General features: G+C 44.2%; 2 protein-coding genes across 2 annotated transcripts; both read left to right on the plus strand.

The window, feature by feature from the left end:
- Positions 1-18,820: 18,820 nt before the first annotated feature.
- On the plus strand, positions 18,821-22,551 carry LOC109746057 (uncharacterized). Its single transcript, XM_020305171.4, has one exon. The coding sequence runs from the start codon at positions 20,699-20,701 to the stop codon at positions 22,421-22,423; it is 1,725 nt and encodes a 574-aa protein (XP_020160760.2). The 5' UTR covers positions 18,821-20,698; the 3' UTR covers positions 22,424-22,551.
- A 20,965-nt stretch (positions 22,552-43,516) lies between these two features.
- On the plus strand, positions 43,517-44,708 carry LOC109746056 (casparian strip membrane protein 1). Its single transcript, XM_020305169.4, has 3 exons — positions 43,517-43,968; positions 44,041-44,164; positions 44,264-44,708. Exons 1-3 carry the CDS (start codon positions 43,634-43,636, stop codon positions 44,477-44,479), a joined length of 675 nt encoding a protein of 224 aa, XP_020160758.1. The 5' UTR covers positions 43,517-43,633; the 3' UTR covers positions 44,480-44,708.
- The last annotated feature ends 27,381 nt before the right edge of the window (positions 44,709-72,089 follow it).

The following is a 72,089-nucleotide window of genomic DNA, read 5'->3' on the forward strand; positions in this document are numbered from 1 at the left end:
TTCGCATTAAGATTTTGTGCATCCAACCCTGAAAGCGCATGGCAACCTCTGCTTCCCTCTGCGAAGGGCCTATCTTTTACTTTTATCTCTTATCCTTATGCAAGAGTCATGGTGATTTTCACCTTTCCTTTTTACATTTTATCCTTTGGCAAGCACCTTGTGGTGGAAAGATTCTTATATATATATATATATATATCCAATTGGATGTAAGGCATCATGAACTATTATTGTTGACATTACCCTTGAGGTAAAAGGTTGGGAGGCGAATCTATAAGCCCCTATCTTTCTCTGTTTCTGATTAAAACTTTGAACCCATAAATATCACGTGAGTGTTAGCAATTGTGAAAGATTAAATGATAGTTGAGTATGTGGAGTTTGCTGAATCAAAGCTCTGACATAGACCCTTCCTGAAAATAAGATGAATTGCAACTGTTTGATGACTGAGAATATTGTTTGTTAGTTTTCAAGAAAGTTTATGATCTATACTTTAACATGTGAAAATAGCTTGTTACTTGATCATGAAAAGTTTTATGAGATGAGCTACTGTTATGACATATAATGATGCTAGAAAAAGTGATTGGAATTATCATTGATCAAACTTAAGCACTTGCTAGCATTCACACTTCATAAACTATTTCTTTTATCATTTACCTACTCGAGGACGAGCAGGAATTAAGCATGGGGATGCTGATACGTCTCCAACGTATCTATAATTTCTGAAGTATTCATGCTATTATATTATCCATCTTAGATGTTTTATATGCATTTATATGCTATTTTATATGATTTTTGGGACTAACCTATTAACCTAGAGACCAGTGCCAGTTTCTGTTTCTCCTTGTTTTTGAGTTTTGCAGAAAAGGAATACCAAACGGAGTCCAATTGACGTGCAACTTGACGGAAGTCATTTTTGGACCAGAAGAAGCCCACAGAGTACCGGAAGTAGGGCAGAAGAGTCCCGGGCTGCCCACGAGGGTGGAGGCGCGCCCACCCCGCTAGGGCGCGCCCCCTGCCTCGTGGACAGCCCGGAAACCCGCCTGACGTGAAATCAATGCCAACACCTCTCATATATACCCAAACTTCCAGAAAGAAACCTAGATCAGGAGTTCTGCCGCCAGAAGCCTCTGTAGCCACGAGAAATCAATCTAGGCCCTCTCCGGCACCCTGCCGGAGGGGGCCATCATCACCGGTGGCCATGGAGGAGTATCCCGGAGAGGCCACCATCGTCATGGAGGCCAAGGACCAGAGGGAGAACCTTTCCCCATCTAGGGGGAGGCCATGGAGGAGGAAGCACAAGGGGGAGAACCTCTCCTCGTCTCTTCCGGTGGCGCCGGAGTGCCATCGAGAGGGGAATCATCGCCGCGGTGATCGTCTTCATCAACATCACCATCCTCATCTCTTTTACGCGGTCCACTCTCCCGCACCCCACTCTCCCGCACCCCGCTGTAATCCCTACTTGAACATGGTGCTTTATGCCACATATTATGATCCAATGATGTGTTGCCATCCTATGATGTTTTGAGTAGATATCCTTTGTCTTTGGGTTGATTGATGATCTAGATTGGTACGAGTTGTATGTTTTATTTTGGTGTTGTCCTATGGTGCCCTCCGTGTCGCACAAGCGTGAGGGATTCCCGTTGTAGGGTGTTGCAATACATTCATGATTCGCTTATAGTGGGTTGGTGAGTGATTGAAACACAAACCCGAGTAAGGGGGTTGTTGCGTATGGGAATAAAGAGGACTTGATGCTTTAATGATATGGTTGGGTTTTACCTTAATGATCTTTAGTAATTGCGGATGCTTGCTAGAGTTCCAATCATATGTGCATATGATCCAAGTAGAGAAATTATGTTAGCTTATGCCTCTCCCTCATATGAAATTGCAATGACGACTACCGGTCTTATTAACGATCTCCTAGGATAATTCCGCACACCGACCCATCATTATTCCACACTCGCTATTTATAATATTTAGTAATATATTCTAACTTTATGATAACAGCACCTACTTTTATATTTTAGCTCTCCGATATCATACAAAGTTATCCTCTTCATACCCACAACGTAGTTTTATTTCTCATTGCTAGTTGGAAGCAAACGTTCGGTGTATGTAGGGTTGTATCAGTGGCAGATAGGGCTTGAGAGAATATTGATCTTACCTTTAGCTCCTTGTGGATTCGACACTCCATACTTATCACTTCCACCTTTGGAAATTGCTACGATGATTCCCTGCACTTGGGGATTATCAGTGCCGTACGTTAGGTACTTGATCGGGACGGACTGTGAAGGTGTACGACTACATCAACCGCGTTGATAAACGCTTCCGCTTTCGGTCTACGAGGGTATGTAGACATATGCTACCTCTTGAGCACTCGTTGGTTTCCCTTGAAGAGGAAAGGGTGATGCAGCAAAGTAGCGTAAGTATTTCCCTCGGTTTTTTAGAACCAAGGTATCAATCCAGTAGGAGGCTACGCGCGAGTCCCTCGCACCTACACAAAACAAATAAATCCTCGCAACCAATGCAATAAGGGGTTGTCAATCCCTTCACGGTCACTTACGAGAGTGAGATCTGATAGATATGATAGGATAATATTTTTGGTATTTTTGTGATAAAGATGCAAAGTAAAATAAAAGCAAAGTAAAAAGCAAATGAAATAAATAAGTATTGGAAGATTAATATGATGAAGATAGACCCGGGGGCCATAGGTTTCACTAGTGGCTTCTCTCAAGAGCATAAGTATTTTACGGTGGGTGAACGAATTACTGTTGAGCAATTGACAGAATTGAGCATAGTTATGAGAATATCTAGGTATGATCATGTATATAGGCATCACGTCCGAGACAAGTAGACCGACTCCTGCCTGCATCTACTACTATTACTCCACTCATCGACCGCTATGCAGCATGCATCTAGAGTATTAAGTTCATGAAAACAGAGTAACGCCTTAAGCAAGATGACATGATGTAGAGGGATAAATTCATGCAATATGATAAAAAAACCCCATCTTGTTATCCTCGATGGCAACAATACAATATGTGCCTTGCTGCCCCTACTGTCACTGGGAAAGGACACCGCAAGATTGAACCCAAAGCTAAGCACTTCTCCCATTGCAAGAAAGATCAATCTAGTAGGCCAAACCAAACTGATAATTCGAAGAGACTTGCAAAGATAACCAATCATACATAAAAGAATTCAGAGAAGATTCAAATATTGTTCATAGATAATCTTGATCATAAACCCACAATTCATCGATCTCAACAAACACACCATAAAAAGAAGATTACATCGAATAGATCTCCACGAGAGAGGGGGAGAACATTGTATTGAGATCCAAAAAGAGAGAAGAAGCCATCTAGCTACTAACTATGGACCCGAAGGTCTGAAGTAAACTACTCACACTTCATCATAGAGGCTATGGTGTTGATGTAGAAGCCCTCCGTGATGGATGCCCTCTCCGGCGGAGCTCCAGAACAGGCCCCAAGATGGGATCTCGTGGGTACAGAAGGTTGCAGCGGTGGAATTAGGTTTTTGGCTCCGTATCTGATCGTTTGGGGGTACGTAGGTATATATAGGAGGAAGGAGTACGTCGGTGGAGCAACAGGGGGCCCACGAGGGTGGAGGGCGCGCCCACTACCTCGTGGCCTCCTCCTTTGTTTCTTGACGTAGGGTCCAAGTCTCCTGGATCATAATCTTCCTAAAAATCACGTTCCCGAAGGTTTCATTCCGTTTGGACTCCGTTTGATATTCCTTTTCTGCGAAACTCTGAAATAGGCAAAAAACAACAATTCTGGGTTGGGCCTCCGGTTAATAGGTTAGTCCCAAAAATAATATAAAAGTGAATAATAAAGCCCAATAATGTCCAAAACAGTAGATAATATAGCATGGAGCAACCAAAAATTATAGATATGTTGGAGACGTATCAAGCATCCCCAAGCTTAATTCCTGCTCGTCCTCGAGTAGGTAAATGATAAAAACAGAATTTTTGATGCGGAGTGCTACTTGGCATAATTTCAATGTAATTCTTCTTAATTGTGGTATGAATATTCAGATCCGAAAGATTCAATACAAAAGCTTAGTATTGACATAAAAATAATAATACTTCAAGCATACTAACAAAGCAATCATGTCTTCTCAAAATAACATGGCCAAAGAAAGTTATCCCTACAAAATCATATAGTCTGGCTATGCTCTATCTTCACCACACAGGGTATTTAAATCATGCACAACCCCGATGACAAGCCAAGCAATTGTTTCATACTTTTGACATTTTCAAAACTTTTTCAATCTTCACGCAATACATGTGCGTGAGCCATGGACATAGCACTATATGTGGAATAGAATGGTGGTTGTGGAGAAGACAAAAAAGGGAGAAGATAGTCTCACATCAACTAGGCGTATTAACGGGCTATGGAGATGCCCATCAATAGATATCAATGTGAGTGAGTAGGGATTGCCATGCAACTGATGCACTAGAGCTATAAGTATATGAAAGCTCAACAAAAGAAACTAAGTGGGTGTGCATCCAACTCGCTTGCTCACGAAGACCTAGGGCAATTTGTGGAAGCCCATCATTGGAATATACAAGCCAAGTTCTATAATGAAAAATTCTCACTAGTATATGAAAGTGACAAAATGAGAGACTCTCTATCATGAAGATCATGGTGCTACTTTGAAGCACAAGTGTGGTAAAAGGATAGTAACATTGTCCCTTCTCTCTTTTTCTCTCATTTTTTGGGCCTTTTCTCTTTTTTTTATGGCCTCTTTTTTTTCGTCCGGAGTCTCATCCCAACTTGTGGGGGAATCATAGTCTCCATCATCCTTTTCCTCACTTGGGACAATGCTCTAAAAATGATGATCATCACACTTCTATTTTCTTACAATTCAACAATTACAACTCGATACTTAGAACAAAATATGACTCTATATGAATGCCTCCGGCGGTGTACCGGGATATGCAATGAAACAAGAGTGACATGTATGAAAGAATTATGAACGGTGGCTTTGCCACAAATACGATGTCAACTACATGATCATGCAAAGCAATATGACAATGATGGAGCGTGTCATAATAAACGGAACGGTGGAGAGTTGCACAGCAATATATCTCGGAATGGCTATGGAAATGCCATGATAGGCAGGTATGGTGGCTGTTTTGAGGAAGGTTTATGGTGGGTGTATGATACCGGTGAAAAGTGTGCGGTATTAGAGAGGCTAGCAATGGTGGAAGGAAGAAGAGTGCGTATAATCCATGGACTCAACATTAGTCATAAAGAACTCATATACTTATTGCAAAAATCTACAAGTTATCAAAGCAAAGTATTACGCGCATGCTCCTAGGGGGATAGATTGGTAGGAAAAGACCACCGCTCGTCCCCGACCACCACTCATAAGGAAGACAATCAATAAATAAATCGTGCTCCGACTTCATCACATAACGGTTCATCATACGTGCATGCTACGGGAATCACAAACTCTAACACAAGTATTTCTCAAATTCACAACTACTCAACTAGCATGACTCTAATATCACCATCTTTATATCTCAAAACAATTATCAAGCATCAAACTTTTCATAGTATTCAACACACTCATAAGAAAGTTTTACAAATCTTGAATACCAAGCATACTGGGATTATTTAAGCAAATTACCATGTTATTTAAGACTCTCAAAATAATCTAAGTGAAGCATAATAGATCAATAGTTTCTATAAAACAAATCCACCACCGTGCTCTAAAAGATATAAGTGAAGCACTAGAGCAAAACTATATAGCTCAAAAGATATAAGCGAAGCACATAGAGTATTCTAACAAATTCCAAATCATGTATGGCTCTCTCAAAAGGTGTGTACAGCAAGGATGATTGTGGTAAACTAAAAAGAAAAGAGTCAAATCATACAAGACGCTCCAAGCAAAACACATATCATGTGGTGAATAAAAATATAGCTCCAAGTAAAGTTACCGATGGAAGTAGACGAAAGAGGGGATGCCTTCCGGGGCATCCCCAAGCTTTGGCTTTATGATGTCCTTAGATTATCTTGGGGGTGCCATGGGCATCCCCAAGCTTAGGTTCTTGCCACTCCTTGTTCCATAATCCATCAAAATCTTTCACCCAAAACTTGAAAACTTCACAGCACAAAACTCAACAGAAATCTCGTGAGCTCCATTAGCGAAAGAAAACAAAAGACCACTTCAAGGTATTGTAACGAACTAATTCTTTATTTATATTGGTGTTAAACCTACTGTATTACAACTTCTCTATGGTTTATAAACTATTTTACTAGCCATAGATTCATCAAAATAAGCAAACAACACACGAAAAACAGAATCTGTCAAAAACAGAACAGTCTGTAGTAATCTGTAACTAACGCAAACTTCTGGAACTCCAAAAAATCAGCCAAAATAGGAAGACCTATAGAATTTGTTTATTGATCAGAAGCAATTGGAATCACTATTTTATCACGTTCTGGTGATTTTTAACAATTTTTTTCGTGAATAGAAAGTTTCTGGAAATTACAGCAAGATCAAATTACTATCATCCAAGAAGATCCTATAGGTTTAACTTGGCACAAACACTAATTAAAACATAAAAACACATCTAACCAGAGGCTAGAACAAATATTTATTCCTAAACAGAAGCAAAAAGCAAAAAAAAATATTGGGTTGCCTCCCAACAAGCTCTATCGTTTAACGCCCCTAGCTAGGCATAAAAGCAAGGATAGATCTAGGTATTGCCATCTTTGGTAGGCAATCCATAAGTGGCTCTCATGATAGATTCATATGGTAATTTTATTTTCTTCCTAGGGAAGTGTTCCATGCCTTTCTTTAATGGAAATTGAAATCTAATATTCCCTTCCTTCATATCAATAATTGCACCAATCGTTCTAAGGAAAGGTCTACCAAGAATAATAGGACATGAAGGATTGCAATCTATATCAAGAACGATAAAATCTACGGGCACATAATTCCTATTTGAAACAATAAGAACATCATTAATTCTTCCCATAGGTTTCTTAATAGTGGAATCCGCAAGGTGCAAGTTTAGAGAGCAATCATCAAAATCACGGAAATCTAGCAAATCGCACAAAGTTTTGGGAATAGTGGAAACACTGGCACCCAAATCACATAAAGCATAGAACTCATGAATCTTAATTTTAATAGTTGGTTCCCACTCATCATAAAGTTTTCTAGGGATAGAAACTTCCAACTCAAGCTTTTCTTCATAAGATTGCATCAAGGCATCAACGATATGTTGGGTAAAAGCTTTATTTTGACTATAAGCATGAGGAGAATTTAGCACGGATTGCAACAAGGAAATACAATCTATCAAAGAGCAATTTTCATAATTAAATTCCTTGAAATCCAAAATAGTGGGTTTATTAGCATCTAGGGTTTTGATTTATTCAATCCCACTTTTATCAATCTTAGCATCAAGATCTAAAAACTCCGAATTTTTGGAACGGCTTCTAGGTAAAGGTGGATCATATTTAGTCCCATCATTATCAAGATTCATATTGCAAAACAAAGATTTAATAGGGGACACATCAATAACTATTAGATCTTCATCTTTATTTTCATAGAAATTTGAAGAACACGCTTTCATAAAGCAATCTTTCTTAGCACGCATCCTAGCGGTTCTTTCTTTGCACTCATCAATGGAAATTCTCATGGCTTTGAGAGACTCATTGATATCATGCTTAGGAGGAATAGATCTTAGCTTTAAAGAATCAACATCAAGAGAAATTCTATCAACGTTCCTAGCCAATTCATCAACTTTAAGCAATTTCTCTTCAAGCAAAGCATTAAAATTCTTTTGCGAATTCATAAACTCTTTAACACTAGTCTCAAATTCAGAGGGCATCTTATTAAAATTTCCATAAGAGTTGTTGTAGGAATTTCCATAATTATTAGAGGAATTACTAGGATGAAGCCTAGGATTAAAGTTTCCTCTATACGCGTTGTTACCAAAATTATTCCTACCAACAAAATTCACATCCATAGATTCATTATTATTCTCAATCAAAGTAGACAAAGGCATATCATTAGGATCGGAAGAAACACTCTTACTAGCAAATAATTTCATAAGTTCATCCATCTTTCCACTCAAAACATTAATTTCTTCTATCGCATGCACTTTTTTATTAGTAGATCTTTCAGTGTGACATTGAGAATAATTAACCATAATATTATCTAGGAGTTTAGTAGCTTCTCCTAAAGTGATTTCCATAAAAGTGCCTCCCGCGGCCGAATCTAAAAGATATCTAGAAGCAAAATTCAATCCGGCATAAAAAATTTTGTATAATCATCCACAAATTCAAACCATGAGTAGGGCAATTACGTATAATTAATTTCATCCTCTCCCAAGCTTGTGCAACATGTTCATGATCAAGTTGCTTAAAATTCATAATATCGTTTCTAAGAGAGATATCTTAGCGGGAGGAAAATACTTAGAGATAAAAGCATCTTTGCACTTGTTCCAAGAATCAATACTATTTTTAGGCAAAGACGAAAACCAAGCTTTAGCACGATCTCTAAGAGAAAAAGGAAATAGCTTCAATTTAACAATATCATTATCAACATCTTTCTTCTTTTGCATATCACACAAATCAACGAAGCTATTTAGATGAGTAGCGGCATCTTCGCTAGGAAGGCCGGCGAATTGATCTTTCATAACAAGATTCAACAAAGCAGCATTGATTTCACAAGATTCAATATTGATAAGAGGAGAAATCGGAGTGCTAAGGAAATCATTATTGTTGGTATTGGTAAAGTCACACAATTTGGTATTATCTTGAGCCATCGTGACAAACAAGAAATCCAACACAAGAGTAAACAAAAAGCAAGCGAAAAAGAGGCAGACGGAAAAGAGAGGCGAATAACGGCAAGGGTGAAGTGGGGGAGAGGAAAACGAGAGGCAAATGGCAAATAATGTAATGCGGGAGATAAGGGATTTGTGATGGGTACTTGTTATGTTGTGTTTTGCGTAGCCTCCCCGGCAACTGCGTCATAAATCCTTCTTGCTACCTCTTGAGCACTGCGTTGGTTTTCCCTTGAAGAGGAAAGGGTGATGCAGCAAAGTAGCGTAAGTATTTCCCTCAGTTTTTGAGAACCAAGGTATCATTCCAGTAGGAGGCTACGCGCGAGTCCCTCGCACCTACACAAAACAAATAAATCCTCGCAACCAACGCGATAAGGGGTTGTCAATCCCTTCACGGTCACTTACGAGAGTGAGATCTGATAGATATGATAGGATAATATTTTTGTTATTTTTGTGATAAAGATGCAAAGTAAAATAAAAGCAAAGGAAATAAATAAGTATTGGAAGATTAATATGATGAAGATAGACCCGGGGGCCATAGGTTTCACTAGTGGCTTCTCTCAAGAGCATAAGTATTTTACGGTGGTGAACGAATTACTGTTGAGCAATTGACAGAATTGAGCATAGTTATGAGAATATCTAGGTATGATCATGTATATAGGCATCACGTCCGACACAAGTAGACCGACTCCTGCCTGCATCTACTACTATTACTCCACTCATCGACCGCTATCCAGCATGCATCTAGAGTATTTAGTTCATGAAAACAGAGTAACGCCTTAAGCAAGATGACATGATGTAGAGGGATAAATTCATGCAATATGATAAAAAAACCATCTTGTTATCCTCGATGGCAACAATACAATATGTGCCTTGCTGCCCCTACTGTCACTGGGAAAGGACACCGCAAGATTGAACCCAAAGCTAAGCACTTCTCCCATTGCAAGAAAGATCAATCTAGTAGGCCAAACCAAACTGATAATTCGAAGAGACTTGCAAAGATAACCAATCATACATAAAAGAATTCAGAGAAGATTCAAATATTGTTCATAGATAATCTTGATCATAAACCCACAATTCATTGGTCTCAACAAACACACCGCAAAAATAAGATTACATCGAATAGATCTCCACGAGAGAGGGGGAGAACATTGTATTGAGATCCAAAAAGAGAGAAGAAGCCATCTAGCTACTAACTATGGACCCGAAGGTCTGAAGTAAACTACTCACACTTCATTGGAGAGGCTATGGTGTTAATGTAGAAGCCCTCTCCGGCGGAGCTCTGGAACAGGCCCCAAGATGGGATCTCGTGGGTACAGAAGGTTGCGGCGGTGGAATTAGGTTTTTGGCTCCGTATCTGATCGTTTGGGGGTACGTAGGTATATATAGGAGGAAGGAGTACGTCGGTGGAGCAACAGGGAGCCCACGAGGGTGGAGGGCGCGCCCTGGGGGGGTGGGCGCGCCCCCCTAACTCGTGGCCTCCTCCTTTGTTTCTTGACGTAGGGTCCAAGTCTCCTGGATCATAATCTTCCTAAAAATCACGTTCCCGAAGGTTTCATTCCGTTTGGACTCCGTTTGATATTCCTTTTCTACGAAACTCTGAAATAGGCAAAAAACAACAATTCTAGGTTGGGCCTCCGGTTAATAGGTTAGTCCCAAAAATAATATAAAAGTGAATAATAAAGCCCAATAATGTCCAAAACAGTAGATAATGTAGCATGGAGCAATCAAAAATTATAGATACGTTGGAGACGTATCAACATATTCTCCCCTCTCGTTGCTATGCATCACCATGATCTTGTGTGTGCGTAGGAAATTTTTGAAATTACTAAGTTCCCCAACACAAACATCATGGCACTCTGGTCAAGCACAAATCATTCACCCTTTCTGCAATACAGAAGGCCATTACATACCTTGCTTATCCTCCAGTTGTTTTTCACTCGGCCGAGCTCTTCCTCGGCCCGCTCCAAACTCTGCCTCAGTCCGGAGACTTCGGCAGCATGAGAGGTCGCAGCCAGCAATGACGCCTGCTCATTCACATAGACATGTATGGTTAGTCTCCTCCGAAAATTGTTTGATCCTCTGTCCGTCTTTTCTTTCCGAACACCGGACAGAGTCTCAGGGGCTACTGTCTATACCGTTGCTTTCTTTTTACATAATTGCATCACTTACCTCAAAGCCTGTTAGAAGGTTGGTGCAGGCTTCGGTCAGTCCGCTCTTAGCGGACCGGACCCTCTCAATCACCGTACCCATGAGGATGCGGTGTTCTTCCACGATAGAAGCACCTCACAGTGCTTCCATTAAAGTATCCGGTGCCTCTGGATGGACAGAGGTCACCGGGTGGGATAGGTGCACTTCCTTCTTTCGGAGTAGGCTGCCTGCCTGATTCCGGAGCCGTATGGGTCTCTGGAACAGTATTCGGCTGGAGGCCGAATTGGATATGGCCCCCATCGCCAATCTCCGGGGGGATTTCCTCCCTCGTATGCCCGGCGGTCGAGGTGTTACCCTCTGGCGCCACCCTGACGGCCTCCCGCGTCTCCCCCAAGCCTGTGAAGGTCCTTCGGAACACCGCCCCCGCATCGTCCGTGGCCTTGGGAGAGGTGGCCGTCGGCAGTGACCCGCTGTCCATAGCATTTGAATCCAGAGAACCCCCCGATCAGGTCGCTGTGAGCTGTCATGGGCCGGACTGCAGTGCATGATTCAACACATTAGGATCATGAGGTAAAGGAGTCGGACATATAAGTGCGCCAGTGCCTTCGAATACTTACGATTCGGCCGGGGGCTTATCCCTGGGGTGCCACTCCGAGCTGCTGCCGGTATCCGGTGCGGTGTCGTCCACAATGGAGGCTCTCCCCCTCTTGGACGCTTCGGCCTCCAGACGCGTGGAGGCCGCCCTTTTCTTCCTTCCCCCCTCAGGGGGGAGTTGCTTTCTTCCTCCTTCTCCTCGTCGCGATGGCGGGTGGGGAATGGGTCTCGGCGTCTTCGGACGTCACGTCCGAAGTGCCCTTGTGGCGGAGGCCACCTCTGGTCCCCTTAACCTTCTTCTCCGGCGCCTGGTAGGGTGCCGGAACCAGCATCTTCGTCAGAAGTGGAATTGCTGGGTCTTCGGGCTGTGGAGCCGGACCCTTAACCAGCTCCACCTTCTTTGTCCACCCCCGCAAAAGTAAGATGGGGAAGCTCAGACATTCTCCTTGAGTATATAAGTGAAGGATACACCTGGAAAACATGAAAAACTTACCGGACTGGCAGGGTGGGTCAGGTTGTACCCACGGTCTTCGGTCTCCTTCGGCCACGTCTCGTTGGCCTTGAAGAGCACCTTCCAAATACCTTCGTGTGTAACGCCGAAGAAGTGTTGCAGGGTCTGGTGCTTGGCCGGATCGAACTCCCACAAATTGCAGGTCCGGCTTTGGCATGGTAGGTGATACGTCTCCAATGTATCTATAATTTTTGATTGCTCCATGCTATTATATTATCTGTTTTGGATGTTTAATGGGCTTTACTAAGCACTTTTATATTATTTTTGGGACTAACCTATTAACCGAAGGCCCAGTGCAAATTGCTGTTTTTTTGCCTATTTCAGTGTTTCGCAGAAAAGGAATATCAAACGGAGTCCAAACGGAATGAAACCTTCTAGAGAGTTATTTTTGGAACAAACATGATCCAGGGGACTTGGAGTGGACGTCAAGAAAGAAGCAAGGAGGCCACGAGGCAGGGAGGCGCGCCTGCCCCCTGGGCGCGCCCCCACCCTCGTGGGCCCCTCGCAGCTCCGCCGACCTACTTATTCCTCCTATATATATCCGTATACCCCGAAAACATCCAGGATCACCACAAAACCCTATTTCCACCGCCGCAACCTTCTGTACCCATGAGATCCCATCTTGGGGCCTTTTCCGGCGCCCCGCCGGAGGGGGAATCAATCACGGAGGGCTTCTACATCAACACCATGGCCTCTCCGATGATGTGTGAGTAGTTTACCACAGACCTTCGGGTCCATAGTTATTAGCTAGATGGCTTCTTCTCTCTCTTTGGATCTCAATACAAAGTTCTCCTCGATCTTCTTGGAGATCTATTCGATGTAATTCTTTTTGCGGTGTGTTTATCGAGATCCGATGAATTGTGGGTTTATGGTCAAGATTCTCTATGAACAATATTTGAATCTCCTCTGAATTCTTTTATGTATGATTTAATATCTTTGCAAGTCTCTTCGAATTATCAGTTTGGTTTGGCCTACTAGATTGATCTTTCTTGCAATGGGAGAAGTGCTTAGCTTTGGGTTCAATCTTGCGTTGCTCGATCCCAGTGACAGAAAGGGAAACGACACGTATTGTATTGTTGCCATTGAGGATAAAAAGATGGGGTTTATATCATATTGATTGAGTTTATCCCTCTACATCATGTCATCTTGCATAATGCGTTACTCTGTTCTTATGAACTTAATACTCTAGATGCATGCTAGATAGCGGTCGGTGTGTGGAATAATAGTAGTAGATGCAGAATCGTTTCGGTCTACTTGTTGCGGACGTGATGCCTATATACATGATTATGCCTAGATATTCTCATAACTATGCACTTTTCTATCAATTGCTCGATAGTAATTTCTTCACCCACCGTAATACTTATGCTATCTTGAGAGACGCCACTAGTGAAACCTATGGCCCCCGGGTCTATTTTCCATCATATTAATCTCCCGTCAACTAGCTATTTCTAGCGCCGTTTATTTTGCAATCTTTACTTTTCAATGTATACAACAAAAATACCAAAAATATTTATCTTATTATCTCTATCAGATCTCACTTTTGCACGTGGTCGTGAAGGGATTGACAACCCCTTTATCCCGTTAGTTGCAAGGTTCTTATTTGTTTGTGCAGGTACGAGGGATTTGCGTGTAGTCTCCTACTGGATTGATACCTTGGTTCTCAAAAACTGAGGGAAATACTTACGCTACTTTGCAGCATCACCCTTTCCTCTTCAAGGAAAAACCAACGCATGCTCAAGAGGTAGCAGTAGGATCCGGCAAAAGAGCATCACTTGGATCACATTGACAAGCTTGATGTTCTTGTCGACCATGCTCTTGATGCGCATCTGCAGCGCTGTCAGCTCGTCCGACGAGGCCCAGTCCAGGCCCTTCTCTAACCAGGAGGTGAGCCGCATTGGGGCCCCTGACCTGAACTCGGGAGCCGCGGCCCAAGTGGTGTCGTGGGGCTCTGTGATGTAGAACCACTGTTGTTGCCACCCTTCAACGGTCTCCATGAAAGTACCTTTGGGCCATTTGACGTTGGGCATCTTGCTCACCATGGCGCCTCCGCACTCCGCATGTTGGCCGTCCACCACCTTCGGCTTCACATTGAAGATCTTCAGCCACAATCCGAAGTGGGGTGTGATGCGGAGGAAGGCCTCGCACACGACAATAAATGCCGAGATGTTGAGGAAGGAGTTGGGGGCCAGATCGTAGAAATCCAGCCCGTAGTAGAACATGAGTCCGTGGACGAATGGGTGGAATGGAAATCCCAGCCCGCGGACGAAGTGGGGGATGAACACTACCCACTCATGGGGCTCCGGGGTAGGGACGGTCTGCCCCTTGGTCGGAAGCCGGTGGGCGACTTCCTTGGCCAAATATCCGGCCTCCCGGAGCTTGGTAATGTCCTTCTCTTTGACGGAAGAGACCATCCACTTGCCCTGCGCTCCGGATCTGGATATGATCGGAGTGCTTTCTTGAGGCGGAAGAGATGAGGGCTTGGGCGCTGGAGCTCGAGAATGGGTGGGCAGAGAGAGAGAAGGCGTTGGTGAAAGGGGGTGAATCCTTATCTCCTTATAAAGGCAGCGAATATCAAGCGCCTCCCCACTCGCCTTACAACTTGCTTGATTCCCAAGGGCCGCGCAGATGGCACGGTTGGAATACCCACGCCCGTATTGATGAGAATCCCGCAATAAGGGGACACGATCTCTGCTTTGACAAGACGTGCCAGTAAAACCGCATCTCGAAATATGAAGCGGCAGGCCGAAAAACAGTTCAAAATAATGACCGGGTGGTGATGTGGTGTCATGCTACAAAAAGTTGTCAGTAGATTGGACTCGTGAAATATTATACTCTCTGTGGTTGTGTGTGGTACTTGTTTTGTAGAGTCGGACACGTTCTTTGTGTTCGAAGGCTGTTTTGGAGTATTCGGAAGAGGAACCCGCCTTGTAATGCCGAAGACAATCTGCGCGCCGGACACCTCGTCATTGAAGCCTGGTTCTGGGGCTACTGAGGGAGTCCTGGACTAAGGGGTCCTCGGGCGTCCGTCCTATTTGATATGTGCCGGACTGATGGGCTGTGAAGATACAAGACCGAAGACTCTCACCTGTGTCCGGATGGGACTCTCCTTGGCGTGGAAGGCAAGCTTGGCGTTCGGATATGAAGATTCATTTTTCTATGACCGACTTTGTGCAACCCTAGTCTCCTCCGGTGTCTATATAAACCGGAGGGTTTAGTCCAAACGGAGGATCATAATCATACAGGCTAGACTTCTAGGGTTTAGCCATTACGATCTCATGGTAGACCAACTCTTGTAATACTCATATTCATCAAGATCAATCAAGCAGGAAGTAGGGTATTACCTCCATAGAGAGGGCCCGAACCTGGGTAAACATCGTGTCCCCTGTCTCCTGTTACCATCGACCTTAGACGCACAGTTCGGGACCCCCTACCCGAGATCCACCGGTTTTGACACCGATAGCCGCCCCCCTTTCCTTCCCTCTCTCTCCCCCTTCCTTCTCTCCTACTCCAACAAGGGAAAGGGGGAATCCTACTCCCACCGGGAGTAGGACTCCCCCCTTGGGCGCGCCTAGGAGGCCGGCCCTCTCCCCCTCCTCCACTCCTTTATATACAGGGGAAGGGGGCACCCCATGGATACACAAGTTGATCATTGATCTCTTAGCCGTGTGCGGTGCCCCCTCCACCATAATCCACCTCGGTCATATCGTTGCAGTGCTTAGGCGAAGCCCTGCGCTGGTAGCTTCATCATCACCGGCATCATGCCATCGTGCTGACGAAGCTCTCCCTCGACACTCTGCTGGATCATGAGTTCATGGGACGTCACCGAGCCGAACGTGTGCAGATCACGGAGGTGCCATACTTTCGGTACTAGGATCGGTCGATCGTGAAGACGTACGACTACATCAACCGCGTTGTCATAACGCTTCCGCTTTCGGTCTACGAGGGTACGTGGACAAGACTCTCCCCTCTCGTTGCTATGCATCACCATGATCTTGTGTGTGCGTAGGACTTTTTTTGAAATTACTATGTTCCCCAACAGTGGCTGCACAAGTGGAGAGAATGTTGCCATCAGGCTTGTCAACCATGGAGATATTAAGTTTTTCATTTTATTGTTCTACATGTTTGTCAATTCATTGATTCACTCAATGTTGCAACTTGATAATCATCATGTTATATAGTCCGGACGCGTTGTGTGTTGTACTAGAGGACCATGGTTAGGTCATTTACGCTCATAAATTGTTGGATGAATCCCAAGGACAGCAGTGCATGGTAGGACTTGTGCCGATTCTGATTGGAGTGTCGTTGATTTGGAATCAATGAATTCAAAAAACTTGTTGAACATCTGGTTATCTCGGATGTAATATTTACATTTGAAATATGCTTGTACTAGAAATCTTATTGCATTGTATTGCAGAAGTGAGAAAGGCGAGGAGCTCAATACCTTCACATTATTATGTCTCGCAGAAAAGACAAAGGGGAGGAAATCTGCTCATTGAAGGGGGGAGTAGATAAACCTAGGAGCCATGTCTAGGGTGGGTGGATACAGAAAGAAGTTCAAGGTGGTGCGCATGCTCGAGTCTAATCCGGCCTCACAGGAGATCGATGTTGAAGTTCTGGCGTTGGCGGGAGAAGGCTCTAAGAATGGCCAATTATGGATTGGCGGTGGTACCATCCCTAAGGAGAACATTCCAAAACTCTCCCAGCTACGTGCTAGCAGGACGAGATCACAACCTGATATAGTGTTGCCCACAGCCCGCGTTGCAAATGATTCAACAATTTCATGTTTGTTCTACTTCATTGATATTCCACGTGATGGCTTCTTTGCATTGTAACAATGATGATCTTCTTCCCATGGCGTACTATAGGTTCGCTTGGATAAAGAAACCAGAATCTGGCAGAAGGCGGATGCCAGTATGACATAAATGTAGGAAGTTATTCTTCATCAGCGGGATTTCATGGCTAGACAGTAGGAAGCCCTCCAGGCGTGGTTCGTGGCCTTCGATTCTTGTATGGAAGTATTTTCTAGCCACACTTTCTATATCATTTAATACCCAATCAAAATATTTGGTTCCACTCATCTATGTTATATCATGTAACCTCACTTGCTAAAAGATAATCTGCATATCATGCATGGTACGAGCGACACGGCTTCGTAGAATCTTCCTCCTCTTCCCGTTCTTCATACTTTCGGCTTCATAAGTCTTTCAACTATTCAACCATTCATCTTACCATCACATATGCTTACCTTATCATATTTACAGACCCCCCCCATCGGCTGGATCCAACGTGTCAGTAGGTGGATCTACACCTGGGCAAGCAAGCCAAGTGATGCCTACTACGGCTCGTGGTGCTTCGACCTTCATGCAACAATGACTACTCTAGGTATTTGTCGATGGTTATGCTAATAAATTTGCAAACTCATGATTTGACTTCTCTTTTATTTGCATTCGAACTTGGAAACTCATGCTTGTGCTAATGAACCTGTGAACTCATGTTGTGATTTCTCGCTGGTTTCAATTTAAATTTGAAAATCCATTCTTGTGCTAATGAACTTGTAAAACTAATGATTGTGCTTCTTTTTTATTTTCATTTGAACTTGAAAATTCATGATTGTGCATTAGAACTTGGAAACTCGTGATTGTTCTAATAAACTTGCAAACTCATGATTGTGCTTCTCGTTCATTTGCATTTGAACTTGGAAACTCATGATTCTGCTAATGAACTTCTAGGTTTGCACCGAGGACGCTGACGACGGAGTACATACATGCTATCGTGTTAGCGGTGGAGCTCATTGCTTTGCTGGACCCTCATTTGTTGTGAACTTCTCTTATGTCACTCATATGATGTTTGCTTGTATACACGTGTTATGTGCCTTTTTGACATGGACATGTACATTGTATATAATCATTTGCATATGAGGTTGCTTATATGGACCTATATGAGATTGGAGCTTGTTATATGTGTTGAGATGTATGATGATAAAACTGGTATATATTGAGATTGGAGTTTGCTATATATTGCTATCACTTTAGCTACATGTCAGTTGACTGAGTTTTAGCTTTTGGGTCAATCGATTTTTTGACCGTTGATTGCTGCTCCAAGATGCGTGCTAGTTGTTTTTTTCCCTGTTGTGTGTGTTGTCCTGAATTGGGCTGGATGTTTTTTGACTGACCCCAACTTTGGGTCAATCGATTTCTTGTTGGGTTGAAGGCTGTTATGTGTATTCTTATTAGGCTGTTTGTGTGCGCTTTTGCTTCAGTTTTTTTGTTGGTTTTTATGGGTATATTTTGAATATTGGGTGAATACAAAATATATACACATAGTAATTTATAATATGTGTATAAATTGTAATTATCTGAAAAATGCACTAATATATGCTTATTTCTTACATACTACTAAAATAGTGAAGTTTCATTATAATTGTATTTTCTGTGAAAATTCCACTACCATATGCATATTCTTGCATATTATTGAAAGCACAATTTTTTATATATTGTGTGTAAATTTTGTTATTGTTTGATTATTTTATAATTTATTTCTTCTTAAAGGGTAATATCAATGCAACTAATTCATTCTTACTTAGAAATCTTCATTATTTTGATTTTGCTTTAGTAGTTATTCCATATTTTTTCTGAAGAGTAATACCAAACCACTAATTCATTTTTTTCTTACAAAACTTCAGTATTTTGTTTTTGATTTAGTATTTGTTTCATTTTGTTTTTTTAATGGTAATACCAAAGTCACTAATTCATTCCTTCTTAGAAAACTTTCTTTTTTGTGAGAATTCTACTATTATATACCTATTCTTGCATATTATTAAAAAAGTGCAATTTCTGTGTAAATTGTGTGCAAATTTCTCATTTTTTATTTTGTATTTCCTTTCTTCTTAATGTGTAATACCAATGTAACTAATTCATTCTTTCTTTAGAAACTTCATTATTTTGATTTTGATTTAGTTTTTATTTTAGTTTCTTTCTTCCTAAAGGGTATTACTAAGGCTTCAAACTCATTCTTTCTTGGAAAAACTTCATTGTTTTATTTTTCATTTAGTTTGAGTTTTATTCTACTTCTCATTTAATTGTAACACAAGTGCCACTAATTCATTCTTTCTTATGAATTTTCTTTTATTGCCAATATTTCACTATTATATACTTATTCTTGCCTATTAAAAAAATTGTAATTTATGTGTAAATTGTGTGCAATTTTATCATTATTTGTTTTTTTATTTTCTTTCTTCCTAAAGTGTAATATCAATGTGATTAATTATGATTTTTAGAAAACTTCATTATTTCTATTTTCTTTTGCTTTTTGTTAAATTTACTTTCTTCTTTAAGGGTAATGTGTATGTAATTAATTCATTCCATCTTAGTAAAATTCATTATTTCTTAGAGAACCTCACTATTTTTATTGTGCTTCATTTTTTATTTCATTTTCTTTCATCTAAAAGGGTAATACCAATGCCACTAATTTATTTTTTCTTATAATTTTTTATTTTGATTTTATTTTAGTTGTTATTTTCTTTTATTTCTTCTTTAATGTAATATCTATGGTACTGATTCATCACTTCTTGCGAAATTCTTTTTTGTAAAAATTCCGCTCTTGTATGCTTATTCTTGCACATTACAGAAAAGTGCATATTTTGTGTATACTGTGTGTAAATTTTGTCATTGTTTGATTTGTTGTTTTAGAAAAATACTGAAAGGGTAATTCCAACACCACTAGTTCATTCTTACTTAGTGAACTTCACTATTTTGATTTTGTTTTATTTTCTTTCTTGTTAAAGGGTAATAGCAATGACACTAATTCATTCTTTCTTAGAAAACTTCGTTATGCTGATTATTTTGATTTTATTTTTTGTTCCTACTTTAAGGGTAATACCAATGCCACTAATTTATTCCTTTTTAGAAAACTTTTTTCCCAATAAAATCCACCATTATATGCTTATCCTTGCATATTATAAAATAGCACAAATTTTGTGTATATTTTGTGCATTTTTTCACTGTTTTTAGTTTCTTATTTTCTTTTTTTCTTAAAGGGTAATACCAATGTCACTAATTCATTCTTCTCTAGAAAACTTCTTTCTTTTTTAAAGAGGGGGGGGGGGGTAGTGTTAGTATAGGGGAAAGAAGGCTAGAGAAAGAAGAAGAAGAAGGATGGGCCTTTGGATCTTGATCGGGTGGTGGAGACGATTTGTCTAAATGCCCAAAAAAACTAGGCGCCTATCAAATAATAGCCCCCATACCAATTTTTGTGCAATGTGTGTACAATTCGTACCACTGTCTATATGGTTATTTTTGCATATTATGAAAAGCTGCAATTTTCATGCGTATTGTGTGCAATTTTCTATCATTGTTTGTTTTATGTGTTTTTCCATTTTTCGGATGTAAATATGATCGGTAACAAGCTCTCTGTGGATGTAGCATTTTTAAAGAAGCACCCCCAACTGTGGTGATGTGTGATAATTTAACCAACGAGACAGGAGCCGCTCGCCCGAGCGACATAGCTACGTGTGGTCGCGTACGGATTTAGATCGAGGCAAATCGCAATCGAAGAGGAGTCACACGGTTAGCCAATTACGTTTTCCTTGTGGAAGAAGAATTCAGCGGTTCGTCCAGTAAGATTATATCATGTCGTTTCCCGAATCCCGATACATCGGAGAGTTGGATACCAACTCACAGAACCCTCCGTCCCATATAATCCACGCAAAACCCCTTCCTTTTTTCACCGTAACACCCGTACGCAACGACGATCGATCGCCATCTTGCCGACTTGCCGTGATCGATCGCATCGCATCGCGCCGCACCATGACGGTCCCGGTGTCGCTCCTCGTCTCGTCGGGTCTCTGCGTCGGCGTGTCGGCGTGCGTGCCCACGGGCCTCGCGTTCCACGCCTCCTTCGCGCTCTCCCTCGTCTACCTCGTGCGCGTCCTGTCGCCGGAGCTCGTCGACGGCTTCTTCGGCCTGGTGGACGCCGTCGTGCAGGAAGACCTGCGCAACGCCCGCGCCTTCTTCAGAGATGACCCCTTGATCGCGCCCATCTACGCCTGCGCCGAGGAGCAAGCGCGCCGCGCCCACGCGTTTGCCGCGGAGGCGATCGATGGCCTGGAGAGGAAGGCGAGGGCGCAGCTGAGCAGCCTGATGGAGGCGGCGGTCGCGGCGTTCCTTTGGCTCCGTCTGGCCGCCGGAGTAACCAATCTTCTGGCGACCGTCCTGATCACCGCTGCGCTCAACGAAGCGAAAAGCCGAGCGCCGTCGGTCCTGAGGTGGAGGGGCGTGAAGGGGTTCAGACCGCCGCCGAGAGAGGAGGCGGAGGCGGTGGCGGCGGCGGCGAACTCCCGCACCAGTCGTGGCACCACGGTGCTCGTCGCATGGATCTCGGCGATCGTCGCGTACTGCACGCTAGTGTTCACCATCAACGGCATCTGCAACGGCATCACGTCGTTCGCGATGTGCTTCCCATGCTTCGCCGCGCTCTGCGGCTTTGCGCTCATGGAGGCCGAGAGGGTTTACCTGTGGGACTCGTACGTCATCGATACCAGGGGCGGCGGCAGCAACACGGCCAATCCAAGACGGCGAGCCGGCAATGCCGCGGGTGGAGCAATCACGGAGAAGGACATGCGGGACGCGTGGGAGTGCCTCTGGTTCGTCATCATCATGATGCACTGCATCGACGCCTGCTTCCTCGGCCTCATGCTGGGGAAGCGGCCGTTTGTGCTCGCGTCCCTGGCCATCTACAACGTCGCCGCCCTTGCGTCTGCCCGGAAGGCTTACCTGACGACGGACGAAGGCGAGGACGCCGACGGAGCGCACGTGAACGTGAACAAGTGGCACAACGCCGCCATGACGGTGTTGGCAATAGACGTCGCCAAGGTCGTTGCCACCTACGTCGTGCTCGACTTTTACCTGGGTGCGCTGTTGTTCGTGTCTCTCGGTGCCAAGGCGGTGTTCTTGCTGGACAGGGCGATTTACTTGTCGGATGAGGGTGCCTCGGGGGACGACGACAGCAATCTTGAGGGTGCTGGCCTAGCCGGGGAAGTCGCCGGAGAAACGGAAGGTTCTGACGACGATACTCAGGAGGTTGCTGATCTGGCTGGGGATGTTGCCGGAGATGCCGAAGGTTCTGACGACATTGGTGCAGAGAATTCGAGTGACATCGCTGTTTCCGAACATGAAGAGGAAGAAGACTCGGCCACCGAGAAGCACTCCGATGTATCGGATTCAGAGGAGCAGCGTCGTGCAGAATCAGACTACAGCAGCAGCAGCGTGGACGACTGGACTTTCGTAGGCGCCGACCCTATGATGCCTACCAATGTTAACGGTGGCGCCAACCGGAGGTTCGGGTTTTTGCCGTAGGACGTGCCTAGGGTGTGATTCAGTGATTCACTAAGCATCTGCGAAGAGTTCTGAGTTTAGTTTATTCCTTTGACTAATATATTGAGAATTTTGTATTATAGAAATTTTAGCAATTTCTATTACAGATGATTTTTAATATAAGAAAACATCGAAATCTTCTCGTGGACCACACTTAACTTAATTTTGAAGGAAAGTTTATTTTGTTAAAAGAACTGTAAGAGACGCTTTACATTAAAAACAGTGTCTCGGGAACCGGTTAACTGTTCATAAATCAAGCTTTCTGTCATAGCATGGCTTTCAGTCATATATGATTGGGTTTTTGCTTAGTTTTCTTCATATAAGCCGGGGCATTCTGTGTCTTTTCTTTTCTATACATTGCTCACTTCCTACTGCATGGTTCCGTAACAAAAATCATGTGTAGGATTGAAAAAGACACACCATTGCAAGCACGCAATGAGCACAAATTTCAGAAATTAGTTTGTACCAGGGACACAGATCTGACTTAGCAAAAGAAATACCGTAAAGCCGTGTCATGTTCATCCGTTAACACAGGGCGTTCCAGATCCCCTCCAACCTCTAACTCGACAAACTCCACAGACAATTTTGATCCGAACACTTAGGCTCCACGAAGCTGGAATGTAAAAATCAGGAGCTCAGTCAGCCCAGCTCAATCGATTGGAAAATCCGGAGTTCGTCCAATTTACAGCAACTTGCCACCGCCAAACATAACGAATCGATGCACTGGTTGGCCTGAATTGGGCCGCCTCCAGCTGGCCCAATTTGCTTTGAATAGGCCACAACCCTCCCAGCTGGGCTGCCCCAGCACGGTAGACGTTGCCGATGCAGCCGAATGGATCTGAGATCGCTATCTGGAACTAGAAGCCACAAAGATCTGGAACTAGAAGCCACAAAGAGAAGCTGGATTTGTGGAGTTCTGTTGAGCTAGTGTGCATTTTTCTGCAATATGCTTACAGTTATAACTTATACTTGTCACTTATAGTTACACAATCAAGTTTAATACCTATTTAATCCTACAATACCCTAATAATCAAATAAAATAAGTCACCTGGATTTTCATTTTGGTTCTCATGTTATTAACCTAAATTTTCATCAACCAATTCATGCAGCAACGTGTGAGGTATCCTCTAGTTCTATAAGTACACCATCCTTGCAACATATCCCAAGGAGAGTTTCGATCAGGCGCCCAATGGTGTCCAATGAGGGATGACCATACAAATGGGAGATGACCAATGTCATGGTTGAAACAGATGCCCAACTACTTGAAGGAAATATGCCCTAGAGGCAATAATAAAATTATTATTTATTTCCTTATTTCATGATAAATGTTTATTATTCATGCTAGAATTGTATTAACCGGAAACATAATACATGTGTGAATACATAGACAAATATAATGTCACTAGTATGCCTCTACTTGACTAGCTCGTTAATCGAAGATGGTTGAGTTTCCTAGCCATGGACATGAGTTGTCATTTGATTAACGAGATTACATCATTAGGAGAATGATGTGATTGACTTGACCCATTCCGTTAGCTTAGCACTTGATCGTTTAGTATGTTGCTATTGCTTTCTTCATGACTTATACATGTTCCTATGACTATGAGATTATGCAACTCCCGTTTACCGGAGGAACACTTTGTGTGCTACCAAACGTCACAACGTAACTGGGTGATTATAAAGGTGCTTTACAGGTGTCTCCGAAGGTACTTGTTGAGTTGGCGTATTTCGAGATTAGGATTTGTCACTCCGACTGTCAGAGAGGTATCTCTGGGCCCTCTCGGTAATGCACATCACTATAAGCCTTGCAAGCATTGTAACTAATGAGTTAGTTGCGGGATGATGTATTACGGCACGAGTAAAGAGACTTGCCGGTAACGAGATTGAACTCGGTATTGAGATACCGACGATCGAATCTCGGGCAAGTAACATACCGATGACATAGGGACACTAGTAGAAAAAGGGGATTTCGTTCGGGCCTGGCCAGCCCATTAGTCCCGGTTATGCCACGAACCGGGACCAATGGAGGCATTTGTCCCGGTTCGTGAGCCCAGGGGGGCGACCGGGGCCTCGTGGCCATTGGTCCCGGTTCGTCTTGGCCCATTTGTCCCGGTTCTTGGCACGAACCGCGACCAATGGGCCTCGCTTCTGGCCCACAACCATTGGTCCCGGTTCGTGGCAGGAACCGGGACAGAAGGAGGGCCTTTAGTCCCGGTTCCACCCACGAACCGGGACAAATGAGTTGCCTATATATACCCCATCGCCCGCGAGCAGAGCACTCCATAGTGCTCTGTTTTTTGCTGGCCGGCGAGGAAGGGCATTTGGGTGCTCTAGCTCACCTCTTATGCATGTGAGGTGTTCGATGAAATGCCTGAGCCACACTAGTTAATCTTTCTCCTCTCGAAACTCGATCTCCGAGCTCCATTTTTTCCGAGATTTGTATAGGTTTAGCGGTCCGTCACGCCCCGTCCTCGTCTTCACAGCGGTCGATCGCCCACGCCGATCTCGTCGTCGGCACCACCGTGGTGAGCCTTTTGTTCTTATCTTCTTTTTGAAAGAAAAAAAATTCTTACTTCAGATAGATACTTGTCTAATTTTCTTACTTTTATTATTCCTTGTTATTATATAGTGCGATGGTTCTGGTATCCGCCCCCGTCGGCCCTCGTCATGTCTATGATTCGGATGTGGTATATATTATCTTTTTATAAGTATTTGGTTCATTTATTGTTTATGACAATTATGCCGACCAACGTGACATAGATTTTATTTATGTAGGAGGTGGTTGAACCAGAAATTCCAACCGACCCTATTGTTGAAGAAGAAAACAATTACTTGAAGGAAAAAATAAAAAAAATTGAGGAGGAGAAGATGATATTGGAGTTGCATGTTGCGGATGTCGTCGATGATCATAAGATCAAGATGGATGCAATGCGGTTGAAGATTAGAAAGATTAGAAAATATGCTATTCATACCGAGGCTTGGTACCATTATGCCGTTGGATCAATTGTTACCTTAGTTGTGATTATGATCGCATTTGTTTTTTCATTGAAAGGTTTTACATAGTTTCAATGTATGGTTTAACTAGATGCTCTGGAGAGCTATATGTTGTTCAATTTAAACTATGTATGTACTTTGGTTTTAATGTGATGATGAACTACTATTAATTTGGTCACTTATCTATCCATGTTCATTTGTAGTGCTTTTCAATTTCAGGGTCTTATAGCTGGAAAAAATCAGTAAATGCATGATAAATAACAGACGAGTTTCCGTATGAAACTCTGATACTTCGAAAGAGATTGTCCGTTTTGTACACGAAGTGCATCCAGTTTTGCTGTAAGCCTCTCTACTTTCTTGCACATGCTATGTGGGTGAAATGATGATACCATGCCAACTTTCAACCTTTTCAGAGTTTATTTGTAGTGCTTTTCAATTTCAGGGTCTTATAGCTGGAAAAAATCAGTAAATGCATGAAAAATAACAAATGAAGTCAGAAAGGGTTGAAAATTGATGATGTGTCTTTGAATGGTGCATTTTGAACACAGAAAAACTATGGAGTTCAAATAAGTTCAAAAAAACGAAATCCTTTTGTAACAGACGAGTTTCCGTATGAAACCCTGATACTTCGAAAGAAATTGTCCGTTTTGTACACGAAGTGCATCCAGTTTTTGCCGTAAGCCTCTCTACCTTCTTGCACATGCTATGTGGGTGAAATGATGATACCATGCCAACTTTTAACCTTTTCAGAGTTCATGTGTAGTGCTTTTCAATTTCAGGGTCTTATAGCTGAAAAAAATCAGTAAATGCATGATAAATAACAAATGAAGTCAGAAAGGGTTGAAAATTGATGATGTGGCTTTGAATGGTGCATTTTGAACACAGAAAAACTATGGAGTTCAAATAAGTTCAAAAAAATGAAATCCCTTTGTAACACACGAGTTTCCGTATGAAACCTTGATATTTCGAAAGAAATTGTCCGTTTTGTACACGAAGTGCATCCAGTTTTTGCCGTAAGCCTCTCTACTTTCTTGCACATGCTATGTGGGTGAAATGATGAATTATCAAAGTATTTTCTATTCAAAATCATTAAAAGCAAAATGAATTTTCATAAACAACTTCTTTGTTACAAACTTTAATATCAAAAAGAATAATCATAAAATAAAATAAATAAGTAATTAGAAACAAAATAATATAAACTGTAATAAAATATATAAGTAGAAACAAAATAAAATAAACTTTAATAACATAAAAAAATTTTATGAAACTAAAATTGTCAAAGTATTTTCTGTTCAAAACATTATAAGCAACCTCTACTAAAATTATATAAAATTCATGCAACTAAAATTATCAAAGTATTTTCTGTTCAAAATCATTTAAAGCAAATAGAAATTTCATAAAGAACTTTTTTTGTTAGAAACTTTAATAGCAAAAAGAATTATCATAAAATAAAATAAATAAGTAGTTAGAAACAAAATAAAATAAAATAAATAAGTATTTTGTTGTAAGTAGAAACAAAACAAAAAAAGCAAAAAAGAAAACATAAAAATTGGGAAAACATAAAAAAATTGCCACCTACTGGGCCACCACGGCATGCATACGACTAGAAACCCATCAAAGGGCCAGGATTCAGGCCCGCAGAAGGCCCAGTAGGCCCAATTGGCATAGCAGAGTGAATTAGGCCTGTAAGCCTGCAAAGGAGAGGAGCTCGAGAGGGGTGCGGCAGTGGGGCTTATAAACCACTGCGCGCCCCTCTCAACTAGCGAGGTGGGACTAAACATTCGACGCGGGCGCAGCAGCACAAGGCCTTTGGTCCCGGTTGGTAGCACCAACTGAGACTAAAGGTGTGCATTGTTACCGGTTCGTGGCACCAACCGGTACCAATGCCCCCCCCCTTTAGTCCCGGTTGGTGCCACCAACCGGGACCAAAGGCCGCCGCTTCCAGCCCTTTGGGCTGCTGAAAAGAGACCTTTGGTCCCGGTTGGTGGCACCAACCGGGACTAATGCTTGGACTATATAACAAACACTTGTGAAAAATTTCAGTTTTCATCGCCAGTCCCCCCTCCCCCGCCGACGACGCCGTCAGGCTGCTCCACCTCGCCGTCTACGCCGCCGCCGCCAACGCCGTCGCCTCCCCGAGCCCACGCCGTCCTCGTCGCCGGCATCCCCGAGCCCGCCGTCCTCGTCGTCCCCGTCGCTGCGTGCCTCCCCAAGCCCACCCCTCCTCGTCCCTGTCGCCGCGTGCCGTCCCGAGACCGCCGTCCCTGTCACCGCGTGCCACCCCGAGACCGCCGTCCCCGTCACCATCGCCGCCCCCTCGAAGTGAGCCCCCCCCTTTCCCATGGTCCCGATCGAGCGCTACTCTTGCGCCCGAGCGCCCCTTGCTCTCTGCCCCTGCTCCATGGTCGCCGCCGGCCCCGACGCATTGAAGAGCAGAAGGAGACGAGAAGGAGAGGAGAGGAGAAGGAGTGGAGCAGTAGCAACACGCCGTCCAATTTTCGGAAATTTCTGATTTTTTTTACAGATATGAACAGTGCATATAGAGGGTGTTTAATCAAATGTTAGATGGCTTTGGACATTTTTAGAATTTATGATATTTTTTGTGGTGAGGTACTGATGCAAGACAAAGGTGATGGCAAAATTTTAGAATTTTTGGATTGGTTTAGAATAGGTTTTCAGCAAGGAATTTGAATCTGGTTCAAATTTCATTTGAATGAAATTTGAAAATTTTGAACTATGGATCAGAAGGTTTTTGGTGAAATGGAGTGTGGGTACTGTCATGAAGTTGGAGTAATTTTTGTGGTTGTAAAAGAGTTAGAAAAATTTAGAATGTGCTAAATATGTCAAAAAAGTTTTTTGTTCATATACATAAAGTTTTTATATATGACTATGGATATATGAGCAATGATGATCAATGGATGTATGCATTGATATATATGAGAAACGATGTTCATAGAATATTTACCAAGTATATATGTATTTTTGTTCATAGCATCTTTTTCCATTTATATATGTATGTGGCTATAGATGGATATATATGAGAAATGATGATCCATGGAAAAGTTTTATATATGCAAAAGTTACATTTTTAGAAAAGTTTTATATATCTAGCTAGGAAAGGAAGAAGAAGAAAAAGAAGGAGAGGAAAAACGAAAATAAGAAGAGGAAGAAAGGAGAAGAAGAGGAGAGGAAGAAGAGGAGAAATAAATAAGAAGAGGAAAAAAGAAGAAAAAGAAGAGGAGAAGAAGAAAGGAATTTTCTATTTTTTCTTCTTCTCCTCTATTCCTTTCTTCTTCTCGTCTTTTTTTTCTTCTTTTTTTCTTCGATCTTCTTCTCCTCTTTCTTCTTCTTTTTTTCTTCGATCTTCTCCCCAGATAACTTCGACATGATGGACGGTCGATATTTATACCCTCTCTCGACCATGATAACTTATACCACGGGAGCACCCCCCGGCCCTCTCGCTCGACCAAAACTCTCGAGGACACCCAAACCCTAGAAAAAAATGATGTCGGTCTCCTACCCAAACCCTTGAAGCGTTGCCGAGGCCACCCCAAACCCTAGAGAAGCATCGAGGCCATGCCACTAATATGATTCCTTATTGTGCTTAGCTAGCTAGTTCAACATTTGCCACTAATATATCCATCTGTCATGTTTGAATAATAATTGCCATGTTGTAAATATTTGCAGAAACTATGGATCCGCACCCCCAAGACGAAGCAAAAGAAGCGGTGTTGGGGGGAGATAATCGCACACAGAAGTGTTGCCGTCTTGTCGTTATTTCTCAACGACACATGCACCGATGGTCTGGAAAGACAGGATGAAGAAGCAGGCTACGACGATGATCAAACAATGGAGGACGAAGGACACCGTGATGACGGCTCCGGTGACCGAATGGAGGGGGAAGGACAGGATGAAGAAACAGGCTCCGGTGACCGAACGGAGTCCGGCCAGGTATATATATTAATTAATTAAGCATGTGCTGACTATAGCTAATTGATGCATTAATTGTTTTTGGTATGTACACATATTAACTCTCTTCTTTTTCTTCTTTTCTAGCCCTCCGGATCGAGCAACACTTCGGTAACGAGATGAGGCCCGAAGAGAAAGTTGCGCGCGGATGAAAGGTACACGATCATCGAAATTGATCGCGCTGGCCAACCGATTGAACCCCTCCGGACCAAGCAAAAATGTAATGCTCAGTGCGGGGTTCTAGTGAGGGACATGATCCCGATCAGCATCGAGCAATGGTTGAAGCCTAAGGACAAAGACTCTCAGGTGTCTTATGTCAGCGATAGGCAGAAAGTTGATCTTTGGATCGCGCAGCAGGAAAATTTCACCTTCCCGCCAGAGGAGGATCCGGATAATCTAGTTAAAAAGCCAATGATCAAGGCTTATGCTCTTAAGAAGATGGCTGAGCTATTCAGGAGGTGGAACAATGAGCTGAAATCATCGTTTGTCGACCAAGACAAGACTCCAGAATTCATCGGCCGAGTTGAGAAGATCAAAGATCGGTGGCCCGAATTTGTCACCAAAAAGAAATCTGAGAGAGCAGCGAAGATGTCAGCGACAAACAAGAAAAATGCTGCAAAGAAGAAGCATCACCATCGCACGGGGTCAGGTGGCTGCCTGAAAGCCCGGCCGTTGTGCGACAAGGCTGAGAATGACCTCATTGATAAAGGGATCGAACCAGAGACGCGACGCTGGCCAGACTGTTGCAGGACTTGGTTCTTCGGGGTTGGGGGAAATTGGGACCCTGTAACAGTGAAGTGCGTTTGGACCAACGAGCAGCTGAACACACCCATCGAGAAGCTTTAAGAGTATATCGAAAAGGCGCAGCAAGGGACGTTCGTTTCGGACAGAGAGAACGACGAGCTCATAGAGGCCCTCGGGAATCCTGAGCGCCCCGGACGGACACGAGGCACGCCAGGCTCCCTTTCGTGGAAGGCCGGATTTCCCGACGCAGGCGGTTACAAACGCCGGGAGAGAAAGAAGAAAAAGGATTTGACCCAACTACAGGCGCTGCACGCAAGGGTACAAGCGCTAGAGGAACGAGAGGCAGTTCGTAGCACGCGACCTACCGAAGCTACACCCGAAGCTACCCCGCCATCTCAGCGGAGAAGCAGCGTGGCTTCCACGGAGCTGCTTCAGGAGCCTGTCTTCACGGCTCCTGCTAGCTACCCCGTAGATGCTATCACGGAGTCTCAGCATTGCCACCTTATGACGCAGTGGATGGAATTGAAAGTCAAGGCGGCTGTTGGCTCTGTTGCACCTCCTGAACCTGGCGCAACTTTTCACTGTCGGCCGATTCCAGAAGGATATGCTAGGGTGATGGTGGATGATATCACAGAAGGATTTGAGGACCTCCAGCTTGACCACCCTACGGGTGACGGGGAGACTCGGCTGGGTTCTTGTCTGAAGACTTCATGCCTATGGCGGAAGGAGCTCATCAACCTTCCGAACTGGATGCCTCCGCCTCCTCCTCCTCCTCCGGCGAGTCAGGGCACTCCGCCTCCTCCTCCGGCGAGTCAGGGCACTCCGCCTCCTCCTCCGGCGAGTGACAATCAAGGCACTCAGCCTCCTTCTCTGGCGCGTGGCGGCACTCCGCCTCCTCCTCCGGCGAGTGACGATCAGGGCACTCAACCTCCTTCTCCGGCGCATGGCGGCACTCCGCCTCCTTCTCCGCCTGCGCCGGCGCGCCCGAGTAGCCACCAGCCTCCTCCTTCTCCGCCTCGCCAGCAAGGGCTGAAGAGACCCGCCGCCGCCCCGGCTGGTCCCACGCGTCGTAGTCCTTCTCCTCCGCCTCGTAAGCAAGCACGAAAGAAGATAGCCGCAGTCGCTTCGTCTGCTCCGGCGTCTAGCAGTACAGCCAGAGGCGGGAGGCAATACAGATACGGTCCACCTCTCAAGCCTCTAGAGAAGTTACCGTATGAGAGGACCGAGGAGGAAAACGCGAAGATCATGCGGACCGAAGTGAAAGACTTCTTTGAAGGGGTGAAAGCAAAGCTACATCCACCTCCGGAGGAGAAGGTAGATCCGGTGAAAGCAAAGCGCACTATCGATGCCCTGAGGAAACCACCAAAGTCTCCGCCGAAAACCAACTATGAGTGCGTTACTGAAAAGGCATATCTCGAAGCGGAGCGGTCGGGAAGTACTGTCAGTGATCAATGGTTAAAAGAACGACGAGCGGCTGGGAAAAAAATTGCCCAGCTCGGCGAACAAGCAAACCAATCGTGCCCCCCGCTCAATGTGTCTAGCGACATCGTGGCTAATGCTCCGGGGATGGTGCCCGGTTATAGCAATCTTGGAGATTACCTGCCCGACGATGTACATTATGATTTCTTGGAGGTGGACAAACACAGATACGAGTACGGGAAGCCTCTCGTCAAAGATGAAAAATCTCTATCAACGATGATGCGAAGATTCCATAATTGGTACATGAAAACCTGCAGAGAGTCTGGGGGGACGAATACTTTGTATCTGAGAGTTAAAGAGGAGCACGACCTCGTTGGAATTGATCTGTTGCATGTTCCATTTGAGGAGTTCTTCCAGTTCTTCAATCAAAAGGCCCTCGATAAATTAACGGTCACTTGCTACTGTCTGTAAGTACTACTTCTGTCATTAAGTCTCTATATATAGCTCAGCTCTTTTATTGCATGTATTTATAATTATCCTCACTATATTATGCAGATTGAAGATCGTCGAGTGCAGAAAAGCAGAAACGTATGATATTGGGTTGATTAACACAAATCTCATAGATGAATTTCAGGTTAAAAAGAGAGCCGAAGAGGCCGAGGCCAACTTGCTCAAATCATTGTTAATAAATCAAAACAAAGATTTAATACTCTTTCCTTACAACTTCAAGTGAGTGTTACTGTCGTGTGCATATTCGGTTTTCCTTATTTCTCGAGCGAGGTTATAGTAATGTAATTGATGAGTTATGCATGCGTGCGCAGCTTCCACTATATTCTCATGGAGATTAAGCTTGAGCGGGGACTAGTAACCGTCTTAGACTCGAGACGAAAAGATCCCGATACCTATGCGGACATGACTAAAATTCTCAACAAGTAAGTTCAATCGATCATTATCGCACCATATCGGCAACTTTTTGTTCATTTCCTGATATCTCAAGTAATAATCATTTTCTTTGTCTTGCAGGGTTTGGAAACAGTTCACCGCAGAAGCTCCGGGACTGCCGAAGGAGCTGCGATATACATACCCGAAAGTAAGTACTACTAGCTAGCTAGTTGCGCGCATCTCCCGTTGATTCTAGCTACTTTTATCAATGCTATTTATAATGCTTCATTATCAGTTTGATTGACCTCTATTTCTCGTAAAGTGCTTGTGGCAGGAATAAGGGAATGATTACTGTGGATACTACGTGTGCGAGTTCATCTACAACGCGACTTGCAAAGATAAGCGGGGCTACTCTAAAAGACAATATGAAGTGCGTAAGCAATAATATTCACAATTTCATTTTATTACACCATCATTTCTGTTGAGTTTCATTCATATATATGTATTAACCCCCTTCTTCAAATTAGACGTGGCAGATGCGGAATGAACTCCTACCACAAGATCGCATGAAAGCAATTCAAGAGGAATTGGTGGGATTCTTTCTTGACCACATCATCAATAAAGCTGGAGAATACCATGTGGAAGTTGAGTTCCAATGATAGGGGATTATAAGAGATCTTACATATTTTATATGTATATGTATGTAGCCAGTAGCGTCTGATAGATAATACGAAAACTTGTTGTTCGAACAATCTCTCGGAGAAGGAGAGGTCGATCACTTCTCTCGGTATGCATGACGAACTTCTGTACTTAATGGTTTCCTTCATTTTTCTTACTAGCTAGCGTGTCGAGGGCCTCTCTATACGTATAGTACATAGCGTCGACCAAGCACGGAGATAGGAGAGGACACTTCTCTCTATTAATTAATTAGCTACCTAACACAATATATGAAACACCTTAATTAACCATACAAAACCCCCAAATCCACCCCCCTTTCAGAAAAAAACAAAAACCCTAGCCCCTGAACAGCTGACGCGTGGATGCCTATTGGTCCCGGTTGGTGCCACCAACCGGGACTAAAGGGCCTCCTGCCTGGGCTCGCAGCGCCGGCCACGTGGAGGCCCATCTGTCCCGGTTAGTATAAGAATCGGGACTAAAGGCCTAGGCATTAGTAATGACCCTTTAGTCCCGGATCCCCAACCGGGACAGATGGGCCTTATGAACCGGGACAAATCGTACGTTGTTATGCGGTTTGACCGATAAAGATCTTCGTAGAATATGTGGGAGCCAATATGAGCATCCAGGTTCCGCTATTGGTTATTGACCGGAAACGAGTCTCGGTCATGTCTACATAGTTCTCGAACCCGTAGGGTCCGCACGCTTAACGTTCAGTGACGATTTGTATTATGAGTTTATGTGTTTTGATGCACCGAAGGTAGTTCGGAGTCCCGGATGAGATCGGGGACATGACGAGGAGTCTCGAAATGGTCGAGACGTAAAGATCGATATATTGGATGACTATATTCGAACATCGGAAAGGTTCCGAGTGATTCGGGTATTTTTCGGAGTACCGGGGAGTTACGGGAATTCGTCGGGGAGTATATGGGCCTTATTGGGCTTCAGGGGAAAGAGAGAGGGGAGGCTGCGCCCGCCCCCCCCCCCCCCCAAGGCTTTGTCCGAATTCGACTAGGGGGAGGGGCGACGCCCCCTCCTTCCTTCTCTTTTCTTTTCCCTTTCCTTCTCTCCTACTCCTACTACTTGGAAGGGATCCTACTTGTACTAGGAAAGAGGGGAATCCTACTCCCGGTGGGAGTAGGACTCCACTAGGGCGCGCCATAGAGAGGGCCGGCCCTCCCCTCCTCCACTCCTTTATATACGGGGGCATGGGCACCACATGGACACACAAGTTGATCTGTTGATCTATTCCAGCCGTGTGCGGTGCCCCCCTCCACCATATTCCACCTCGGTCATATTGTAGCGGTGCTTAGGCAAAGCCCTTCGTCGGTAACAACATCATCACCGTCATCACGCCGTCGTGCTGATGGAACTCTCCCGTGAAGCTCTGCTGGATCGGAGTTTGCGGGACGTCATCGAGCTGAACGTGTGCTGAACTCGGAGATGCCGTACATTCGGTACTTGGATCGGTCGGATCGTGAAGACGTACGACTACATCAACCGCGTTGTGCTAACGCTTCCGCTTTCGGTCTACGAGGGTACATGGACAACACTCTCCCCTCTCGTTGCTATACATCACCATGATCTTGCGTGTGCGTAGGAAATTTTTGAAATTACTATGTTACCCAACAGTGGCATCCGAGCCTGGTTTTATGCGTAGATGTTATATGCACGAGTAGAACACAAGTGAGTTGTGGGCAATACAAGTCATACTGCTTACCAGCATGTCATACTTCTGTTCGGCGGTATTGTTGGATGAAGCGGCCCGGACCGACATTACGCGTACGCTTACGCGAGACTGGTTCTACCGACATGCTTTGCACATAGGTGGCTGGCGGTTGTCAGTTTCTCCAACTTTAGTTGAACCGAGTGTGGCTACTCCCGGTCCTTATGAAGGTTAAAACAACACTAACTTGACGAAATATCGTTGTGGTTTTGATGCGTAGGTAAGAACGGTTCTTGCTCATCCTGTAGCAGCCACGTAAAACTTGCAACAACAAAGTAGAGGACGTCTAACTTGTTTTTGCAGGGCATGTTGTGATGTGATATGGTCAAGACGTGATGAGATATAAATTGTTGTATGAGATGATCATGTTTTGTTAACGTTATCGGCAACTGGCAGGAGCCTTATTGTTGTCTCTTTATTGCATAAGATGCAAGTGCCATGTAATTGCTTTACTTTATCGCTATGCGATAGCAATAGTTGCAAAAGCAATAGCTGGTGAGACGACCATGTGACGACACGTTGATAAAAGATCAAGATGATGGAGATCATGGTGTCATGCCGGTAACATTGGATATCATGACAATACTTTGGAGATGGAGATCAAAAGCACAAGATGATGATGGCCATATCATGTCACATATTTTGATTACATGTGATGTTTATCTTTCATACATCTTATTTTGCTTAGTTCGGCGGTAGCTTTATAAGATGATCTCTCACTAAATTTCAAGGTATAAGTGTTCTCCCTGAGTATGCACCGTTGCGAAAGTTCTTCGTGCTGAGACACCACGTGATGATCGGGTGTGATAAGCTCCACGTTCAAATACAACGGGTGCAAGACAGTTTTGCACACGCGGAATACTCAGGTTAAACTTGACGAGCCTAGCATATGCAGATATGGCCTCGAAACACTGAGACCGAAAGGTCGAGCGTGAATCATATAGTAGATATGATCAACATAGTGATGTTCACCATTGAAAACTACTCCATCTCACGTGATGATCGGACATGTTTTAGTTGATATGGATCACATGATCACTTAGATGATTAGAGGGATGTCTATTTAAGTGGGAGTTCTGAAGTAATATGATTAATTGAACTTTAATTTATCATGAACTTAGTCCTGGTAGTATTAGCATATCTATGTTGTAGATCAATAGCTCGCGTTGTTGCTCCTCGTTTTTGTTTTGATATGTTCCTATAGAAAACTAAGTTGAAAGATATTAGTAGCAATGATGCGGACTTGGTCCGTGATCTGAGGATTAACCTCATTGCTGCACAGAAGTATTATGTCCTTAATGCACCGCTAGGTGACAGAACTATTACAGGAGCAGATGCAGACGTTATGAACGTTTGACAAAAGCTCAGTATGATGACTACTTGATAGTTTAGTGCACCATGCTTTACGGCTTAGAATCGGGGCTTCAAAGATGTTTTTTTGAAACGCCACGGAGCATATGAGATGTTCCAAGAGTTGAAATTAGTATTTCAGACTCATGCCCATGTCAAAAGGTATGAGACCTTTGACAAGTACTTTGCCTACAAGATGGAGGAGAATAGCTCAGCTAGTGAGCATGTGCTCAGAATGTCTGGGTACTACAATTGCTTGAATCAAGTGGGAGTTAATCTTCCAGATAAGATAGTAATTGACAAAGTTCTCTAGTCACTATCACCAAGTTACTAGAACTTCGTGATGAACTATAATATGCAAGGGATAACGGAAACAATTCCCAAGCTCTTCGTGATGCTGAAATCGACGAAGGTAGAAATCAAGAAAAGCATCAAGTGTTGATGGTTGACAAGACCACTAGTTTTAAGAAAAAAGGCAAAGGGAAGAAGGGGGGCTTCAAGAAGAACAGCAAACAAGTTGCTGCTCAAGTGAAGAAGCCCAAGTCTGGACCTAAGCCTGAGACTAAGTGATTCTACTGCAAAGGGACTGGTCACTGGAAATGGAACTGCCCCAAGTATTTCGCGGAAAAGAAGGGCAAAGTGAAAAAAGGTATATTTGATATACATGTTATTGATGCATACATTACTAGTGTTCGTAGCAACCCCTGGGTATTTGATACCGGTTCAGTTGCTAAAATTAGTAACTCGAAACGGGAGTTGCAGAATGAACAGAGACTAGTTAAGGGTGAAGTGACGATGTGTGTTGGAAGTGGTTCCAAGATTGATATGATCATCATCGCACACTCCCTATACTTTCGGGATTAGTGTTGAACCTAAATAAGTGTTATTTGGTGTTTGCGTTGAGCATGAATATGATTTGATCATGTTTATTGCAATACGGTTATTCATGTAAGTTAGAGAATAATTGTTGTTCTGTTTACATGAATAAAACCTTCTATGGTCATACACCCAATGAAAATGGTTTGTTGGATCTCGATCATAGTGATACACATATTCATAATATTGAAGCCAAAAGATGCAAAGTTAATAATGATAGTGCAACTTATTTGTGGCACTGCCGTTTAGGTCATATTGGTGTAAAGTGCATGAAGAAAATCCATGCTGATGGGCTTTTGGAATCACTCGATTATGAATCAGTTGATGCTTGCGAACCATTCCTCATAGGCAAGATGACTAAGACTCCGTTCTCCGGAACAATGGAGTGAGCTACTGACTTATTGGAAATAATACATACCGATGTATGCAGTCTGATGAGTGTTGAGGCTCGCGGCGGGTATCGTTATTTCCTGACCTTCACAGATGATTTGAGCAGATATGGGTATATCTACTTAATGAAAACTGAAACAGTTGAAAAGTTCAAAGAATTTCAGAGTGAAGTGGAGAATTATTGTAACAAGAAAATAAAGTTTTTCTGCGATTTGATCGCAGAGACGGATATTTGAGTTACGAGTTTGGCCCTCAATTAAAACAATGTGGAATAGTTTCACAAACTCATGCCACCTGGAACACCATAGCATAATGGTGTGTCCGAACGTCATAACCGTACTTTATTGGATATAGTGCAATCTATGATGTCTCTTACCGATTTACCACTATCGTTTTGGGGTTATGCATTAGAGACAGCTGCATTCACGTTAAATAGGGCACCGTCTAATCCGTTGAGACGACACCGTATGAACTATGGTTTAGCAAGAAACCTAAGCTGTCGTTTCTTAAAGTTTGGGGTTGCGATGCTTATGTGAAAAAGTTTCATCCTGATAAGCTCAAACCCAAATCGGAGAAATGTGTCTTCATAGTATACCCAAAAGAAACTGTTGGGTACACCTTCTATCACAGATCCGAAGGCAAGATATTCGTTGCTGAGAATGGATCCTTTCTAAAGAAGGAGTTTCTCTCGAAAGAAGTGAGTGGGAGGAAAGTAGAACTTGATGAGGTAATTGTACCTTCTCTCGAATTGGAAAGTAGCCCATCACTGAAATCAGTTCCAGTGATGCCTACACGAATTAGTAAGGAAGTTAATGATGATGATCATGAAACTTCAGATCAAGTTACTACCGAACCTCGTATGTCAACCAGAGTAAGATCCGCACCAGAGTGGTACGGTAATCCTGTTCTGGAAGTCATGTTACTAGACCATGACGAACCTGCGAACTATGAGGAAGCGATGGTGAGCCCAGATTCCGCAAAATGGCTTGGGGCCATGAAATCTGAGATAGGATCCATGTATGAAAACAAAGTATGGACTTTGGCGGAATTTCCCGATGATCGGCAAGCCATTGAGAATAAATGGATCTTCAACCAGAAGACATACGCTGATAGTAGTGTTACTATCTACAAAGCTCGAATTGTCGCAAAAATGTTTTCGACAAGTTCAAGATGTTGAATACAATGAGATTTTCTCACTTGTATCGATGCTTAAAAAGTCTGTTCGAATCATGTTAGCAATTGCCGCATTTTATGAAATTTGGCAAATGGATGTCAAACCTGCATTCTTTAATGGATTTCTTAAAAGAAGAGTTGTATATGATGCAACCAGAAGGATTTGTCGATCCTAAAGGTGCTAAGAAAGTGTGCAAAGCTCCAGCGATCTATCTATGGACTGGTGCAAGCATCTCGGAGTTGGAATATACGCTTTGATAAGTTGATCAAAGCATATAGTTTTATACAGACTTATGGTGAAGCCTATATTTACAAAAGTGAGTGGGAGCACTACAGCCTTTCTGATAAGTACATGTGGATGACATTTTGTTGATCGGAAATAATGTAGAATTTTCTGGAAAGCATAAAGGAGTATTTGAAAGGATTTTTTCAAAGAAAGACCTCGGTGAAGCTGCTTACATATTGAGCATCAAGATCTATAGAGATAGATCAAGACGCTTGATAAGTTTTTCCAATGAGTACATACCTTGACAAGATTTTGAAGTAGTTCAAAATGGAACAGTCAAAGAAAGAGTTCTTGCCTGTGTTACAAGGTGTGAAATTGAGTAAGACTCAAAGCCCGACCACGGCAGAAGATAGAAAGAGAATGAAAGTCATTCACTATGCCTCAGCCATAGGTTCTTTAAAGTATTCCATGCTGTGTACCAGATCTATTGTGTACCTCACCAAGAGTTTGGCAAGAGGGTACAATAGTGATCTAGGAGTAGATCACTGGACAGCGGTCAAAATTATCCTTAGTGGAATAAGGAAATATTTCTCGGTTATGGAGGTGATAAAGAGTTTGTCGTAAAGAGTTACGTCGATGCAAGCTTTGATACCGATCTAGATGACTCTAAGTCTCGATCTAGATACATATTGAAAGTGGGAGCTATTAGCTAGAGTAGCTCCGTGCAGAGCATTGTAGACATAGAAATTTGCGAAATACTTACGGATCTGAATGTGACAGACCCGTTGACTAAAATTATCTCACAAGCAAAACATGATCACACCTTAGTACTCTTTGGGTGTTAATCACATAGCGATGTGAACTAGATTACTGACTCTAGTAAACCCTTTGGGTGTTGGTCACATGTCGATGTGAACTGTGGGTGTTAACCACATAAAGATGTGAACTATTGATGTTAAATCACATGGCGATGTGAACTAGATTATTGACTCTAGTGCAAGTGGGATACTGAAGGAAATATGCCCTAGAGGCAATAATAAAGTTATTATTTATTTCCTTATTTCATGATAAATGTTTATTATTCATGCTAGAATTGTATTAACCGGAAACATAATACATGTGTGAATACATAGACAAATATAGTGTCACTAGTATGCCTCTACTTGACTAGCTCGTTAATCGAAGATGGTTGAGTTTCCTAGCCATGGACATGAGTTGTCATTTGATTAATGAGATTATATCATTAGGAGAATGATGTGATTGACTTGACCCATTCCGTTAGCTTAGCACTTGATCGTTTTGTATGTTGCTATTGCTTTCTTCATGACTTATACATGTTCCTATGACTATGAGATTATGCAACTCCCGTTTACCGGAGGAACACTTTGTGTGCTACCAAACGTCACAACGTAACTGGGTGATTATAAAGGTGCTCTACAGGTGTCTCCGAATGTACTTGCTGAGTTGGCGTATTTCGAGATTAGGATTTGTCACTCCGATTGTCCGAGAGGTATCTCTGGGCCCTCTCGGTAATGCACATCACTATAAGCCTTGCAAGCATTGTAACTAATGAGTTAGTTGCGGGATGATGTATTACGGAATGAGCAAAGAGACTTGCCGGTAAAGAGATTGAACTAGGTATTGAGATACCGACGATCGAATCTCAGGAAAGTAACATACCGATGACAAAGGGAACAACGTATGTTGTTATGCGGTTTGACCGATAAAGATCTTCGTAGAATATGTGGGTGCCAATATGAGCATCCAGGTTCTGCTATTGGTTATTGACCGGAAACGAGTCTCGGTCATGTCTACATAGTTCTCGAACCCGTAGGGTCCGCACGTTTAACGTTCGGTGACGTTGAGTTTATGTGTTATGATGTACCGATGGTAGTTCGGAGTCCCGGATCAGATCGAGAACATGACGAGGAGTCTCTAAATGGTCGAGACGTAAAGATCGATATATTGGACGACTATATTCGGACATCGGAAAGGTTCCGAGTGATTCGGGTATTTTTCGGAGTACCGGGGAGTTACGGGAATTCGCCGGGGAGTATATGGGCCTTATTGGGCTTTAGAGGAAAGAGAGAGGGGAGGCTGCGTGCTCCCCCAAGGCTTTGTCCGAATTGGACTAGGGGGAGGGGTGGCGCCCCCTCCTTCCTTCTCTTTTCTTTTCCCTTTCCTTCTCTCCTACTCCTACTACTTGGAAGGGCTCCTACTTGTACTAGGAAAGAGGGGAATCCTACTCTCGGTGGGAGTAGGACTCCCCTAGGGCGCGCCATAGAGAGGGCCGGCCCTCTCCTCCTCCACCCCTTTATATATGGGGGCAGGGGGCACCCCATGGACACACAAGTTGATATGTTGATCTATTCCAGCCGTGTGCGGTGCCCTCCTCCACCATATTGCACCTCGGTCATATCGTAGCAGTGCTTAGGCAAAGCCCTGCGTCGGTAACAACATCATCACCGTCATCACGCCGTCGTGCTGACGGAACTCTCCCGTGAAGCTCTGCTGGATCGGAGTTCGCGGGACGTCATCGAGCTGAACGTGTGCTGAACTCGGAGGTGCCGTACGTTCGGTACTTGGATCGGTCGGATCGTGAAGACGTACGACTACATCAACCGCGTTGTGCTAACGCTTCCGCTTTCGGTCTACGAGGGTATGTGGACAACACTCTCCCCTCTCGTTGCTATACATCACCATGATCTTGCGTGTGCGTAGGAATTGTTTTGAAATTACTACGTTACCCAACACTACTAGTCCAAGCCGTCAACAATTCGAAGAGTTTCGATCTTGCGCCCAATGGTGTCCTGTTTAGGGAGATTAAAGCCCTGGCTATGCTGCACTTTTAATACATTTTATGTTGGTTATTGCGCTCATGCATGTAATAATGTTGCGGACGCATTAGCGTCGTTTGTTTCGAAGATGGTCCATGAGCCCAAGCCGTTTGGCCAGGTGATTCACCTACCTTCATCCATGATTTGGTTGTCGGGCAATGCATTTACCATATGTAAAGGATTCTAATCGAGTCATCGACCATGACACGTGCTCGCCATGTGGCCCGATGGGCCCCATGCCTTATCCTTTTCCACGACATGTTGCTCTTGTCCATCCATTCACTCTCGCACCACTATCTCGTCCTCTTCTCTTTTTTCGTCTCCCTCTCTTGCTCATGTTGCTCACTCCCCGACCAAAGTTGTGTGGCGTGCACTATAGGCCACCGGATCACCGCGCGATGGCAATCGACACCCACCATTGCACGCGATGGGCCCAATTGTTGCTAGGACAGCCGTTGTGCTACTGTAAGATGCCCTTCATTGCTGCAAGGATCGTCTATGGCGGGCTGACACAATTGACATCTATTTTGTGATTGGCGACAGGTGATGCTACCAACCGTGTGTTGCTTGCACAATGCTGCAAGGCGGCAACGAGGACGCTATGATGGTGGACAACAATGTTGCGGCTAGCTATGCGCAATGCTACGAGCCCAAGAGCGCGCTGTTGCGACTAGGTTGCAAGGCGAACACCGCTACTGCTAGTTAGGTGGAGACGATGACGCTACGATGGTGGACAACAAAGTTGTGCCTTGCTATGCACGATGCTATGAGCCCAAGCGTGTGTTTCTATGACTATGCTGCGAGGGAACACCACTACTGCTAGCTAGGTGGTGATGCTATGAGCGACACCACCGATGTTGCAATGCATTCGGCGGCACTACAAGCGAATGGAGCGGTGCTGCAAGGCGGAGCGGCGCCAGTGTCGAGCGCCCTCTCACGTGAGTCGTCGGTGGATGCTGCCCTTACAAGAGTTCGGTGCCGCGTAGTGATGGGGGCCAAGCTAAGCGTCGCGTGGTGACAGTGGGCGGTGTCGTGTGCTTCATGTGACGGCGAGGGGTGAGAGGGGATTTTTCGTGCGTTCGTCATGAAGCGAAGAGACCAGGATGAGGGACTCATGAATCTAACGGTGCTAGCCTGCTTGATCCAACACCACGCGGGACAACCAATCCAATCCAGTGACTTGATCGGCCCACCAACGCCTAGCGTTGTCACATGACACAAAACTAAAACTATTCACATGGAGGATGTAATTGGGACGATTCTCCTTTCAATATGGTAGGAGGGTACTGGACCACTTCAGAGCATGATGGACATGAACAGGTGGTTGCCAAGAATGTGTTTTTTTCAGATTAAGAATTTGTGAAGAATGATTTATTATTATCATTATTTTGAGGCTATTTCCTTTATTTTAGGTCATGTTTATTGATGGAAACAATGATTTATTTGTATATAAATATGTATGAGGCTATAGCAAGTGATCATTTAAGATTTTGGTTCAAAATACTAATATGCAGCCTGGAAAAGCCAAAAAAGTTAGCACGACTTCATAAGTAACAGAGCAGATGTCGAGGCAGTTCATCCATGATTCATACATTGTGAGAGCTGGCCAGTGCAGATACTGCTTGGCGCTTGCATTTCAGAGCAGTTGGCAACCACTCCAACTCGGCCACTCCCACAATGCCCAAACCCGAACCACAACCCTCCCAACCTCTGCACAAACTTCTCCACTCCATGATCGCCTCACTCATTCACACCATACCCAACTCATCCCAGCAGGCGGCAGGACGTCTGTGCCTCTATAAAATCCGCCGCTGCCACCGCAAACCAATCAAATCAAACACAAGCACCCCTCATCTCATAAACCCCATCAAAAGCCCCCGCCGCTTTCTCCTCTCCTCCCGCGTCCGACGATCCTCACGCAAGCACCGAACATGAGCACCAGCGAGGCCGCCACTGTCATCCCCGTTTACGACGTCGCCCCCGGCCAGGGCGCGCCCTCCAACTCCAAGGCCCCCGCGGCGGCGCCTCCGGCTGCCGCTCCAGCCGCGGCCACGACGACGACGCCGCGCAAGTTCCCCATGCGGTTCTTCCGGCGTAGCGACCGCGGCAGCCGGTGCATGGCGTTCCTCGACCTCCTGCTGAGGATCGCGGCGTTCGGGCCCGCGCTCGCGGCGGCCATCGCCACCGGCACGTCCGACGAGACGCTCTCCGTCTTCACCGAGTTCTTCCAGTTCCGCGCCCGTTTCGACGACTTCCCGGCCTTCCTGTCAGTACCCATCATCGATCGTTCGAATTAAGTTAATGGCGAATGCCGCGCCTCATGTATGCGTTCTTGCAGGTTCCTCATGGTGGCGAGTGCGATCGCCGCGGGGTACCTGCTCTTATCGCTCCCGTTCTCCGCCGTCGTCGTGCTGCGGCCTCAAACCACCGTCCTGAGGCTTCTCTTGCTCGTCTGCGACACGGTAACAACTGACAAGCCCTTTTCTTTCTTCCCGACTCGCTCCAACGGCGCCACGCACATCATGCACGTGACAGGGCGGTTAACCATTGCGATCATGCAGATCATGCTCGGGCTGCTGACGGCGGGGGCAGCGGCGGCGGCGGCCATCGTGGACCTGGCGCACAGCGGGAACGAGCGCGCCAACTGGGTGCCCATCTGCATGCAGTTCCACGGCTTCTGCCGGCGCACGAGCGGCGCAGTCGTGGCCTCCTTCCTCTCGGTCTTCATCTTCGTGCTCCTCGTCGTCCTCGCCGCCTTCTCCATCAGGAAGCGCTGAAACCAGCCTTGCTCCGGCCGGCAGTCCAGCTGCTGCAAACCCCGCGCTTTGTTTAATTAACCGTGCCTGTGTTTTTTAATGTTGCATGCATCCTCAGTTTCCTTTCTGCATTTGTGTAATTGTGCGCATTGGCGAGTAAGTGGCAGTGCACCTGTTAATCTGTACTTGTACTTGTGTTGCTTGGTAATACAAGGTGGTGAGCGATCAACGTGTTCCAAAATGCTCAACTTTTTACTCAATTTTTTTTACTAAACTTTTTACTCAACTGACGGCGGAACAATGTTTATGGATTCTTTTCTTTTATGGATAAGTGTGGTTAGGTCTCAGTCGACTGAGACTCAGTTAAGCAATATCATATACAGGGATAATTGGCTGTATGCCCCTAGTTGGGTCACACTCGGCAGGTTTACCCCTAGTTTTTGAAAACAATCGTTCCTGTCCAAACCACTTTGCTTGTCTTATGTTTTTGCCCTTCGACCGTTTGACCGTCAATTTAGAAAACTTCATAACAAATTCATACTAACTCAGAAAAACACGAATAAGATATCAAAATGTTCAAAAAAACATCACCTATGTGCATGCCGTTTGCATTCATGACAGAAGTGTTGGAAAGTCTACATCTCAGTTTGAACTCATATGATCTCAGCATGAACAGTAAAATCCTAAAAAAATCTAAAAAAGCTGGTAGCAAACATTGACCAATGTTCTGAGTGTTTGCTAAGTTTCATAAGGGAATGACATTCATGGAAGTTGTGGCAAAAAAATAGATGCTCCACAACAAAAGCATTTTGGAGTGATCATTTTATTTTTGCCACGACTTCCATGAATGTCAGTCCCTGGATGTCAATTAGCTCAAAAGAGAATGCCAGTTAGCTCTTAAACTTTTATTGAGAGACAAGAGAAAAAGTTTAAGCCACTCAAAAAAAGGTTAGGGGTGGAGGAAATGGTAGCTCCTATTGGTGCTCACTGCGTCCAATAGCATGTGCAACCCACAAGGGACCGCCACTGGTCGGCCCATTGGAAGTTACTGTAGCGAGCTGTGTTTGTAGCGCAATATCGTAAAAATCCCCAAAAAATGGCGTGCTCGCGAGGAACTTGAACTCACAACTTCCCACTCCTAAAAGGAAGCTGCTAGCAAATGGTGCTGATGGCTACTAGTGATTGATAGACAGCGCGGATGTTTAAGAGCTAATGGCAGCGGTAGATTTGAAACAAAAAATTTGAACAAAATTTGAAATTGCAAAATAGTTTTTGGAAAGCACAAACAAACTTTGGAATTTTGAACATAGTTTTAGAAACACGAACAAAATTTGCAAATGTTTTTTTCAAACATTTTTTATTTTTTTTGGAACAAAATATGAGATTTTGAAATTTTTTTCAAAAAGTGAAAAACCAAATCCAGATTGTTTTTCAAAAACGTGGATAAAAAATGAAATTACGATTTTTTTTAAATTTTCAAATAAATTACAACGAATTGAACATTTCTCAAAAAAAAAGACCAATTTTTGAATTTCCAAACATTTATCTAAAACGCGAACAAATAATTGGAATTCTCAATCAATTTTTTGACATAAAGGGAACAATTTTTGAATTTCTTAAAAAATTGAAGATTTGATTTTGTTTAATTTTTTTGAATTTATGAAAAAGAATAAAAATAAAAAGATAAGAAAAAACAAAAACCTATAAAATAAAATAAAAGGTTCGCAAACCTTCTAGAAGGTTCCAAAACTAGTAAAGGCCAACTGGAGCCTTCTAAAAGTTCCCAAAACTTGAACAAGAAAGTTTTGTGTACAGTATCGGCAACACTTTGACGCAACATGCGGCAAATAGGAAATTTCGGAGAGAATTGGCACAAGAGTTTGGGCTTACTTAGGAACTGATATGATGCAAATTGCTAGGCAAGCTAGGTTGGATTTCCATAAACCCTTCTCTCTGGGGGTGGTGTTCAGTGCGTGTTGGAATATATGTGAGGAATGCAAGGGCTTTTAGGCATGAAATGCCTACTTTCTACAAGTGGAGGTAGGGTTTTGTACATCATATCTTTTTGTTATCTCATAGGATCAACTCTAAATTCAAACATGATATGGTGAGATAGGTTTCTTTCTTACCTTTTTGATAGGTTTCTTTTTCTTCTTTTATTTTCTTTCTTCCTACCTCTTTTTGTATATGATGTAAATATTTCTTGTGTATGGGTGAGGCTATGGGGGTTTTGCCCCACAGTAAACAGTAAAGAAAACAATCAGGGGTAACGTCAGTTTTTTTTTTGAAACGCGGTCCCTTAGGGCCCGATTCATTAAAAAGGTCAAAGAGAGTTGCCCAGTTAATTAACGGAAAGCCGAGCAAAAACCATCACAACACGCCCGCAAAAACGAGGCCCACATGGCGACCTGGCAACCCACACAAGAACGCACACACGCGTCGAGATTGCAATCAGGTGTCATCGTCATCACACCTCAGCGAGGGCGACTCTGACTCCACCATCAACAACCACCGATGTAGCCCTCACCGCAAACAAGCACCGAGGCCTGCGCCGGTCGATGACAAATAGTCCACCACAGGCGCCGACGACCAGGCAGCTCCGACTCTGTCGACGAGCATTGTAGGGGAAAAGCGTTGGGCCTGCGTCGAGCCGGTACCGGAACCGACCACCCGTCTTGGGTCATCGTCACCACGGAGGCACCTCCTCTGCAGCTCCGACTTCAGGAAGACAAGTGAGGCTCGGCAACACCTCGAACACACCGAATGACCGACTACCAAAGCTCGGCAGCAACCCAACTCCACCCGAAGCCACCATCGTTACCACACAAGAAGTCGCGCCACATCACCATTGCCAGACGGACACCTGCCGACCGGAATGCCACGAGCGTCTAGCCCATGGCGCACACAAACGGGATCCAATGCTCTTCAAGAAGACGCCCCAAAGAAGGAAGCGACGATGTCGACGCCGTCGCCCGGCCCAACTAAGCCTAGGCTTTGACCTGAAGAGCTAGAACAGAGGGTGTGCAGGGGTGGACTCCACGGCGGTGCCTCCAAGGAGGTGGCAAGACCCGGCAAGCTTTCGCCCAGAGCGCCTTCCAACACCACACCCACACGCATAGCACCGCAACGCTGACCCGCACAGCTCGCACAAAGTCATCCCGCCATGACCAAGTAGGAGCCACCACAGAGCTGGCCGATGGCCAGAAGACGCCGTCGAGCCTGATCCGGCCGAAAATGGCCATATCTGGCACCCCACCGCCGCCGCAAACACCATGGAGGCCACGAAAGGCCGGCACACCGCCGGCTAGTGTGAAGACGAGACCCATAGAGCAGGAAGGGGAGGGTCACGCCCGCCCCAACTCGCCGGAGGTGAGCGTCCAGGACGAAGAACCGGACCCCGCCGACGAAGCAATCGGGGCTGCCACCCCGCGAGAGACGCTCCTAGAGGCCGCCAAGCCGGATAAGAGCCGTGGGGACGAGTCCCAGAAGCCTACAGATGCCGTTGTCGAGGCCACCATCCCGCCTGGACCAGCCGAGCCGCACAGCCGAAAGGGGATCGAGCCTCCCCCACCTCAAGCGTCCTGCCGCCAAATGAGGAGAAGGACCCTGTTGCACGTCGCGCCCTTCGCGACCACGCCGCACCCCCCCCCGGCGACCGTGGCTACCGTCGCTAGAGCAACCGGCGCAAGCGTCGCGTCGAGCTCCCGCCGGAGCGGACGGCCCGTGCCACCCCTTCGCGAGCTGGAGGTGGGGACTGGGGAAGGCCCCGCCGCAGCCAAGCGGCGCGGTTTTCGCCCGGCGACGTCCACTGGCGGCAGTGAGGGGAGGAGGGGATGGATGAGACTGCGCTGGCGGCGACTAGGGTTCACTCCCTGGCCACCCGCGGGAGCGACCTGGGGACCGCTGATAACCCACAAGTATAGGGGATCGCAACAGTTTTCGAGGGTAGAGTATTCAACCCAAATTTATTGATTCGATACAAGGGGAGCCAAAGAATATTTGCAAGTATAGCAACAACAATAGTAATAGTAGCAGTAGTAACTTAGCAGAAACAATATAAGAGAAATTCATAGGCATTGGATCGGTGAATTCGATGGATGATATTCATCATATAACAGTCATAACCTAGAGCTCTTTGTCTCCTCCATAAACGAGAAACATATCCCTAGTCCTTTTCAGGTATTTTAGGATGTTCTTGACCGCTGTCTAGTGATCCACTCCTGGATTACTTTGGTACCTCCCTACTGTACTTATAGCAAGGCACACATCAGGTCTGGTACACAGCATTGCATACATGATAGAACCTATGGCTGAGGCATAGGGAATGACTTTCATTTTCTCTCTATCTTCTGAAGTGGTCGGGCATTGAGTCTCACTCAACTTCACACCTTGTAACACAGGCAAGAACCCTTTCTTTGACTGATCCATTTTGAACTTCTTCAAAATTTTATCAAGGTATGTGCTTTGTGAAAGTCCAATTAAGTGTCTTGATCTATCTCTATAGATCTTGATGCCCAATATATAAGCAGCTTCACCGAGGTCTTTCATTGAAAAATTCTTATTCAAGTATCCTTTTATGCTATCAAGAAATTCTGTGTCATTTCCAATCAACAATATGTCATCCACATATAATATTAGAAATGCTACAGAGCTCCCACTCACTTTCTTGTAAATACAAGCTTCTCCAAAATTTGTATAAAACCATACGCTTTGATCACACTATCAAAGCGTATATTCCAACTCCGAGAGGCTCGCACCAGTCCATAAATGGATCGCTGGAGCTTGCACACTTTGCTAGCACCTTTAGGATCGACAAAACCTTCTAGTTGCATCATATACAACTCTTCTTTAAAATATCCATTAAGGAATGCAGTTTTGACATCCATTTGCCAGATTTCATAATCATAAAATGCGGCAATTGCTAACATGATTCGGACAGACTTAAGCATCGCTACGTAGTCAACTCCTTGAACTTGTCGAAAACCTTTCGCAACAAGTCGAGCTTTGTGACAGTAACATTACCGTCAGCGCCAGTCTTCTTCTTGAACATCCATTTATTCTCTATGGCTTGCCGATCATCGGGAGAAGGTACAACTACCTCATCAAGTTCTACTTTCCTCCCACTCATTTCTTTCGAGAGAAACTCCTTCTCTAGAAAGGATCCATTCTTAGCAACAAATATCTTGCCTTCGGATCTGTGATAGAAGGTGTACCCAACAGTCTCCTTTGGGTATCCTATGAAGACACATTTCTTCGATTTAGGTTCGAGCTTATCAGGTTGAAGCTTTTTCACATAAGCATCGCAACCCCAAACTTTAAGAAACGACAGCTTAGGTTTCTTGCTAAACCACAGTTCATATGGTGTCGTCTCAACGGATTTAGATGGTGCCCTATTTAACGTGAATGCAGCCGTCTCTAAAGCATAACCCCAAAACGATAGCGGTAAATCAGTAAGAGACATCATAGATCGCACCATATCTAATAAAGTACGGTTACGACGTTCGGAGACACCATTACGCTGTGGTGTTCCAGGTGGCGTGAGTTGCGAAACTATTCCACATTGTTTCAAATGAAGACCAAACTCATAAGTCAAATATTCTCCTCCACGATCAGATCATAGAAACTTTATTTTCTTGTTACGATGATTTTCCACTTCACTCTGAAATTCTTTGAACTTTTCAAATGTTTCAGACTTACGTTTCATCAAGTAGACATACCCATATCTACTCAAATCATCAGTGAAGGTCAGAAAATAATGATACCCACCGCGAGCCTCAACACTCATCGGACCGCATACATCAGTATGTATTATTTCCAATAAGACAGTTGCTCGCTCCATTGTTCTGGAGAACGGAGTCTTAGTCATCTTGCCCATAAGGCATGGTTCGCAAGTATCAAGTGATTCATAATCAAGTGATTCCAAAAGCCCATCAGCATGGAGTTTCTTCATGCGCTTTATACCAATATGACCTAAACGGCAGTGCCACAAATAAGTTGCACTATCATTATTAACTTTGCATCTTTTGGCTTCAATATTATGAATATGTGTATCACTACAATCATGATTCAACAGAAATAGACCACTCAACAAGGGTGCATGACCATAAAAGATATTACTCCTATAAACAGAACAACCATTATTCTCTGATTTAAATGAATAATTGTCTCGCATCAAACAAGATCCAGATATAATGTTCATGCTCAAAGCTGGCACCAAATAACAATTATTCAGGTCTAAAACTAATCCCGACAGTAGATGTAGAGGTGGCATGTCGACGGCCATCACATCGACTTTGGAACCATTTCCCACGCGCATCGTCACCTCGTCCTTAGCCAATCTTCGTTTAATCCGTTGCCCCTGTTTCGAGTTGCAAATATGAGCAACAGAACCGGTATCAAATACCCAGGCGCTACTGTGGGTGTCAAAACCGGCAGATCTCGGGTAGGGGGTCCTGAACTGTGTGTCTAAGGATCGAAGGTAACAGGAGGCAGGGGACATGATGTTTACCCAGGTTCGGGCCCTCTTAATGGAGGTGATACCCTACTTCCTGCTTGATTGACTTTGATGAGTATATGTGTTACAAGAGTGGATTTACCTCGAGATCGTAATGGCTAAACCCTAGATGTCTAGCCTGTATGATTATGATTGCCCCTACCACTAAAACCCTCCAGTTTATATAGACACCGGAGGGGCCTAGGGTTGTACAGAGTCGGTTTACAAAGGAAGGAATCTTCATATCCGAACGCCAAGCTTGCCATCCACGCAAAGGAGAGTCCCATCCGGACACGGGGGAGAGCCTTCTATCTTGTATCTTCACGGCCCACCAGTCCGGCCCATGTAACATAAGCCGGATCCCTGAGGACCCCATAATCCAGGACTCCCTCAGCTACTACGAGCATTAGTAAGGTACACATCAATAACATGTATATCAAATATACCTTTCACTTTGCCATCCTTCTTATCCGCCAAATACTTGGGGCAGTTCCGCTTCCAGTGACCAGTTCCTTTGCAGTAGAAGCACTCAGTTTCAGGCTTAGGTCCAAACTTGGGATTCTTCCCGGGAGTAACAACTTGCTTGCTATTCTTCTTGAAGTTCCCCTTCTTCCCTTCGCACTTTTTCTTGAAACTAGTGGTCTTGTTAATCATCAACACTTGATGCTCCTTCTTGATTTCTACCTCCGCAGCCTTTAGCATCGCGAAGAGCTCGAGAATAGTCTTTTCCATCCCTTGCATATTATAGTTCATCACGAAGCCTTTATAGCTTGGTGGCAGTGATTGAAGAACTATGTCAATGACACTGTCATTAGGAAGATTAACTCCTAGTTGAGTAAAGTGGTTATGGTACACAGACATTCTGAGTATGTGTTCACTGACAGAACTATTCTCCTCCATCTTGCAGCTATAGAACTTGTTGGAGACTTCATATCTCTCAACTCGGGCATTTGGTTGAAATATTAACCTCGACTCCTGGAACATCTCATATGCTCCATGACGTTCAAAACGTTTTTGAAGTCCCGATTCTAAGCCGTAAAGCATGGCACACTGAACTATCGAGTAGTCATCAACACGTGACTGCCAGGCATTCATAATGTCTGCAGTTGCTGGCGCAGGTGGTACACCTAGCGGTGCTTCCAGGACATAATTCTTTTGTGCAGCAATGAGGATAATCCTCAAGTTACGGACCCAATCCGTGTAATTGCTACCATCATCTTTCAACTTAGCTTTCTCTAGGAACGCATTAAAATTCAAGGGAACGGTAGCACGGGCCATTGATCTACAATAACATAGACATGCAAAAACTGTCAAGTACTAAGTTCATGATAAATTTAAGTTCAGTTAATCATATTACTTAAGAACTCCCACTTAGATAGACATCCCTCTAGTCATCTAAATGATCACGTGATCCATATCAACTAAACCATGTCCCATCATCACGTGAGATGGAGTAGTTTTCAATGGTGAACATCTCTATGTTGATCATATCTACTATATGATTCACGTTCGACCTTTCGGTCTCAGTGTTCCGAGGCCATATCTGCATATGCTAGGCTCGTCAAGTTTTACCCGAGTATTCCGCGTGTGCAAAACTGGCTTGCACCCATTGTGTAGGGGAACGCAGTAAATTTAAAAAATCCTACGATCACGCAAGATCTATCTAGGAGAAGCATAGCAACGAGTGGGGAGAGTGTGTCCACGTACCCTCGTAGACTGAAAGCGAAAGCGTTTTATCAACACGGTTGATGTAGTCATACATCTTCACGATCCGACCGATCCTAGCACCGAACGTACGGCACCTCCGTGTTCAGCACACGTTCAGCTCGATGACGTCCCTCGTACTCTTGATCCAGTTGAGCCCGAGGGAGAGTTCCGTCAGCACGACGGCGTGGCGACGGTGATGATGAAGTTACCGGCGCAGGGCTTCGCCTAAGCACTACGACGATACGACCGAGGTGTGTAACCGTGGAGGGGGGCACCGCACACGGCTAAGAAATTGTCTGTTGTGCCTTTGGGTGCCCCCCTCCCCATGTATATAAAGGAGGAAGGGAGGAGGAGGCCGACCAGGAGGAGGCGCGCCCAAGGGGGGAGTCCTACTCCAAGTAGGATTCGCCCCCTCTTTCCTACTTCCGCAAGGAGAAGGGGGGAAGGAGAGGGAGAAGAGAAGGAAAGGCGGGGCCGGTCCCCCTAGCCCTAGTCCAATTCAGTTTGGGCTAGGGGGGCGCACGCCACACCTTTGCCTGCCTCCTCTCTTCCACCACTAGGCCCATCAGGCCCAATAATTCCCGTGGGGGGGGGTTCCTGTAACCCCCAGTACTCCGAAACTTATCCGAAACGACCCGAACCATTCCGGTGTCTGAATGTAACCTTCCAATATATCAATCTTTATGTATCGACCATTTAGAGACTCCTTGTCATGTCCGTGATCTCATCCGGGACTCTAAACAACCTTCGGTACATCAAATCACATAACTCATAATACAAATGTCATCGAACGTTAAGCGTGCGGACCCTACGGGTTCGAGAACTATGTAGACATGACCGAGACACATCTCTGGTCAATAACCAATAGTGGAACCTGGATGCTCATATTGGCTCCTACATATTGTACGAAGATCTTTATCTGTCAAACCACATAACAACATACGTTATTCCTTTTGTCATCGGTATGTTACTTGCCCGAGATTCGATCGTCGGTATCATCATACCTAGTTCAATCTCGTTACCGGAAAGTCTCTTTACTTGTTCCGTAATGCATCATCCCGCAAATAACTCATTAGTCACATTGCTTGCAAGCTTATAGTGATGTGCATTACCGAGAGGGCCCAGAGATACCTCTCCGATACTCGGAGTGACAAATCCTAATCTCGATCTATACCAACCCAACAAACACCTTCGGAGACACCTGTAGAGCATATTTATAATCACCCAGTTACATTGTGACGTTTGATAGCACACAAGGTGTTCCTCCGGTATTCGGGAGTTGCATAATCTCATAGTCAAAGGAATATGTATAAGTCATGAAGAAAGCAATAGCAATAAAACTGAACGATCAACATGGTAATCTAACGGATGGGTCTTGTCCATCACATCATTCTCCTAATGATGTGATCCCATTCATCAAATGACAACACATGTCTATGGTCAGGAAACTTAACCATCTTTGATTAACGAGCTAGTCAAGTAGAGGCATACTAGGGACACTTTGTTTTGTCTATGTATTCACACATGTATCAAGTTTCGGTTAATACAATTCTATCATGAATAATAAACATTTATCATGATATAAGGAAATATAAATAACATCTTTATTATTGCCTCTAGGGCATATTTCCTTCGGTCTCCCACTTGCACTAGAGTCAATAATCTAGTTCACATCGCCATGTGATTTAACACCAATAGTTCACATCGTCATGTGATTTAACACTCCATTGTTCACATCGCCATGTGACCAATACCCAAAGGGTTTACTAGAGTAAATAATCTAGTTCACATCGCCATGTGATTAACATTCAAAGAGTAATAATGTGTGATCATGTTTTGCTTGTGAGAGAAGTTTAGTCAACGGGTCTGCCACATTCAGATCCCTATGTATTTTGGAAATTTCTATGTCTGCAATGCTCTGCACGGAGCTACTTTAGCTAATTTCTCCCACTTTCAATATGTATCTAGATTGAGACTTAGATTCATCTGGATCAGTGTCAAAGCTTGCATCGACGTAACCCTTTACGACGAACTTTTTGCCACCTCCATAACTGAGAAACATATCCTTATTCCACTAAGGATAATTTTGACCGCTGTCCAGTGATCCACTCCTGGATCACTATTGTACCCTGTTGCCAAACTCATGGTGAGGTACACAATAGGTCTGGTACACAGCATAGCATACTTTATAGAACCTATGACTGAGGCATAGGGAATGACTTTCATTCTCTTTCTATTTTCTGCCGTGGTCGGGTTTTGAGTCTTACTCAACTTCACACCTTGCAACACAGGCAAGAACTCCTTCTTTGACTATTCCATTTTGAACTACTTCAAAATCTTGTCAAGGTATGTTCTCATTGAAAAATCTTATCAAGCGTCTTGATCTATCTCTATAGATCTTGATGCTCAATATGTAAGCAGCTTCACCGAGGTCTTTCTTTAAAAAACTCCTTTCAAACACTCCTTTATGCTTTCCAGAAAATTCTACATCATTTCCGATCAACAATATGTCACTCACATATATTTATCAGAAAGGTTGTAGTGCTCCCGCTCACTTTCTTGTAAATACAGCCTTCATTGCAAGTCTGTATAAAACTATATGCTTTGATCAACTCATCAAAGCGTATATTCCAACTCCGAGATGCTTGCACCAGTCCATAGATGGATCGCTGGAGCTTGCACATTTTGTTAGCACCTTTAGGATCAACAAAACCTTCTGGTTGCATCATATACAACTCTTCTTTAAGAAATCCCTTAAGGAATGCAGTTTTGACATCCATTTGCCAGATTTCATAAAATGTGGCAATTGCTAACATGATTCAGACAGACTTAAGCATCGCTACGAGTGAGAAAATCTCATCATAGTCAACACCTTGAACTTGTCAAAACCTTTTTCGACAAGTCTAGCGTTGTAGATAGTACCACTACTATCAGCGTCCGTCTTCCTCTTGAAGATCCATTTATTCTCTATGACTTGCCGATCATCAGGCAAGTCAACCAAACTCCATACTTTGTTCTCATACATGGATCCTACCTCAGATTTCATGGCCTCAAGCCATTTCGCAGAATTTGGGCTCATCATCGCTTCCTCATAGTTCGTAGGTTCGTCATGGTCTAGTAACATGACATCCAGAACAGGATTACCGTACCACTCTGGTGCGGAATGTACTCTGGTTGACCTATGAGGTTCAGTAGTAACCTTATCCGAAGTTTCATGATCATCATCATTAACTTCCTCACTAATTGGTGTAGGCATCACTGGAACTGATTTCTATGATGAACTACTTTCCAATTCGGAAGAAGGTACAATTACCTCATCAAGTTCTACTTTCCTCCCACTCACTTCTTTCGAGAGAAACTCCTTCTCTAGAAAGGATCCATTCTTAGCAACGAATATCTTGCCTTTGGATCTGTAATAGAAGGTGTACCCAACAGTCTCCTTTGGGTATCCTATGAAGACACATTTCTCCGATTTGGGTTCGAGCTTATCAGGTCAAAGCTTTTTCACATAAGCATCGTAGCCCCAAAGTTTAAGAAACGACAGCTTAGGTTTCTTGCCAAACCACAGTTCATATGGTGTCGTCTCAACGGATTTAGATGGTGCCCAATTTAACGTGAATGCAGTTGTCTCTAATGCATAACCCCAAAACGATAGTGGTAAATCGGTAAGAGACATCATAGATTGCGCCATATCTAATAAAGTATTGTTATGACGTTCGGACACACCATTACGCTATGGTGATCCAGGTGGCGTAAGTTGTGAAACTATTCCACATTGTTTTAAATGAAGGCCAAACTCGTAACTCAAATATTCGCATCTGCGATCAGATCGTAGAAACTTTATTTTCTTGTCGCGATGATTTTCCACTTCACTCTGAAATTCTTTGAACTTTTCAAATGTTTCAGACTTATGTTTCATCAAGTAGATATACCCATATCTGCTCAAATCATCTGTGAAGGTCAGAAAATAATGATACCCACCGCGAGCGTCAACACTCATCGGACCGCATACATCGGTATGTATTATTTCCAATAAGTTAGTTGCTCGCTCCATTGTTCCAGAGAACGGAGTCTTAGTCATCTTGCCCATGAGGCATGGTTCGCAAGCATCAAGTGATTCATAATCAAGTGATGCCAAAAGTCCATCAGCATGGAGTTTCTTCATGCGCTTTACACCAATATGACCTAAATGGCAGTGCCACAAATAAGTTGCACTATCATTATGAACTTTGCATCTTTTGGTTTGAATATTATGAATATGTGTATCACTACGATCGAGATTCGATAAACCATTTATATTGAGTGTATGACCGTAGAAGGTTTTATTCATGTAAATAGAACAACAATTATTCTTTAAATGAATAACCGTATTGCAATAAACATGATCCAATCATATTCATGCTCAACGCAAACACCAAATAACTTTTATTTTAGGTTCAACACTAATCTCAAAGGTAAAGGGAGTGTGCGATGGTGATCTTATCAACCTTGGAATCACTTACAACACATATCGTCACTTCACCCTCAACTAGTTTCTATTCACTTTTCAACTCCCGTTTCGAGTTACTACTCTTAGCAACTGAACCAATATCAAATACCGAGGGAAAGGGGGAAGGGAGAGAGAGGGAGAAGCAAAGAGGGGGGCCGGCCCCCTCCACTAGTCCAATTCGGTTTGGGCAAGGGGGCGCGCCCCTCTCACATGGACTCTCTCCTCTCCTCCAATAAGGCCCAACAGACCCAATATACTTCTCCGGGAAGGAGCGGTTCCGGTAACCTCCCGGTACTCCGGAAAAATGCACGAATCACTCGGAACCATTCCGATGTCTGAATGCAACCTCCCAATATATGAATCTTTACCTCTCGACCATTTTGAGACTCCTCGTCATGTTCGTGATCTCATATGGGACTCCGAACAAACTTCGGTCATCAAATCACATAACTCATAATACAAATCGTCATCGAACGTTAAGCGTGCGGACCCTACGGGTTCGAGAACTATGTAGACATGACCGAGACACATCTACGGTCAATAACCAATAGCGGAACCTGGATGCTCATATTGGTTCCTACATATTCTACGAAGATCTTTATCGGTCGAACCGCATAACAACATACGTTGTTCCCTTTGTCATCGGTATGTTACTTGCCCGAGATTCGATCGTCGGTATCATCATACCTAGTTCAATCTTGTTACTGGAAAGTCTCTTTACTCGTTCCGTAATGCATCATCCCATAACTAACTCATTAGTCACATTGCTTGCAAGGCTTATAGTGATGAGCATTACCGAGAGGGCCCAGAGATACCTCTCCGATACACGGAGTGACAAATCCTAATCTTGATCTATGCCAACCCAACAAACACCTTCGGAGACACCTGTAGAGCATCTTTATAATCACCCAGTTATGTTGTCACATTTGATAGCACACAAGGTGTTCCTCTGGTATTCGGGAGTTGCATAATCTCATAGTCAGAGGAACATGTATAAGTCATGAAGAAAGCAATAGCAATAAAACTAAACGATCATTATGCTAAGCTAACGGATGGGTCTCGTCCATCACATCATTCTCTAATGATGTGATCCCGTTCATCAAATGACAACACATCTATGGCTAGGAAACTTAACCATCTTTGATTAACGAGCTAGTCAAGTAGAGGCATACTAGGGACACTCTTGTTTGTCTATGTATTCACACATGTACTAAGTTTCCGGTTTATACAATTCTAGCATGACAACTTTATTATTGCCTCTAGGGCATATTTCCTTCAGTCTCCCACTTGCACTAGAGTCAATAATCTAGATTACATAGTAATGATTCTAACACCCATGGAGTCTTGGTGCTGATCATGTTTTGCTCGTGGAAGAGGTTTAGTCAACGAGTCTGCAACATTCGGATTCATATGTATTTTGCAAACTTCTATGTCTCCTTCCTTGACTAGATCGCGGATGGAATTGAAGCGTCTCTTCATGTGCTTGGTTCTCTTGTGACATCTGGATTCCTTCGCCAAGGCAATTCCTCCAGTAATGTCGCAAAAAAATTTCATTGGAGCCGATGCACTAGTTATTACACCTAGATCGGATATGAACTCCTTCATCCAGAGTCCTTCATTTTCTGCTTCTGAAGCAGCTATGTACTCCACTTCACACATAGATCCCGCCATGACGCTCTGCTTGGAACTGCACCAACTGACAGCTCCACCAGTCAGTATAAATATGTATCCGGTTTGCGACTTAGAGTCATTCGGATCAGAGTCAAAGCTTGCATCAACGTAACCATTTACGACGAGCTCTTTGTCTCCTCCATAAACGAGAAACATATCCTTAGTCCTTTTCTGGTATTTCAGGATGTTCTTGACCGCTGTCTAGTGATCCACTCCTGGATTACTTTGGTACCTCCCTACTATACTTATAGCAAGGCACACATCAGGTCTGGTACATAGCATTGAATACATGATATAACCTATGGCTGAGGCATAGGGAATGACTTTCATTTTCTCTCTATCTTCTGCAGTGGTCGGGCATTGAGTCTCACTCAACTTCACACCTTGTAACACAGGCAAGAACTCTTTCTTTGACTGATCCATTTTGAACTTCTTCAAAGTCTTATCAAGGTATGTGCTTTGTGAAAGTCCAATTAAGCATCTTGATCTATCTCTATAGATCTTGATGCCCAATATGTAAACAGCTTCACCGAGGTCTTTCATTGAAAAATTCTTATTCAAGTATCCTTTTATGCTATTCAGAAATTCTGTATCATTTACAATCAACAATATGTCATCCACATATAATATTAGAAATGCTACAGAGCTCCCACTCACTTTCTTGTAAATACAGGCTTCTCCAAAAGTCTGTATAAAACCATATGTTTTGATCACACTATCAAAGCGTATATTCCAACTACGAGAGGCTTGCACCAGTCCATAAATGGATCGCTGGAGCTTGCACACTTTGTTAGCACCTTTAGGATCGAAAAAACCTTCTGGTTGCATCATATACAATTCTTCTTTAAGAAATCCATCAAGGAATGCAGTTTTGACATTCATTCGCCAAATTTCATAATCATAAAATGCGGCAATTGCTAACATGATTCGGACAGACCTAAGCATCACTACGGGTGAGAAGGTCTCATCGTAGTCAACTCCTTGAACTTGTCGAAAACCTTTCGCAACAAGTCGAGCTTTGTAGACAGTAACATTACCGTCAGCGTCAGTCTTCTTCTTGAAGATTCATTTATCCTCCATGGCTCACCGATCATCAGGCCAGTCAACCAAAGTACACACTTTGTTCTCATACATGGATCCCATCTCAGATTTCATGGCCTCAAGCCATTTCGCGGAATCTGGGCTCATCATCGCTTCCTCATAGTTCGTAGGTTTGTCATGGTCTAGTAACATGACGTCCAGAATAGGATTACCGTACCACTCTGGTGCGGAACGTACTCTGGTTGACCTACGAGGTTCGTTAGTAACTTGATCTATAGTTTCATGATCATCATCATTAACTTCCTCACTAATTGGTGTAGGAATCACTGGAACTGATTTCTATGATGAACTACTTTCCAATTTGGGAGAAGGTACAATTACCTCATCAAGTTCTACTTTCCTCCCACTCACTTTTCGAGAGAAACTCCTTCTCTAGAAAGGATCCATTCTTAGCAACGAATATCTTGCCTTCGGATCTGTGATAGAAGGTGTACCCAACAGTCTCCTTTGGGTATCCTATGAAGACACATTTCTCCGATTTGGGTTCGAGCTTATCAGGTTGAAGCTTTTTCACATAAGCATCGCAACCCCAAACTTTAAGAAACGACAGCTTGGGTTTCTTGCCAAACCACAGTTCATATGGTGTTGTCTCAACGGATTTAGATGGTGCCCTATTTAACATGAATGCAGCTGTATCTAAAGCATAACCCCAAAACGATAGCGGTAAATCAGTAAGAGACATCATAGATCGCACCATATCTAATAAAGTACGGTTACGACGTACGGACACACCATTACGCTGTGGTGTTCCAGGTGGCGTGAGTTGCGAAACTATTCCGCATTGTTTCAAATGAAGACCAAATTCATAACTCAAATATTCTCCTCCATGATCAGATCATAGAAACATTATTTTCTTGTTACGATTATTTTCCACTTCACTCTGAAATTCTTTGAACTTTTCAAATGTTTCAGACTTATGTTTCATCAAGTAGTTATACCCATGTCTGCTTAAATCATCTGTGAAGGTCAGAAAATAACAATACCCGTCGCGAGCCTCAACACTCATCGGACCGCATACATCACACTAGTAGAAAACAGGGCCTTGGTTCGGGTGTGGCCAGCCCATTAGTCCCGGTTCAGTCACAAACCGGGACCCATGGGGGGCATACGTCCCGGTTCGTGAGCCCGGGGGGCGGCCGGGCCTCGTGGGGCATTGGTCCCGGTTCGTATGGACCCATTTGGCCCGGTTCCAGGCACGAACCGGGACCAATGGGCCTCTCTCCTGGCCCACAGCCATTGGTCCTGGTTCGTGGCTGGAACTGGGACCAAAGGGTGGCCTTTAGTCCCGGTTCCAGCCACGAAACGGGACCAATGAGGTGCCTATATATATATATACCCCCTCGCCCGCGAGCAGAGCACTCCACTGCTCTGTTTTTCTGGCCGGTGAGGGGAGGGCATTTTGGTGCTCTAGCTCACCTCCTATGCACATGAGATGTTCGATGAAATGCCCAAGCCACACTAGTTAAGCTTTCTCCTCTCCAAACTCGACCTCCAAGCTCCACTTTCCTCAAGATTTGTCTAGGTTTAGCGGTCCGTCACGTCCCGTCCCCATCTTCACCGCCGTCGATCGCCCGCGCCGATCTCGTTGCCGGCACCACCGTGGTGAGCCTCTTGTTCTTATCTTCTTTCTGAAAGGAAAAAATTCCTACTTGTATGATTAGATAGATACTTGTCTAATTTTCTTACTTTTATTATTGCTTGTTATTATATAGTGCGATGGTTTTGGTATCCGCCCCCGTCGGCCCTCGTCCTGTCTATGATTCAGATGTGGTATATATTATCTTCTATAACTATTTGGTTCATTTATTGTTTATGACAATTATGCCGACCAACGTGACATAGATTTTATTTATCTAGGAGGTATGTGAACCGGAAATTCCAACCGACCCTATTGTCGAGAGGTTAAATTTAGTTGAAGAAGAAAACAATTACTTGAAGGAAAAAATAAAAAAATTGAGGAGGAGAAGATGATATTGGAGTTGCACGTTGCGGATGTCGTCGATGATCACAAGATCAAGATGGACGCAATGCGTTTGAAGATTAGAAATATTAGAAAATATGCCATTCATACCGAGGCTTGGTATCATTATGCCGTTGGATCAATTGTTACCTTGGTTGCGATTATGATCGCATTTGTTGTTGCATTGAAATGTTTTACATAGTTTCAATGTATTGTTTAATTAGATGCTCTGGAGAGCTATATGTTGTTCAATGAGAACTATGTATGTACTTTGGTTTTAATGTGATGATGAACTTCTATTAATTTGGTCACGTATCTATCCATGATGTTCTATAATGGTTTTTGACACACTTAATTATATATAATGCACGCAGATGAACCAGCAATGGATGTACGGTGACAGACACACCTCCGAGTACATTAATGGTGTGCATAATTTTCTCAAAGTGGCTGAGGAAAACAAGTAGAATGGTTTTATGTGCTGTCCATGCCCTATATGTGGGAATACGAAGTCTTACTCTGACCGGAAAATCCTTCACACCCACCTGCTTTATAAGGGTTTCATGCCACACTATAATGTTTGGACCAGGCACGGAGAAATAGGGGTTATGATGGAAGACAGTGAAGAAGAAGAGGACGATGACAACTATGTGCCCCCGGAATACGGTGATGCTGCAACGGGGGAAGCTGCTGAAGATCAAGAGGAACCAGACGATATTGTGCCCGATGATGATCTCCGTCGGGTCATTGGTGATGCAAGGAGACAGTGCGAAAGTCAAAAGGAGAAGCTGAAGTTTGATCGCATGTTAGAGGATCACAAAAAAGGGTTGTGCCCCAATTGCGAAGATGGCAACAGAAAGCTCGGTGTCGTACTGGAATTGCTGCAGTAGAAGGCAGAGAATGTTGTGCCTGACAAAGGATTTGAGAAGCTACTGAAAATATTGAAGAAGAAGCTTCCAAAGGATAACGAATTGCCCGACAGTACGTACGCAGCAAATAAGGTCGTATGCGCTCTAGGATTGGAGGTGCAGAAGATACATGCATGCCCTAACGACCGCATCCTCTACCGCGGTGCATACGAGGATTTGAACGCATGCCCAGTATGCGGTGCATTGCGGTATAAGATCAGACGAGATGACCCTGGTGATGTTGATGGCGAGCCCCCCAGGAAGAGGGTTCCTGCGAAGGTGATGTGGTATGCTCCTATAATACCACGATTGAAACGACTGTTCAGAAAAAAGAGCAGGCCAAGTTGATGCGATGGCACAGTGAGGACCGTAAGAAAGACGGGAAGTTGAGAGCACCCGCTGACGAGTCGCAGTGGAGAAAAATCGAGAGAAAGTATCGGGCTGAGTTTGCAGGTGACCCAAGGAACGTATGGTTTGGTTTAAGCGTGGATGGCATTAATCCTTTCGGGGAGCAGAGCAGCAATCACAGCACCTGGCCCCTGACTCTATGTATGTATAACCTTCCTCCTTGGATGTGCATGAAGCGGAAGTTCATTATGATGCCAGTTATCATCCAAGGCCCTAAGCAACCCGGCAACCACATTGATGTGTACCTAAGGCCATTAGTTGAAGAAATTTTACAGCTGTGGAATGGAAACGGTGTACGTGTGTGGGATGAGCACAAACAGGAGGAATTTAACCTGCACGTGTTGCTGTTTGTAACCATCAATGATTGGCCCGCTCTCAGTAACCTTTCAGGACAGACAAACAAGGGATACCACGCATGCACGCACTGTTTAGCTGACACCGAAAGTATATACCTGGACAAATGCAGGAAGAATGTGTACCTGGGCCATCGTCAATTTCTTCCGACCAACCATCAATGTTGAAAGAAAGGCAAGCATTTCAAAGGCGAGGCAGATCACCGGAAGAAGCCCGCCATGCATACCAGTGATCACGTACTTGCTATGGTCAATGATTTACACGTAATCTTTGGAAAGGGTCCCGGCGGACTATCTGTTCCGAATGACGCTGAGGGACGCGCACCCATGTGGAAGAAGAAATCTATATTTTTGGGACCTACCCTACTGGAAAGACCTAGAGGTCCGCTCTTCAATCGACGTGATGCACGTGACGAAGAACCTTTGCGTGAACCTGCTAGGCTTCTTGGGCATGTATGAGAAGACAAAAGATACACCGGAGGCACGGGAGGACCTACAATGTTTGCATGAAAAAGACGGCATGCCTCCAAAGCAGTATGAAGGTCCTGCCAGCTACACTCTTACCAAAGAAGAGAAGGAAATCTTCTTTGAATGCCTGCTCAGTATGAAGGTCCCGTCTGGCTTTTCGTCGAATATAAAGGTAATAATAAATATGCCAGAGAAAAAGTTCGAGAACCTAAAGTCTCATGACAGCCACATGATTATGACGCAACTGCTTCCGGTTGCATTGAGGGGGCTTCTACCGGAAAACATCCGATTAGCCATTGTGAAGCAATGTGCATTCCTCAATGCAATCTCTCAGAAGGTGATCGATCCAGAAATCCTACCAAGGCTAAGGAGTGATGTGGCGCAATGTCTTGTCAGTTTCGAGCTGGTGTTCCCACCATCCTTCTTCAATATCATGACGCACGTCCTAGTTCATCTAGTCGATGAGATTGTCATTCCGGGCCTCGTATTTCTACACAAAATGTTGCCCTTTGAGAGGTTCATGGGAGTCCTAAAGAAATATGTCTGTAACCGCGCTAGGCCAGAAGGAAGGATCTCCATGGGCCATCAAACAAAGGATGTCATTGGATTTTGTGTTGACTTCATTCCTGGCCTTAATAAGATTGGTCTCCCTAAATCGCGGTATGAGGGGAGACTGGCTGGAAAAGGCACGCTTGGAAGGGGACTCAATATGCAGGGACGGGCATTCTTGGTCTCAAGCACACTACACAGTTCTACATAACTCTACCTTGGTGACCCCGTATGTCGATGAACACAAGAACAGTCTGCGCTCCAAACACCCGGAGCAATGTGACAACTGGATTACATGTGAACACATCAGGACTTTTGGCAGTTGGTTGGAAACACGTCTCAGAGGTGAAAACACTATTTGTGATGAGCTGTACTCATTCTCCAGGGGACCATCTTCGACTGTATTGACTTACAAAGTGAAAGAACATGCGGTGCCCCCATGTTTGGTTTTGGTAATTAATGACAATCTCTATGGACTAATGGTTGCCTTGAGTTATATTTGAAGGATTTGTCCATAGGCATTTCTTTGAAGTCCATGTGTTGGTTTCAAGGAGTTTATGTGGTGACCAAGGTGCTATTAAGGAATTATCCAAAGATTGGTCATGTGAGTGTTGAGCTTATTCCAAGCATGTCTTGAAGAATAAGAAGATTGTGTGATCATTAATGTTTACCTTCAAGACATCATCAAAATAAAGAAAGTTGGAAAGATGCAAGGTTGATCAAGACTAAGTCAAGAGTGAATCAAGTTGATCAACTCACAGAGCATAGAAGATGTACCGAGAAGGATCAAGTGATCCCATGGTATGGTAAGCATTGTCCATTATGTTTTGTGTACTAACCCATGGTCTATGTGAGAGTTCTTTGTGAGGTTAGGTTGCGGTGTGCAAGTTCAAGTGGAGCATCACGAAGAGATCAAATGCTTGAAGCTTGCCATCCATTGGGGTGTCAATGGACTTGTGAAGATGTGCGGAAGAGTGGCTCACCCATAGTGGAGTATGGGGGAGCAATCAACTAGTCTTCATCGAGCCAACGCAATCAAGAGAGGTGGTCCAACTTGAGGGAGTCAAGATCGTCATCATCTAGCTCAAGTGGACCATGCGCAAGGCAAAGGTTTTTCCTTAATAGGTATTCTATTTTACTGGTCTCATGGTGGTAGTTGGGAGACCGGGTTATAGGATCGATTGTCGTACTATCAAGGGGGGCTCTCGATGAGTAGCTTGATCGTATTGTTCGTAGAGAGCTCAAACCATTGCATCCTTGCATCATCTTTATTGGTTCTTGTTTGGTTCTTCTCTTTGTGAGTTTTGGAGCTTATGGTCATCTTGATGACAAGCTCGAGTTCATCGAAAACGGAGTTCACTCGCATCTTCTATGATGTTTTCGATGTTGGAGGTTATGCCGGTTCTTCTCGGTTGGAGGTTTCACTCCTCTATTTGTTAGGCATATCTCCCCTGCCTCTTCTTACTATAACCAGTCGTTGCTTTGATGCTACTCGTCGTCTTGTATCCAACAAGCTTGAGTTTGCTCAACTCGGAGCTCATATGAAGAAGTTTTGACAGTTCTGTTTTTCTCCCTGCGGTAGTACCGCGGTGGCAGCGGTAGTACCGCTTGTAGTGTCAAGCGGTAGTACCGCTCCAGTACCGCTCTACTAACGCCTCGATTTTGGGTCTGCTCTTTTCGTGTCGGGTTCAGCAGTAGTCGCGCGGCAGTAAGGCACGGTAGTACCGCCTATAAGCGGTAGTACCGCTCCGGTCGAGCGGTAGTACCGCTACTGCACTACTGCCACCGTACTCTGCTCTGTCCTACCTCCTTTTGTCCCATGTTCTGCTCCTCCAGCGGTAGTACCGCTGGGGTGAGCGGTAGTACCTCTTATCGGTGGTACTACCGCCCCAAGGTTCTTGTTTTGTTGCTCCTTTTCCCTGCTTCTTCCGCCCGAGCGGTAGTACCGCTCGTGTGCGGGCTGCGCACATAACGGCTGGATTTTCCCCCTCCTATAAAAGGGGGTCTTCTTCCCCAATGAACCTTATCCCTTGAGCTCGTGTTCTTCCCCCATTGTTGACCTTCTTCGAGCTTGCTAACTCTCAATCCCTCCATGGATTCTTGCTAGTTTTTGGGGGAAAAGAGAGAGGAGATCTAGATCCACATTTCCACCAATCACTTTCTCCTCTATGTGAGGGGAACCCTTTGGATCTAGATCTTGGAGTTCTTTGTGTTCTCTTCTTCGTTCTTCCTCTCATTTTCCTCCCTAGCATTAGTTGCTTCGGTGGGATTTGGGAGAGAAGGACTTGGGCACTCCGTGTGCCCTTGCCATTGCATTTGGTGCATCGGTTTGAGTTCTCCACAGTGATACGTGGAAGTTACAAGTTGAGAAGCTTATTACTCTTGGGTGCTTGGTACCCTTGAGCTTGTTCCTCTTGGGTGCTTGGGCGCCCTAGACGGTTGGTGGTGTTCGGAGCTCAATCATTGTGGTGCAAAGCTCCGGGCAAGCGTCGGGGTCTCCAATTAGGTTGTGGAGATCGCCCAGAGCAATTTGACGGGTACCGGTGACCGCCCCCAAGGGTTGCCAAAGTGTACGGGTTCGGTGACCGCCCCCAAGGGTTGCCATTTGTACGGGTTCGGTGACCGCCCTCAAGGGTCCCTTAGTGGAATCACGGCATCTTGCATTTTGCGAGGGCGTGAGGAGATTACAGTGGCCCTAGTGGCTTCTTGGGGAGCATTGTGCCTCCACACCGCGCCAAACGGAGATTAGCATCCGCAAGGGTGTGAACTTCGGGATACATCGTCGTCTCCGCGTGCCTTGGTTATCTCTTACCCGAGCTCTTTACTTATGCACTTTACTTTGTGATAGCCATATTGTTTCTTGTCATATACCTTGCTATCACTTAGTTGTCTATCTTGCTTAGCATAAGTTGTTGGTGCACATAGGTGAGCCTAGTTGTTGTAGGTTTTGTGCATGACAAATTAACCGCTAGGTTTATTCCGCATTTGTTCAAGCCTAAACCGTAATTATTTTAAAGCGCCTATTCACCCCCCCTCTAGGCGACATCCTCGATCTTTCACAAAGGATAAAGATAAATGGGAATACATTTTACACGAACGCCCAAGAACAAAAGAGCACCAACCAAAACAGTGGTGTCCGCTTTGATGCAGTAACCAAGAGGGGAAAGGACACATATTATGGTTACATAGTGGACATATGGGAACTTGACTACGGACATGATTTTAAGGTCCCTTTGTTTAAGTGCAAATGGGTCAATCTGTCAGGAGGCGGGGTACAGGTAGACCCACAGTACGGAATGACAACAGTGGATCTGAACAATCTTGGGTACACAGACGAACCGTTCGTCCTAGCCAATGATGTGGCGCAGGTTTTCTATGTGAAGGACATGTCTACCAAACCGAGAAAAAGAAAAGATACGGAAGCGAACACATCATCTGATGAGCCAAAGCGCCACATAGTTCTTTCAGGAAAAAGAGACATCGCGGGAGTGGAGGGCAAGACAGACATGTCCGAAGATTATGAAAAGTTTCATGAAATTCCTCCCTTCAAAGTCAAGGTTGACCCAAGCACCCTGTTAAACGATGAAGATTATCCATGGTTACGGCGCAATAAGCAAAGGACAGAAGCGAAGAAAAAGTGAAGACTTTCTCTCCACGACTATTATGATGATGCCTTTGATCTAGAATATCCATGTAACAGACGAGTTTCCGTATGAAACCCTGATACTACGAAAGAGATTGTCCGTTTTGTACACGAAGTGCATCCAGTTTTTGTTGTAACCCTCTGAACTTTTAAGCACATGCTATTTGGGTGAAATGATGATACCATGCCAGCTTTCAACCTTTTCAGAGTTCATTTGTAGTGCTTTTCAATTTCAGGGTCATTTAGCTCAAAAAAATCAGTAAATGCATGAAAAATAACAAATGAAGTCAGAAAGGGTTGAAAATTGATGATGTGGCTTTGAATGGTGCATTTTGAACCCACAAAAAGTCTAGAGTTCAAATAAGTTCAAAAAATGAAATCCCTTTGTAACAGATGAGTTTTCGTCCGAAACCTTGATACTTCGAAAGAGTTTGTCCATTTTGTACACGAAGTGCATCCAGTTTTTCCCGTAACCCTCTCAACTTTCTAGCACATGCTATGTGGGTGAAATGATGATACCTTGCCAACTTTCAACCTTTTCAGAGTTCATTTGTAGTGCTTTTCAATTTCAGGGTCATTTAGCTCAAAGAATGAACTAATATAAAAAAGAAATGAACTAATAGCAAAAAAAGAACTAATTGCTAAAAGAATGAACTAAAAATAATCAATTAAAATATTCTGTTATGATCAACTAAAACAAAACTATAATATTCTTCAATAGCAAAAATAAAATCAACTAAAAAACTTTATAAAACGCTAATAGCAAAAGGAATCAACTAAAAAGCTTTTATAAACCTCTAGTATTTTTTAAACTAAAATTATATAAAATTTATGCAACTAAAATTATCAAAGTATTTTCTGTTCAAAACATTATAAGCAAAAAAAGAAAATAAAATAAATAAGTAGAAACAAATTAAAATAAATAAGTAGACAAAATAAAATAAATAAGTAGAAACAAAATAAAATAAATATGTAGAAACAAAATAAACTTTAATAAATAAGTAGAAACAAAATAAAATAAAATAGCAACAGTAAGTATTTTGTTGTAAGTAGAAACAAAATAAAATAAATAAAGCAACAAAGAAAACAAAAAAAAGTGCCACCTACTAGGCCACCACGGCCTGAATACGACTAGAAACCCAATCATGGGCCAGGGTTCAGGCCCGCAGCAGGCCCAGTAGGCCCATAGGCACACAGTGACAGGTTAGGCCCGAAAGCCTGCAATTGAGAGGAGCTCGAGAGGGTGGGCGCAGCAGCGCTTATAAACCACTCTCGATCTCCCTCAGCTAGCGAGGTGGGACTAAACTTTTGACGCGGGCAGCACAAGGCCTTTGGTCCCGGTTGGTGGCACCAACCGGGACTAAAGGGGGGCATTGGTCCCGGTTGGTGCCACGAACCGGGACCAATGCCCCCCTTTAGTCCCGGTTGGTGCCACCAACCGGGACCAAAGGCCTCTGCTTTGGTCCCGGTTGGTGGCACCAACCGGGACTAAAGGGGGGCATTGGTCCCGGTTGGTGCCACGAACCGGGACCAATGCTCTGGGAATATAAGAAAGCACTTAGGAAATTTCGGTTTTCATCTCGCATTAGCCCTCGACGACCCCTCGACGACATCTACGCCACCAGGCTGCCCCGACAACGCCCGCCTCCCCCGCCGTCGCCGTCGCCCGCGCCCGTCGTCGCCCTCGCCCTCGCCACCCCGGTCCGCGCCACCTGCGCTATGGTCCGGCCGGCCCTCCTCTTCATATATATGCATTTTTTCATATATATGTTGATGATGATATGATGATGTTGATGATATGTTCATGTTGATGATATGATGATGTTTTTTTTCATATATGCATTTTTTTCATATATGTATTTTTTTTATTTAAGTTGTTAGTAGATATCGATTTTAGGTTAGTGCATTTTATCACTAATTTTGGGTTAGTTGATCGGTTCAGTGCATTTTAGGTTTGTTGCATTTTAGGTTAGTGGAGAGGAAAAAGTAAAATAAGGAACAGGAAGAAAAGAGGAAGAAAGAAAGAAGGAAGAAGAAGAAAAAGAAGGAGAGGAAAAAGGAAAATAAGTATAGGAAGAAGGAGAAGAAGAAGAAGGAGAAGAAGAGGAGAGGAAGAACAGGAGAAATAAATAAGAAGAGGAAAAAAGAAGAAGAAAAAGAGGAGAAGAAGAATGGAATAGAGGAGAAGAAGAAAAATAGAATATTTTCTATTTTTTCTTATTTTCCTCTATTCCTTTCTTCTTCTCCTCTTTTTTTTTCTTCTTTTATTTCTTCGATCTTCTCCTCTATTTCTTTCTTCTTCTCCTCTTTTTTTTCTTCTTCGTCTTCTTATTTTTTATCGGGTATGTCGTTGTCGATATACCCCCTACCCGATAACTTCGACATGAGGGGGGGTCGATATACCCCCTCCCCGATAACTTCGACATGAGGGGGGAGGGGGTCGACGAGGGTTCGAGGGGGCGAGGGTCGGGAACTAGCTAGGGTAGAGGGTCGAGGGTCGCCGAGGGTTCGAGGGTCGAGGGGTCGAGGGTCGAGGGTTCGAGGGTCGTCGAGGGGCCGAGGGTTTGAGGGTCGAGGGTCGTCGAGGGGCCGAGGGTCGAGGATCGCTGAGGGGTTGAGAGGTTGCCTAGTGTCAAAGTATTGAAGAAGTCCATGCCTTCATCATTAGCCGGAAGTAACCGGGGCATGTTGGTACGAAGTTCTGCAAAGTCGTTTTGGAACGGAGTCCCGGATAGGATAATCCGCCTTTTGGTACGAATTTCAGCAAAGGCCTTCCAAATAGCGATATTCGGAAGGCTCTTGCTGAACTTTGTACCAAAAAGCGAATTATCCTATCAGGGACTCCGTTCCAGAACAACTTTGAAGAGCTTCGTACCATCATGCGCCTAATGATGAAGACATGGTTTTGTTGAATCCCTTGACACTAGACAAACGTGACATGAGGGGGTCAAGGGTCGAGAACTAGGGTAGAGGGTCGTGGATCGCCGAGCGGTCGAGGGTCGAGGATTTCTGAGGGGTTGACAGGTTGCCTAGTGTCAAAGTATTGAAGAAATCCATGGCTTCATCATTAGCCGGAAGTAACCGGGGCATGATGGTACGAAGCTCTCCAAAGTTATTCTGGAACGGAGTCCCGGATAGGATAATTCGTCTTTTTGTATGAATTATCCTATTCGGGACTCTGTTCCAGAACAACTTTGGAGAACTTCGTGCCACCATGCGCCTGTTACTTTCGCCTAATGATGAAGACATGGTTTTGTTGAATCCATTGACACTAGACAATTTTCTGCACATCCAGAATGGCGCCATTTTGTTAAATCCCTTGTCGGTCCGGACGTCAGACAATCATGAGAGAGGCGGTCCGGCCCAAACCCTAGAAGCGCTGCCGAGGCCACCCAAATTTACCAAGTTAAAAGAGTGTTGTTGCCGAGGCCACCCCGAACCCTATAAGCGTTGCCGAGGCCACCCCAAACCCTAGAGAAGCGTCGAGGCCACTAATATGATTCCTTGTTGTGATTAGCTAGCTAGGTCTACGTTTGCCACTAATATATCCACATGCTGTCATGTTTGTATAATAATTGCCATGTTGTAATGTTTGCAGAAACAATGGAGCACGGACGAGACGAGGAAGCAGAACAGGTGTTGGGGGACATAATCGCAGCCGGGGCTGATGTCTTGTCGTATCTTAACGACAACGATGGTGAAGAAGCAGGCTACGGTGATCAAACAATGGAGGAGGAGGGACATGATTATGATGGCTCCGGTGACCGAATGCCGGTGGAAGAAGGAAACCGTGACGACGGCTCCGGTGACCGAACAGAGGGAGCTGTTGCAAAGTCCGGTGAGGTATATATATTAGTTAAGCATGTGCTGACTAGCTAATT

Source organism: Aegilops tauschii, chromosome 2, assembly GCF_002575655.3.
Source record: "Aegilops tauschii subsp. strangulata cultivar AL8/78 chromosome 2, Aet v6.0, whole genome shotgun sequence".
NCBI classification, from domain to species: Eukaryota; Viridiplantae; Streptophyta; class Magnoliopsida; order Poales; family Poaceae; genus Aegilops; species Aegilops tauschii.

What these genes read in the sequence shown, in the direction of transcription:
- LOC109746057 (XM_020305171.4), top strand. Translation starts at nt 20,699, where the DNA reads ATGTCGTTTCCCGAATCCCGATACATCGGAGAGTTGGATACCAACTCA.
- LOC109746056 (XM_020305169.4), top strand. Translation starts at nt 43,634, where the DNA reads ATGAGCACCAGCGAGGCCGCCACTGTCATCCCCGTTTACGACGTCGCC. An exon ending in GACGACTTCCCGGCCTTCCT is followed by an intron (nt 43,969 to 44,040) that starts GTCAGTACCCAT and finishes GCGTTCTTGCAG; the next exon opens with GTTCCTCATGGTGGCGAGTG. An exon ending in TCTTGCTCGTCTGCGACACG is followed by an intron (nt 44,165 to 44,263) that starts GTAACAACTGAC and finishes GCGATCATGCAG; the next exon opens with ATCATGCTCGGGCTGCTGAC.